The sequence below is a fragment of the Microtus pennsylvanicus genome, chromosome X, assembly GCF_037038515.1.
Source record: "Microtus pennsylvanicus isolate mMicPen1 chromosome X, mMicPen1.hap1, whole genome shotgun sequence".
Taxonomy (NCBI): domain Eukaryota; kingdom Metazoa; phylum Chordata; class Mammalia; order Rodentia; family Cricetidae; genus Microtus; species Microtus pennsylvanicus.
The window spans coordinates 21,082,485-21,154,573 of NC_134601.1; the positions used below are offsets into that span (position 1 = coordinate 21,082,485).

At 36.5% G+C, this 72,089-nt stretch overlaps 2 pseudogenes; one reads left to right on the forward strand and one right to left on the reverse strand.

The window, feature by feature from the left end:
- Positions 1 to 38,325: 38,325 nt before the first annotated feature.
- Positions 38,326 to 40,350, forward strand: LOC142841731 (vigilin pseudogene; annotated as a pseudogene).
- A 5,987-nt stretch (positions 40,351 to 46,337) lies between these two features.
- LOC142841128 (ubiquitin-ribosomal protein eS31 fusion protein-like) lies at positions 46,338 to 46,765 on the reverse strand (annotated as a pseudogene).
- Between the last annotated feature and the right edge of the window lie 25,324 nt (positions 46,766 to 72,089).

Sequence of the window (72,089 nt, forward strand, 5' to 3'; positions counted from 1 at the left end):
TGCAAGATATTCATTAGTATGGCTATAGATAGGATAGGGCCATTTGAGGTTCCCTCTCCTCAGCTGCCCAAGGAACTAGCTGGGGACATCACCCTAGACCCCTGGGAACCCTTCTAGAGTCAAGTCTCTTACCAGCCCTAAAATGGCTACCTTAATTAAGATATATACTTCCCTGCTCCCATATCCACCCTTCCTTTATCCCAAACATTCCATTCCCCCAAGCTCTCCCCATCCTCCCCTTCTCACCATTCTCTCCCTCTCTCCCCTTTCCCCAGTTCCACACCACCCCCAAGTTCCCAATTTTTGCCCAGCAATTTTGTCTATTTCCCATATCCAGGAGGATAAATATATGTTTTTCTTTGGGTTCACCTTCTTATTTAGCTTCTCTAAAATCACGAATTATAGGCTCAATGTCCTTTATTTATGGCTAGAAACCAATTATGAGTAAGTACATCCCATGTTCCTTTTTTTGGGTCTGGCTTACCTCACTCAGGATAGTGTTTTCTATTTCCATCTATTTGCATGCAAAATTCAAGATGTCATTATTTTTTACCACTGAGTAGTGCTCTAATATGTATATATTCCACACTTTCTTTGTCCATTTTTACATTGAGGGGGATTTAGGTTGTTTACATGTTCTGGCTATTACAAATAGTGCTGCTATGAACATAGTTGAACAAATGCTTTTGTACTATGATAGGGCCTCTCTTGGGTATATTTCCAAGAGTGGTATTGCTGGGCTCTGGGGTAGGTTGATCCCAAATTTCCTGAGAAACAGCCACACTGATTTTCAAAGTGGTTGCACAAGTTTGCATTCCCACCAGCAATGGATGAATGTACCCCTTACTCCACATCTTCTCCAGCAAAGGCTATCATTGTGGTTTTTTTTTTTTTTAGTCATTATAAGAGGTATAAGATGGCATCTCAAAGTTGTTTTGATTTGCATTTTCCCGATCACTAAGGAGGCTGAGCATGTCCTTGAGTGTCTTTTGGCCATTTGAACTTTTTCTGTTGAGAATTCGCTGTTCATTTCAGTACCCAATTTTATAATTGGGTTAATTAGAATTTTAATGTCTAGTTTCTTGAGTTCTTTATATATTTTGGAGATCAGACCTTTGTCTGTTGTGGGGTTGGTGAAGATCTTCTCCCAGTCAGTAGGTTACCTTTTTTTCTTAATGACAGTGTCCTTTGCTTTACAGAAGTTTCTCAGTTTTAAGGGGTTCCATTTATTCAATGTTGCCCTTATTGTCTGTGCTATTGGGGTTATACATAGGAAGTGGTCTCTTGTGCCCATGTGCTGTAGACTACTTCCCACTTTCTCTTCTATCAGGTTCAGTGTGTTCAGATTAATATTGAGGTCTTTAATCCATTTGGACTTGAGTTTTGTACATACTCATAAGAAATGGATCTATTTTCATTCTTCTACAGGTTGGCATCCAGTTATGGAAGCACCATTTGTTAAATATGCTTTCTTTCTTCCATCGTATACTTTTAGCTCCTTTGTCGAAAAACAGGTGTTCATAGGTTTGTGGGTTAAAATCCAGGTCTTCTACTCGATTCCATTGGTTGACTTCTCTGTTTTTATGCCAATACCAAGCTGTTTTCATTATTGTAGCTCTGTAATAGAGTTTGAAGTCAGGGATGGTAATGCCTCCAGAAGTTCCTTTATTGTATAAGATTGTTTGGGCTATCCTGGGTTTTTTATTTTTCCATATAAAGTTGATTATTGTCCTCTCAGGGTCTGTGAAGAATTTATATGGGGTTTTGATAGGGATTGCATTGAATCTACAGATTGCTTTTGGTAGAATTGCCATTTTTACTATGTTGATCCTCCCAATCCATGAACAAGGGAGATCCTTCCATTTTCTGGTATCCTCTTCAATTTCTTTCTTCAGAGACTTAAAGTTCTTGTCAAATATGTCTTCACTTCCTTGGTTAGATTTACCCCAAGATACTTTATGCTATTTGTGGCTATCGTGAAAGGTGAGGCTTCTCTGATTTCCCTCTCTGCTTCTTTATTCTTTGTGTATAGGAGGGCAACTGATACTTTGATCTTGTATCCGGCCACATTACTAAAGGTGTTTATCAGCTGTAGGAGTTTTAGGGTAGAGTTTTTGGGGTTGCTTAGGTACACTATCATAGCATCTGCAAATAATGGAAGTTTAAATTCTTCTTTCCAATTCAAATTCCTTTGATCCCTTTGTGTTGTCTTATTGCTATTGCTAGAACTTCAAGCACTATATTGAAGAGGTATGGAGAAGGTAGACAGCCTTGTTGTGTTCCTGATTTTAGTGGGATGGCTTTGAGTTTCTCTCTGTTTAATTTGATGTTAGCAGTCACCTTGCTGTAAATAACTTTTATTATATCAGGTATGATCCTTGTATCCTTAATCTCTCCAAGACCTTTATCATAAAGGGATGTTGAATTTTGTCAAATGCTTTTTCAGCACTAATGAAATGGATCATATGGTGTTTTTTTTCTTTCAGTTTATTTATATGATGGATTACATTGATAGATTTGTGTGTGTTGAACCGGCTCTGCATCTCTGGGATGAAGCTTAATTGATCATAATGGATAATTTTTCTAACGTGTTCTTGCATTCAGTTTGCCAGTATTTTGTTGAGGATTTTCCATCAATGTTCATGAGTGAGATTGGCATATAATTCTCTTTCTTGGTTGAGTCTTTGTGTGGTATTTTTTATCAGGGTAACCGTAGCTTCAGAAAAGGAATTTGGCAATGGCTCTTCTGATTCTATTATGTAAAATACATTAAAAAGTATAGGTATTAGGTCTTCTTGGAAGTTCTGGTATAATTCTGCATTGAAACCATATCGTTCTGGGCTTTTTTTTGGTAGGAAGGTTTTGTTAAAAGCTTCTAATTCTTCGTGACTAACAGGACTATTTAAATTGTTCACCTGCTCTTGGTTTAACTTTGGTATATGGTACTTATCTAAAAAAATGTCCATTCCTTTTACATTTTCCAATTTTTGGCATACATGCTTTTGTAGTAAGATCTAATGATTCTCTGGTTTTCCTCTGTGTCTGTGGTTATGTCCCCCTTTTCATTTCTGATCTTATTAATTTCCATGTTCTCTCTCTGCCGTTTGATTAGTTTTGATAGGGGTTTGTCAATCTTGTTGATTTTCTACAAGAACCAGCTTTTTGTTTCATTGATTCTTTGGCTTATTTTTTGTGTTTCTATTTTGTTGAATTCAGCCCTCAGTTTGATTATTTACAGTCTTCTACTTCTCTTGGGTGAGTATCCCTTTTTTTTCTAACATTTTCTGGTTTGTTGTTAAGTCTCCAATGTGTGTTTTCTCCGTTTTCTTTAAGTGGGCACTTAGTGCTATGAACTTTCCTCTTAGAACTGCTTTCACAGTGTCCCGTAGGTTTGAGTATGTTGTGTCTTTATTTTCATTAAATTCCAGGAAGGCTTTAATTTCTTTTTTTACTTCTTCCTTGACCCAGGTGTGGTTCAGTAGTTGACTGTTCAGTTTCCATGAGTTTGTAGGCTTTCTGGGGGTAACATTGTCGTTGAATTCTAACTTTAATCCATGGTGACCTGATAAGACACAGGTGGTTACTAATATTTTTTTTGTAACTGTGGAAGTTTGCTTTGTTACCAAGTATGTGGTCAATTTTCAAGAAGGTTCCAGGAGCTGCAGAGACAAAATTATATTGGGTAGAATGCTCTATAGATGTCTGTTAAGTCAATTTGATCCATTACCTCCATTAATTCTCTTATTTCTCCGTTAGGTTTCTGTCTGATTAACCTGTCCATTGGTGAGAGAGGTGTGTTAAAGTCTCCTTCTATTAGTGTGTGTGGTTTGATGTCTGCCTTAAGTTCTAGTAGTGTTTCTTTTACATAAGTGAGTGCTTTTATATTAGGGGCATAGATATTCAGGATTGAGACTTCATCCTGATGAATTGTTCCTGTTATTAGTATAAAATGTCCATCTCCATCTCTTCTGATTGATTTTAGTTTGAAGTCAACTTTGTTAGAAATTAGTATGGCCACACCCACTTGTTTCTTAGGTCCATTTGCTTGAAAAACCTTTTCCCAACCCCTTACTCTGAGTAGATGTCTGTTTTTGTGGTTGAGGTGTGTTTCTTGTAAACAGCAGAATGTTGGATCCTGTTTTCGTATCTAGTCTCTTAGCCTGTGCCTTTCTATAGGTGTATTGATTCCATTGATATTTAGTGATATTAATTATCAGTGGTTGTTAACTCCAGTTATTATTATATTTTTTGGCAGTAGAGTTTGTGTGCTTCCCTTCTTTGAGTTGTGCTAGTGAAGGATCGCTAGATGTCTGAGTTACTGTAGGCAGTGTTGGCAATGTTGGATTTGTTGGGTTGTGATTTTCCTTCTATTACTTTCTGTAAGGCTGGATTTCTGGTTATGTATTGTTTAAATTTGTTTTTATCCTCGAATATGTTGTTTTCTCCATTGATAGTGCATGATAGCTTGGCTTGGTATAGTAGTCTGGGCTTGCATCCATGGTCTCTTATTGTCTGTAAGGCTGGATTTCTGGTTATGTATTGTTTAAATTTGTTTTTATCCTCGAATATGTTGTTTTCTCCATTGATAGTGCATGATAGCTTGGCTTGGTATAGTAGTCTGGGCTTGCACCCATGGTCTCTTATTTTCTGCAGTACCTCTATCTAGGCCCTTCTGGCTTTCATGGTTTCCATAGAGAAGTCTGGTGTGAGTCTGATAGTTTTACCTTTATAAATTACTTGACTTTTTTCCTTTGCAGCTCTTAATATCCTTTCTTTAACCTGTATGTTTTGTGTTTTGATTATTATATGGCAAGGAAATCTTTTTGATCCAGTCTATTTGGTGTTCTGTATGCTTCTTGAATATTCATAGGAATATATTTCTTTATGTTGGGAAAGTTTTCTTCCATAATTGTGTTAGATATATTTTCTGGGCCTTTGAGTTGTGTTTCTTCTCCTTCTTCCATCCCTATTATTCTTAGGTTTGTTCTGTTTATTGTGACCCATATTTCCTGAATGTTTTATAATGAGAATTTGTTGGATTTGCTGTTTTCTTTGATCAATGTGTTTATTTTCTCTATGGTGTCTTCAGCATCTTAGATTCTTTCTTCTATCTCTTGTATATTATTGTTTATGCTTGTTTCTCTAGTCTCTATTCGTTGATCTAGATTTTCCATATCAAGCTGGCCCTCAGTTTGTGTTTTCTTCCTTGCCTTCATTTCAATTTTTTTAACTGTGTCCATTACCTGTTTGACTGTTTTTTCTTGGTTTCCTGGGGTATCATTTACGGATTTACTCATTTCTTCAATCTTTTTGTTATACTTCTCATCAATTTCTATAAGGGCATTTTTCACATGCTGTTTATGGGACTCTATCGCTTTCATAATGTCATTTTTTTTTACTTCTTCTGTATTAAGGTGTTCAAGTCCTTCTGTTGTAAAATTGCTGGGTTCTGTTGTTTTCATGTTGTTTTTTCAGATTGATGGAGGAATTCTTGCCTTGGCGCCTGCCCATCTCTTCCTTCAAATGCTATCCGATGGATCTTCTGGTACAGGATCAGGTTCCCTTGCTGGTCCGGGACCTTGCTAATAAAAGGCCTGCCTTACTGCTGGCAGGCTATTGAAACAAAGGAACTCCTGCCCACCCCTTTGCACTGACCACCCCGTCCCAGTGCCCAATCAGGCTGAGCTTGGGGATCTTATGGCCCCAAGAAAGGGAGGAAGAACGGAGGAAGAAAGGAGAGGGTTCCTGGGAGCAAGCTGGGATGGGTTAGGAAGAGAGAGCCCGGAGCAGAGGGAAGCAGCCCCTGCAGAGTTAAGGAGGTTGGGAAATGTCTGTGCTCCCTTTCCGGGCTCCTGCTGAGGGTCAAGAACACACTCACCCCTCTGGTGGATCTTCCAGAACAGGATCAGCACCCCTGGCTGGCCAGAGACCTCACTGACAAAAGGGCTTCCTTGCTGCTGGCAGGTTATTGAAACAAAGGAACTACGGTCTGCCCGGTTGTACCCACTACCCCGTCCCAGCGCCCAAGCAGGCTGAGCTGGGGGGATCTTTTGGCCCTGAGAAAGGGAGGAAGAAGTGAGGAAGAAGGAAGGGGGTTCCTAGGAGCAAACTGGGATGGGATAGGAAGAGAGAGGTCGTAGCAGAGGGAAGCAGCCCCTGCAGAAGGACCAGGTAGCTAAGGGGGTCAGGGAATGTCTTCGCTCCCTTTCCAGGCTCCTGCTGTGGGTCAAGAACACACTCACCCCTCTGATGGATCTTATGGAACAGGATCAGGGACCCTGGCTGGCCAGGGACCTCGCTGACAAAAGGCCTTCCTTGCTGCTGGCAGGCTATTGAAAGAAAACCCTGTCTTCAATTTTTTAAACAGAAAGAAAATAATCAAAGTATATAGATCCAATAGGAACTTACCTTGTTTACTCAAGAAATATACTAGAAAGGACAGAAACCAACATCTCAAGTCAAGCACATATATTTGAAGTCAGTAGGAGCTAGAAACCCAATCCCAGAGCCAGGCAGTGGTGGTGCACTCCTTTAATCCCAGAATTTAGGATGCAGAGGCAGGAGGATCTATGTGAGTTAGAGGCCAGCCTGGTATACAAGAGCTAGTTCCAGGATAACTAGAAAGCCTATCTCGAAAACCACACACACACACACAAACAAAAGCCCAATCCAAAATTGTACTGCAATTGACAATTGTTCAAGACCTTTACTGGTTGCAAGACTGACTTCCAGTTTGGATCATTCTTTTAGTGGCTCCTGCGCACCTACATTTTGAAACTGGTTCCTCTCTTTTTCTTTGCCCACCAGGACTTACCCTTGAAAATCTTAACAAGTGAAGTGAGTTTGATAAAATGTGAGCAAGCTGTTAGGTGCTAATCTCGGACTTCAGGTTGGTATGATTTTCGGGAAATCCAGGGATTTTTCCTTCTGCTTCTTCCAGGGAGCAGCTCCGCCCTGCATTCTGCTTTGATTGGCTGCTCTGAACAGCAAGCTAGCACGTAGTCCAAGATTAGCTGGGAAAGGCTGTTAGGAATAGTCTATCATGGTCCAAACTTGACTCTGATTGGATAACATTCTTGCACCACACCCTTACAAAGGTCAAATCCTTTGTAGTGTGCAAGGTGGGATTTTGGTGACCTTACTGAGTCCGGGTTTGTCTTTGGAGCACAGCAGGAGTCTACATGTCCGGGGATTAAGCTGTGGATTTGGGAGTGATGGTGGAAGTCAGAGCTACCATCTTGGGCAGAGCAGTAGGTGGGTAAAGCTTCTAAATAGCCTAAGACCAAATTTCCAGCACTTCCTGGGATCTTACAATCAGAGTATCACTTTCTAAAGTAGGGGGCACTGGCTGTTCTATAGTTGTTTGCCCTTTTGCAATAGAAAATACAGAACCCAATAGCAGCTACTTCTCTGATGGAGAACTGGTTGTACTGAACTTGGGCCATCCTGAATGTTTACAGGAGTTTCATGACGGGTCAGACCTCCTGCATTTTTTCAAAAAGAGCCATCCATGAACATCAAGGTGGGAGTGTCTGCAGTCTATCCAAAGATGAGAACTAACAGAAGAGAATGTGTGGCAGGGGATGGGGGGTTGTGGTCTCTAGATGCTGGTGAGGTTGGAGGGCTGGAGAAGGACACCGTGGGTAGGTATGGAAAATCCAGACTAGACTGAAGGTCAGGAAATAATACACTGTCATTTCACATCATCTGAGGAACCAGTTGTAATAAAGGTTTCCGTTTTGTGCAAGCTCTACCTGGTCTCCTAGATAGAGTAGGGAGAAAAAACTGTTTTTGGTTGTTTGGTTGGTTTTTGATTTTGGCAGATTGCTTGATTAGCATGCAGAAGCCCTGCATTTGATCTCTGTTTATACATAAACCAGAATCCTTGTAAAAAGCCTGTTACCCTAGTACTTGTGAGGTGGAGATAAGATCATAAGCTCTTAACATCCTTGGCTACATACTGAGTTCTCAGCTGACCTGGAATACATAAAATCCTTTCTCAACAAAGGGATCTGGGCAAACATTTTTGTTAAGAAGTTAATTCCTGGATGGAGTGGGTAGGACCTTGGACTCCCCACAGGGCAGGGGATCCGGACTGCTCTTCAGACACCAAAGGGAGGGGGAATGGAGTGGGAGGAGGGGAAGAGGAGTGGGAGGAGGGGAAGAGGAGTGGGGAGAGGGGGAGATGAGTGTGGGGGGGGAGAGGTGTGGGGGGAGAGGAGTGGGAGGAGGGGGAGGGAAATGGGAGGCAGGGAGGAGGCAGAATTTTTTTCAAAAAAAATAAATAAATAAAAATAAATTAAAAAGAAACTAATTGTGATTTATTTATGCTGTTGTGTACATTTCTTAAATTTTTCACAAATCATTTGTTTTATTAACTCCAGAATTCTCTCTAAAGTAGCTGTAACATAAATATTTATTTTTCCTCTCTCTTTAGTTATTTTTTTCCTGCTGTTGGTGTCATTTTTTTAATTGTTTGAGACAGGATTTGACACTATAACTCAGTCTTCGTTGGGACTCACTGTATGAAGCCCAGACTCAAACTTTTCTCAGGGGTGAACTTCCAAATGTAGTTTTCCTTAGGTTTGAGAATCAAAGCCTGAAATCCAAAAATGCAAACACTCACACCAATCTCTGATTTATTAAATTAAGTGTAGTGACCTGGGAAGAATCTCTGGATGATTTAGGAAGTATTTCCTCTTAGTCCTGAGGAATGAACTTAACCTCAATCATGCTAGGCAATTATTTTTTCACTAGTCTGCATCCTTAACCCTAGACCACCAGATTATGCATATGTCTATTGACATTTGAGAAACATTGCTTTAATTAAATTTTCAAGTATTAAATTATATATAGATGTAGCAACAATATTTTATAGCAAAAATGGGATATGTATGTACTCACACAAATGACAACCAAACAAAAAATTTATTAAAGTATTTATTACAAGCACTCTTTGTTTTGGACTCTCAATATTATTTTAACTTTTAAATCCCAGAAATATAGATATTTTACATTACAATTTAACACAAGAACATAAAGAATAACACTGGTTACTATCACAAGAATTATATATTGATATCTGATCCCCTTTTATTTTAATTCATTTTTTGTTCCATTTTCAAGTGTTAGATAGCCAAGATATACATTGATTTAATTACACACAGCAGGATGATTAGTTCTTTAAACAGCTTTAATGTGGATCAAAAGTTGCAAACTCAAATGTCAAAAGGTGTTTGACAAGTGAGTGAGAAGGCTTTGTGAATACTATGATAAAATGGATAGCTCAGAGATGCTCAAAGTGCAGAGAAGCTAGTCAGCTCTAAATAAACACCCACAGGAAGGCTCTGCTTCTAGAACTGCTGTTCATATAACAGACACAATTTTGGAAATTTTATGAACATCTTCATTTAAAATATTTTGAAAATTGGGCCAAGGAAATATCTCATTAGGTAGAAGTTCTGGTTACCAAGTCTGAGGAGCTGAATTCTAATTCCCAGGGCACACATGGTTGAAAAATTTAAATCTGTTAAACTTACTCACAAACACCCCCACACACACACACACACGTGTGCACATGCATGCACACAAATCAGTTAAAAATGTGTGGAAAAATCTTAAAGCTTTTGATCTCTTTCTAACTAAAGAAGTCATGTCTCTCAAGTGGTACTGGGCTGATTAAGATTAATTTTCTAGTTCCAGGAATAGAATCAGAAACAAGTTACTTTTTCCCTCTAAGAATCTATACTCTCCCTACTCTCCCCAAAATGTTGACATGTAGCCCTCATATCTTTTTTTGACGAAGTGGAAAAGGAAGGGATGTCTCCACTAATGGAGTGCAGTTGGTATTCACTGCCAGAACCCCCACCCCCCGCCCCCAATAAACAGTCATTCCAAAAGAATAGAGTTCTCAAGGAACTAGTTTTGCCTTTGTGTGCTCAGAGAGAGAAGAGTAGCTCTCTCAACATCAGGTCTGGGTCCAAGAATTTTCCTGAGTAATGCACATGGGGCCTTTTCCTTTTAAAATTCTCATGTTTACATAACCTGGACAATTACCTAGGAGTTGGAAGAAACCTAGAAAAAAACTCAAGCTATTAGATGAGTTAGTTTCATCTTCATTTCAATAAGGGGTGTGTGTGTGTGTGTGTGTGTGTGTGTCTGTGTGTGTGTGTCTGTGTGTCTGTGTCTGCATTTCTGTGTGTATGTGGTGTATGAACATGCACATTTAATACTTACCAAATGTGTTAATTCAGGAATCCTGTTTTTCAACCCAAAAATGATTATCTGATCAATTCTGAGATGATCTTTATGGTATATTTTGTTAAGAACTATATACTGTATTGTACCAGAGTAAAACTAGTATCCATGGACAATGCATCATACCTATAAGATATTTCACTATAGCCAAAATGATAATTGCTAGTAAAATATTATGGTATCTATTGCCTGCTTCTTTCTTTTTCAGTTTATATTTTATTCAATATTTGTTTACTTGAAGTTTGAAGAAATATGCAGGTTTATCTTTTTTTCTATAATGTTAAGTGGAAGGAATGTTAAAGGAAAGAATTTGGGAATGATTTGAATTTAAATTGGTATACATTTTAATGAAGGCTTCATCCTGTCTGTATGTACATAGATTTGCTTGAATATACATCTGTAACAAGATTCACTTTGACTTTATTGAACTGAGGATTAAATTAGAACATGTTTATGTAAGAACCAGGTACAGGAGGCACTATATGTTAGCTAGGGATTTATTGGAATATTAGATGGGTATGAGGTCTTTTTGCGAAGTCACCACTCCTTTTATTCCATGGAGGATCATGCTTTTCTTTAAACTTTTTATTGGTACCCACTTTCTCCTTCAACAGTACACTTTATATTTCTTTTTACTCAGCTTGTTTTCTTTCATTATAGATATGTGTAACCATGGTCACTAATAACCATGCAGCACATTCAATACATTTAACAATGCTAGGTTGTTTGGAATTCTTCTGTGCCAAAGCTCTTAATTCATAGCTCTTCAATTTAACTTCTTTCAGATTTTTTTGACAAGGCCAGAAAGCAGTCACATTCCTCGCCAAAATACTACAAGTACAATCTCTAGGCCACATACTAAAATTCTTCTCCTCTGAAACATTTTGAGCCAGGGCCCTCTAGTTCAGATCATCCTCAGCATCACTGCTTTTTATGCTACTATGCATGGCCACATTATTCCCTGTTTAAAGCATTTCTGATCCAAAGCCCTAAAGTCCACATTCCATCAAAAAGAAAGAAGGTCAGGCTTATCACAGCAATACCCCAGTTCCTAAAATGAACTCCTGTCTTTGAATTTTATTGCAGTGAAGAAACACCATGACCACAGTAATTCTTTTTCTGTATTTTTTATTTTATATTATGAATTTTACCTTTAACTCTGCTTACCAAATAGTATTATTCACCTCTTCCTCATGAGTATTGTGACTTCTGACAAATGTAGACTTATATAACAATCACTACAACCACTATTTATAGAAGATTCACCATTACCTTCCCAAATAAATTTAGTTTCTCTGAAGTCAACCCTGTCTCATCACTAATGATATTTACCTCTCCAAGGATGTTGTCCTTCATAAATTCATTTCTGTTCTTGTGGTGAAGAATTCTCACTGAAAGCAACTTAAGAGGGCAATTGTTATTTTTGGCCTATACTTACTGCAAAATGCAGGAGGAGGCAGCTTGTTTGTTTCCTGGCTGCCTGGAAACAGAAATAATCACACAGAAATCATATTATTTAAATCACTGCTTCTCCCATTAGTTCTAGCTTGTTATTGGCTAACTTTTACATATTAATTTAATGCATTTTTATTAATCTGTGTATCACCACATGGCAGTAGCTTACCGGGTAAAATTCTGGCATCTGTCTCCAGCAGGCTAAATGTCATTTCTCTGACTTTGCCTCTTTTCTCACAGCATTCTGTTTAGTTTTTCCCACCTACCTAAGTTCTGCCCTGTTAACAGGCCAAGGCAATTTCTTTATTCACCAATGGTATTCACAGCATACAGAGGGAAATCCCACATCACCTCCTATTTTCTGTTTAAATAAAAAAGAAGGTTTTATCAAGCAAGAATTACAGTTATAATATTTATATCTATTTTATTTTTTATCATAATCAAGTCCATCAAAGACACGAGAAGGTTATATTACCTGAGTAAACAGTAAGTTCATTGTAAGCAACTTCCCAAACACTAGATTTGAAAGAGACATCTTGCTGCCTGGACAGTCACCCAAAGTTCCTCTGTACCATTGGGGCATCCATCTTGAGTCTACAGTCCCATAGTTTGTAGTAGACTTTTCCAAGAAGCAGGAAATTTCAAAGACAATTCTGCCTGTATTGGCAGATGGCCAGTTACTTTCTTCTGTATCCTGCAGAATGTCTAGCAAAGTCTTTCATGAAGCACGAACCCCGTAAGATTGTCTCAAGTTTAGGCAGGTTCAGTAGTCATTTCTCTGTGGATCCTGCATGTCCAGTTCATCAAGTAATCCAGGCAAGAGCAGTTCCTTGCCCAAGTGGCTAACAAACTCCATAAGGAGCCTCTTTACATAGTTTTGGTATTATTACAGAAATGTTGGCTTCACAGAAGAAGTTTTGAAGTGCCCCCTCTGTTACTATTTTTAAAATAATTTATTAATTATTGGTTGTAGATGTTTGAAATCTGGTAAAATTATTCTGTGAGGCCACCTGTGTTTAGGGTTTTTAGTCAGAAGGCCTTTTACTGGTGGTTTGATAACCTTACTTGTTATGGGTTCTGTTTAAATTATCAGTCCCTTCTTGGTTTAACTGATGTCTAAGATGAATTTAGAATTCATCCATTTCTCCTATGCTTTCTAACTTAAATGGAGTATAGTTTTTTAAATTATTCCCATATAATATTATAATATTCAGAATTTCTTCAGTAACTGTTTTAATGTCTCTCTGTTTATATAAGACTAAATTTGAGTGCTCTCTATATTTCTTTGGGTTAGTTGGATCCAATGTCTGTTAACCTATATATATTCTTAAAGAAGTAGCTTTTAGATTCAATGATATTTTGATATCGTTTTAGTTTGATCCTATTTCATTGACTTCTACTCCATTTCATTTCTTTTTAATGACTAATTTTATGTTTATGTGACTTACTGTTGTGTGTGTACCAAATACATGCAAGAGCCCTCATAGGTCAAAAGAAGCTATCAGTTCTCCTGAATTTGAATTTGGAATTCAAATTGATTGTGGGCTGCTTATGGGTGCTAGTAACTAAAATAGGGCTTCTGTAAAAGTAGTAAGCTCTAATAACTACAGAGATATTTCTCATTTCCTGATTTTATTTTTCCTGGTCATCTACTGGATTTGGGATTGGTTTGTTCTTATTTTTCAAGATTCTTGAGTTGTATCATTAAGGTTATATATTTATGCTCTTTATGATTTTTTATAATTTAATTTTATTGTTTTATGTGTGTGGATGCGTTGGTTGCCTGAATGTATGTCCACCAGATGTATGCCCAAGGTAGCCATAAGAAGATGTTAAATTCACTAAAACCAAAGTTACAAATGGTTATTGGCTGCCATGTAGGTGTTGGTTGTTGAACCTGGCTCTTCTGGAAGATGAAACAATGCTTTTACATATTCAATTTCTAGCGGTTTTGTACTATAGGTACTTAGAATTATAAGTTTTTCATTTAGGACTTCTTTAATGTGTCTTCATAAATACACTGTGTTGTGTTTTCATTTTCACTCATTTCCAGGAATTTATCTATATTTTTTCTTGATTTCTTCTTTGACACATTCACCATTAATAATGTTTAATCTCCATGAGTTTGTGTCCCTACTGGAAATTTATTTGCTTCTGGTTTTATGGTTTAGTGTATTACGGTCAAATAGGTTACAGAGTTATTTCATTTTTTTCTAGATTTGCTTTATGTATTTACCTGTATGTTGTCTGTTTTAAAGAAGATTCCATGAACTATTGAATAGAATACATATTCTCTGGTATTTGGTTAGAAAATTCCATAGATATCTGTTAGGTACTTTTGACGTATGATGTGATTTAATTATGTTGTTTCTCTATTTCCTTTTGTTGAGATAACCCATTTGATGGACAAAGTGGGCTGCTTAGATCACCTACAGATACTGAGCTCGAAGTAATCAATATCTCGAAGTTCACTAGTATTTGTTTTATGAAATTTGAAATGTCAGGATTTGGTGCATATATGTTTAATCCTTCAGTATCTTCCTGTTTAATTGTTCCATTGATTAGGATGACGTTCACATCTTTATCCCTTCTGATTTAATTTAGTTTGAAGTTGATTTTGTCATATGTTAGTATAGCAATACCTGCTTGCCACCTGGTAACCATTTGCTCAGAATACTTTTTTGTTCATCCTTTCACTTTAAGGTGGTTCTCATATTTGCAGACATGGTGAGGTTCTCTGTGACAACAGAAAGATGAACTTTTGTTTCTTAATCTATTAAATTAACTTGTGGCATTTGATTGGCAAGTTATAGTTATTAAAGTTTAAAGTTATTCTAAGGTGTGAGTTGATTACTGTCTATTTGTTTGTCTACTCTTTTTGTTCTTAGTCCAGTCTTGTGTTTGAACAATAATAGCTTTATTTGTCTTCTTGCTATAGTCTCTTAGCTATGCTTATCCATGCTAATCTACGTAATCCCAGTGTTTTCTTCAGGGTTGCCTGGGTTAAGATAATGTTTTTTGCCTGATTTTAACATGGAAAGATTTTCTTTTTTTATTTAATAATGGCAGATAGCTTTGCTGTGCAATAGTAGTGTATGCTCATATCAATATTCTTTTAGCACTTAAAGTACATTGTTCTAGGATCTTCTCAATTTTAAAATTTTTGTCAATAAATTAGTTCTTATTCTGACGGATTTTTACTTTATTTGTAATACCATTTTCTTGTAGCTTTCATTACTCTTTCTTTGTTCTGATTATTTAATGTTTTAGTTACAGTGTGTCATGCAGAGTTTCTTTTCTGATCCTGTATAATTGAAGTTCTGCACACTTATAATATCTATATGAGTGTGCCTTTACATGGCTTGGGAAATTTTTCTTCTAAGACTGACCTGGAATTTGGCTCCATTTACGAATATAACTTGATGATAAATTGTCTTTACATGGCGTTCCATAATTCTTGAATCTTTCTTCTGTGTGTTTTTGAAATTATCTTTATATTCTTTGCTTGCATATTTTAGTTCATCTAATTTATCTTTAAGACCTGATGTTATGACTTCTACTTCATCCATTTCTGCTTAGAAGCCTTTCAAACCCTGATTTTTTAAGTGAGTTCTTGTGTTTTCAACTTAATATTCATTTTATTTTGAGTTCTCATGAATATTTCTTTTTATTGAACTGAGATTTTTTTCTTTTTTGTTTTCCTTGACATTTATTCTTCTCATATATTACATCCCAGCCATAGTTTTCCTTCCCTCCACTCTTGACAATCCCTCTCCCTCCTCCCCGCTTCCCCAGATTAACTCTGCATCGGATAACCTTAAACAACAACAAGAAGAAGATCAGCCAAGATATCTCTGAGAGATATTCAATAAGCATTGCCTAACAAGATACAATAATACTGGGCAGAAAGCTTCATACCATGATGGCTGTGGCAAACCAGTAAGAGGAAAAGAGTCCTAAGTATGGTCAAAAGAGTCAGTGACACCCCATATTCCCATTGTTGGTAGTCTCACAAGAATACCCAGCTATAGAGCCATAAAGTATTTGGAGAAGACTTAGCTTAGATCCATGCATGGCCCATATTTGTTGCTTCACTTTCTGTGAGTACCTATGAGCCCTGCTAAGTTTATTCTGTGAACCATGCTCTTATGGTGTCCTAAACCCCTCTGTCTCCTACAAACTTTTCTGCCCTTCCTCTTTTGGATTTCCCTGGCTCTGCCTATTATTTAGTGTTCATCCATGGGTCTCTGCATCTGCTCCGATCAGTTGCTGGATAATGCCTCTCTGATGACGATTAGGCTGGGTAGGCACTGATCCATGAGCATAACATAATATCATTAAGAAATGTTTCATTTTGGGTCTTGGGATAAAACCGGACTCTCTGAACATAGCGGACAATGAGGACTACTGAGAACTCAAGAACAATGGCAATGGGTTTCTGATCCTACTGCACGCACTGGCTTTGTGGGAGCCTAGGCAGTTTGGATGCTCAACTTAATAGACCTGGATGGAGGTGGGGGTTCCTTGGACTTCCCACAGGCCAGGGAACCCTGATTGCTTTTCGGGCTGGGGGGAGACTTAATTGGGGGAGGGGGAGGGAAATGGGAGGCGGTGGCGGGGAAGAGACAGAAATCTTTAATAAATAAATAAATTAAAAAAAAATAATAATAAAATAAAAAAAAAGAAATGTTTCATTGACTTTTTTTTCTTTTTTGCCAGTCATGTTTGGTTCTATCCTGGGACTCTGGGCTGTACTGCCTCTGGTTCCTGGCCATCCAGGCAATGCTGGGTATGGTCTTCCTCTGTGGCATAGTAGGGGACTCAAGTTGGACCAGTCTTGGGAAGGATACTTCCACAAGTTCTGTGCCCGCAATTATACCTCAGCAGGCAGAACATATTGTAGATCCAACATTTCGTACCTGTGTACTAACTTATAAGTGGACATTGACTGTTAAGTATAGGATAATCATGCTACAATCAAGAGACCCAGAGAGGCTAAGTAACAAGGAGGGCTCAGGGAAGGAACATATGGATTTCCCTGCAAATGCACAATGAAATAGATTTGTCTGGCAAATTTGGGGTGACTGGGGATGAGAACAGGAATGGTCAGACAGAGGTGAGAGATGGAGCTAGAGAGAGTACTGGAAAGGATGACTTAAATTGGGGCATTTGGGGGACAACGTACAAACTAACTGTAGTGGAAACACCTGCATTCAGCTTTCAAATTCTAGATAGTCTTAGTAATTTTAGTTAGCACTGTTTGTTTTCTTCAAGATCATTTAGGCATTAATTGCTATATACATTAAGATTATTGAGTTGTTTGTTGGTGTCTTCTTCAAACTCCTTGAATTTCTTTTTTTGATTTTTTTATTACTTTATAAAAAATACCAATCAAAATTTCCACTTCCTCCCCTCCCCCTCCTCCCACTTCCCTCCCGACCCCCCCTACACTTTTGCCCCTCCCCCTCCAGTCCTGAGAGAGGGCAAGGTACTCTGTGGGAAGTCCAAGGCCCTCCACCCATACTTGCTTCTCACTGATTTGGAAGCTGAGATGCCTGAGATCAAAGTTCTAAAAAATCCAATGTAGACACTTCCACATGTACAAATGGTTGTCTCCTCATACAGGAGATGATGAGAAGGGGTAAGGTTGGAGGGTTGGGGGTGGTGTACTCATGCCTTGTTTCTTAAAGTCCAACCAGTCTTAAACCAACTAATAAAGACTCTACTTTCATGCCCTAGTCAACTCTAAAGGCCCTACCAGGATACCATGCACCGTTTGGGGATTATGTCTTAATACACAAATTCTGTTTACTGGGTGGACAGAGACCACAGCACTTGTCTTACACTTAATTCCCTTCCCAGTTCTCTTGAGATTGACTCATAAGACAGCTCCACAGGAATATGCCCTAGACTTTAGCACAACTGGCACCATGTTAAACGTACCATTCTTACCTTAAAGACCAGCATGTAGATGCCCCCAACACCTACCAAAATAGGAGCAAAGACCTAATCCATCAACTATCCAGAAGTTCCAGGAAAGTTTCTAAATGTACTAAACTTGCTTTTTGGCTTCTGCAGTTCTGCTTCTCGACAACTGAAGTGTTTCCTTCACAGGCTTAGGAAAGCATGCATCCAAATAGAATAGGGTCCCAAAAAGCCAGTACATACAGTAGAGACAAATCCCCAGTGCCATTATCATTGTCTTCTCTGTCTGCCCCCATTGTCAGCCACATTCAGAGGGTCCAGTTTGATCCCATGCTTGTTCAGTCCCAGTCCAGCTGGATTTGGTGAGCTTCCATTAGCTCAGGCACAGTCTCAGTGGGTGGATCACCCCTCATGGTCCTGACTTCCTTGGTCATATTTTCCTTCCTTCTGCTCTTCAACTGGACCGTGGGAGCTCATTTCAGTGCTCTGATGTGGGTCTCTGTCTCTATCCCATCCCTAGCCAAATGAAGTCTCTATGGTGATATTCAAGATAGTCATCAGTCTGACTACTGGACAAGGCTAGTTCAGGCACCCTCTCCTCCACTGCCCAGGGTTCTAGGTGGGATCATCCCCATGGACTCCTTGGAACCCATTCAGGGCCAAGCCTCTTGCCAAACCCAAACTGGCCTCCTCAGTTAAGATATCTCTTTCCCTGCTCCAATATAAGCCCTTCCTCCAGCTCAACCATCCCACTCCCCCAAGCTCTCCCCAGCCCTCCCTTTCTCCCCCCTCTCTCCCCCTCTCCCCTTCACGCCACCCCACCCAAACTCCCATGCTCCGAACTTTTTCTTGGCAATCTTGTCTGCTTCCAATTTACAGGAGGATTTATATATGTTTTTATTTGGGTTCACCTTATTACTTAGCTTCTGTAGGATCCCAAACTATAGGCTCAATGTCCTTTGTTTATGGCTAGAATCAACTAATGAGTGAATACATACCATATTCATATTTTTGGGTTTGGGTTATCTCACTCAGGATAGTGTTTTCTATTTCCATTCATTTGCATAAAAAATTCAAGATGTCATTGTTTTTTTACCGCTGAGTAGTACTCTAATATGTAGAAGTGCCACAATTTCTTTATTCATTCTTCCATTGATGGGCATCTAAGTTGTTTCCAGGTTCTGGCTATTACAAATAATGCTGCTATGAACATAGTTGAACAAATGCTTTTGTAGTATGATTGGACACCTCTTGTGTATATTCCCAAGAGTGGTGTTGCTGGATCCTCAGGTAGGTTGACTCCCAATTTTCTGAGTAACCACCACACTGATTTCCAAAGCGGTTGCACAAGTTTGCATTCCCACCAGCAATGGACGAATGTACCCCTTACTTCACATCCTCTCTAGCATAAGCTATCATTGGTGTTTTGGATTTTAGCCATTCTGACAGGTATAAGATGGTATCTCATACTTGTTCTGATTTGCATTTCCCTGATAGGTAAAGAAGTTGAACATGTCCTTAAGTATCTTTTGGCCATTTGCAATTCTTCTGTTGAGAATTCTCTGTTCAGTTTAGTACCCCATTTTTTAATTGGGTTATTTAGAATTTTAATGTCTAGTTTCTTGAGTTCTTTATATATTTTGGAGATCAGACCTTTGTCTGATGTGGGGTTGGTGAAGATCTTCTGCCATCAGCAGGATGCCTTTTTGTCTTAATGACAAAAAGCTTTACAGAAGCTTTTCAGTTTCAGGAGGTCCCATTTATTCATTGTTGCTCTCATTGTCTGTGCTATTGGAGTTATACATAGGAAGTGATCTCCTGTGCCCATGTGTTTCAGTCTACTTCCCACTCTCTCTTCTATTGGGTTCAGTGTGGTCAGATTTATATTGAGGTCTTTAATCCGTTTGGACTTGAGTTTTATGCATGGTGATAGATATGGGTCTATTTTTATTCTTCTATAGGTTGACATCCAGATGTGCCAGTACCATTTGTTAAAGATGCTTTCTTTCTTCCATTGTATAATTTTAGCTTCTTTGTCAATTAGTTATCATCTCTGTTTTTATGTCAACACCAAGCTGTTTTCATTACTGTTAGCTCTGTAATAGAATTTGATGACAGGGATGTTAATGCCTCCCTAAATTCCTTTATTGTATAGGATTGTTTTTGCCATCTTGGGTTTTTTTTTTCAATATAAAGTCGATTATTGTTCTCTCAAGGTCTGTGAAGAATTTTTGGGGATTTGAATGGGGATTGCATTGAATCTATAAATTGCCTTTTGTGGGATTGCCATTTTTACTATGTTGATCCTACCAATCCAAGACCATGTGAGCTTGTTCCATTTTCTTGTATCCTCTTCAGTTCCTTTCTTCAAAGACTTAGAGTTCTTGTCAAATAAATCTTTGACTTCTTTGGTTATCATTACCTCAAGATACATTATGCTATTTGTGGCTATCATGAAAGGGGATGTTTCTCTATTTTCCTCTCCCCTTCTTTATCCTTTGTGTATAGGAGGGCTACTGATTTTTTGAGTTGATCTTGTATCCTGGCACATCACTGAAGGTCTTTATCAGCTTCAAGAGTTCTCTGGTAGAGTTCTTGGTGTCACTTATGTACACTATCATATCATCTGCAACTAACAAAAGTTTGACTTCTTTTCCAATTTGAATCCCCCTTGATCTCCTTATGTTGTATTATTGCTATTGCTAGAATTTCAAGCACTATGTTGAAGAGATATGGAGAGAATGGAGAGTCATGTCTTGTTCATGATTTTAGTGGAATGGTTATGAGTTTCTTTCCATTTAATTTGATATTAGCTGTTGGCTTGCTGAATATTGCTTTTATTATATTTAGATATGATCCTTGTATCCTTAATCTCTCCAAGACCTTTATTATAAAAGGGTGTTGAATTTTCTCAAATGCTTTTTCAGCATCTAATAAAATGATCATATTTATTTCCTTTAGTTTATTTATATGATGGATTATGTGGATAGATTTTCATATGTTGATTGAGCCCTGCATCTCTGGGATGAAGCCTACTTGATTATAAAGGATGATTTTTTGATTTGTTTTTAGATTCAGTTTGTCAGTATTTTATTGAGAATTTTTGCATTGATGATCATGAGTGAGATTGGTCTGTAATTTTCTTTCTTGGTTGAGTCTTTGTGTGGTTTTGGTATCAGGGTAACTGTAGCTTCATAAAAAGTGTTTGGCAATGATTCTGCTATTTCTGTTATGTGAAACACATTAAGGAGTATAAGTATTAGCTCTTCTTAACAGTTCTGATAAATTTCTGCACTAAAACCATCTGGCCCTTGGCTTTTTTTTTTTTTTTTTTTTTTGTTGTTGTTTCAGAGGTTTTTGATGACAGCTTCTATTTCCTCATGACTTATAGGTCTATTTAAATTGTTCACCTGGTCTTGATTATTTTTGGTATTTGGTATTTATCTAAAAAATGTCCAATTCCTTTACCTTTTCCAATTTTGGGTCATACAGGCTTTTGTAGTAAGACCTAATGATTTTCTGAATTTCCTCAGTGTTTGTTGTTATGTCCCCCTTTTCATTTCTGATCTTGTTAATTTGGGTGTTTTTTTCTCTACCTTTATATTAATTTAGATAAGGGTTTGTCAATCTTGTTGATTTTCTCAAAGAACAAGCTCTTTGTTTTATTGATTCTTTGGATTGTTTTCTTTGTTTCCATTTTGTTGATTTCACCCCTCAGTTTGATTATTTCCAGTCTTCTACTCCTCCTGGGTGATTCTGCTTTTTTTTCTAGAGCTTCCAGGTGTGTTGTTAATCTCTGATGTGAACATTCCCCATTTTCTTTATGTGGACACTTAGTGCTATGTACTTTCCTCTTACTACTGCTTTCATATTGTCCCATAGGTTTGGATATGTTGTATTTTCTATTTCAAGGAAGACATTAATTTCTTTCTTATTTCTTCCTTGGCCCAGGGGTGGTTCAGTAGTTGACTATTCAGTTTCCATGAGTTTGTAGGCTTTCTGGGGGTGTATTGTTGTTAAATTCTAACTTTACTCCATTGCAATCCAGTAAGACATGGGTGGTTACTCCATTTTTTTTATATTTGTGAACATTTGCTTTATTACTGAGTATGTGATCAATTTTCTAGTAGGTTCCATGAGGTGCTGAGCAGAAGATATATTCTTTTTTGTTTGGGTGGAATGTTCTATAAATGTCTGTTAAGTCCATTTGATTCATTACATATGTTAGTTCTCTTATTTCTCTGTTAAGTTTCTGTCTGGTTGACCTGTCCATTGGTGAGAGAGGAGTGCTGAAATCTTCTACTATTACTGTGTGGGGTTTGATGTGTGACTTGAGTTCTAGTAATACTTCTTTTACATATGTGGTTGCTTTTATATTAGGGGCATAGATATTCAGTATTGAGACTTCATCTTGATGAGTTGTTCCTTGTTATGAGTATAAAGCATCCTTCTCCATCTCTTCTGATTGATTTTAGTTTGAAATCAATTTAGTTAAATATTAGTATAGCCACACAAACTTGTTTCTTATGTCCATTTGATTGGAAAACCTTTTATAAACTCTTTACTCAGAGGTAGTGTCTGTCTTTGAGGTTGAGGTGTGTTTCCGGTAAACAGCAGAATGCTGAATCCTGTTTTTGTATCCATTCCCTTAACCTGTGCCTTTTAATAGGTGAATTGAGTCCATTCTTATTAAGCAATATTAATAACCAGTGGTTGTTAACTCTGGTTAATTTTGGGTTGTAGTGTGTTTGTGTTTTCCTTCTTTGGAGTTGTGCTGGTGAAGGACTATCAGATGTCTTTGCCATTGTGGGTGTTGTTGGATTCCTTGGGTTGATGTTTTCTTTCTAGTACTTTCTATAAGGCTGGGTTTGTGGATATGTATTGTTTAAATGTGTTTTTGTCATGGAGTATCTTGTTTTCTCCATTGATGGTGAAAGAAAGTTTTGATGGGTAGTCTGGGCTGGCACCCACGGTCTCTTCCTGTCTGCAACACATCTATCTAAGACCTTCTGGCTTTCTGGGTTTCCATTGAGAAGTCAGATATAATTCTGATAAGTTTACCTTTATATGTTATTTGACCTTTTTCCTTTCCAGATCTTAATATTCTTTCTTTATTCTGTATGTTTTGTGTTTTGATTATTATATGGCAAGGGGATTTTTTTTTGATCCAATATATTTGGTGTTCTATATGCTTCTTGTACCATCATAGGAATATCCTTCTTTAGGTTGTGAAAGTTTTCTTCTATAATTTTGTTGAATATATTTTCTGATCCTTTGAGCTGGAGTTCTTCTCTTTCTTCTACTCCTACTATTCTTAGGTTTGGTCTTTTCATGGTTTCCCAGAGTTCTGTTAGTTATACTAGTCTTTGTTGTTCCTGTTCATTTAACCAAATTTTCTATATCCAGCCATCCCTCAGTTTGTGTTTTCTTTATTACTTCCATTTTGGTCTTCAAGTCTTAAACTGAGAGGTCCTTAGAATCCTGGAAAAGACCCTGTTCCTCTGCTGAGGGGATCTGGAGAGGTGAGTAAGTGGCCACACAAATGTACATCCTGAATTGCCACTCTCAGACAGTCCCAGGGGAACTGAATCCAGGTCCCCTCCAATTCTCTAAGATTTTCCGTCCGTCCAGTGGGGTATGTTCCCTGCTGTTGGTTTTCTTTGCCCCATTCCACTCTGACCCCAAGCCCACATTTTCACCTGCTAGGTCTTTGGATCACCCAACACAGCCTTCTTCAGGGTGGAGGGGACTTAAGAGAGGGCAGACAAAAAAGTACACAGTCAGCCACAGCAAAGATTGAACCAAGACTCTAAGACTCTATTGGCCTAATTTGAAGGAAGAGATGGGCAAGAGTCAATGCAAGAATTCCTCCAACATCCTGAAAAGCAACATGGTAACACCAGAATTCAGTGAACACACAACAGGAAGACTTGAACATCCTAACCCAGAAGAAGTTGAAGAAATCAACTTTAAACATAACTTTATGAAAATGATGGAGACCCTTAAACAGGAAGTGAAAAACTCCCCTAAAGAAATGGGAAAAAAAGGCAAATAAAAAGAAGAAATTAATAAATCCCTCCTTAAATTTTTTAAGGAAGTTTATGATTATTCTTTTAAGTTCTACGTCTTAATGTCCATCTGTGTAATTCTTACTAGAAAGCATTACTCTTGGACTGATAGATTTTGGTTGGTACTGTGGCATTGTATTGATACACACATTTCACACACACACACACACACACACACACACATACACGGACACACATACAGGAAATTGGACAAACTGCTGCACCTCCTTGTTTGAGCTAGTCTGCAATCTGTGCTACCTATGGTATGCCTAGAACTGTAAGTGTCATGTGTATGAACTCTGGGCTATTTGGAATTTACAAGGTTAGATTACCATGCTGGGTGTGTAACTGATGATTAGTCTAACGGTAGGCAGGAGGTCAGCATCCAGTGATTCACTAGGCAGAACTGGTGCATAAATGTGATACTTGGGCTAGGCCTCAGAATCAAGGAGAGTTTGTACAGGTGTGAGTATAGGGAACTTATCATCTATTTACTGCAAAGTTCATGATTTTATTTTTCTTTACTGTTGAGTACTATTCCATTGTGTATATGTACAACATTTTCATTATCCATTAATAAGGTGAAAGACACTAAATTAGTTTTCACTTCCTAATTATTGTGAGTAGAGCAGCAAACAAGATGGCTGAACAGGTATCCCTGTAGTATGATCTTGAGTTCTTAAGATATATGTCAAAGAGAGTATAACAGTTTCATATGGTAGATATATTTCTCAGTTTTTGAGAATTTTTCCATCCTGGTTGCCATAGGTACTACAACACTTTGTAAAACCACTAAGAATAAATGAATATTTTCTGTTACTTATTCCTTTCCATTCTCATCTCAAAATATTTTACACTTGCCATAGTATTTTCTATAATTTTTTCTATGCATATTTAATGTTAGTTTTCACATTTTTCAAACTGAGGTTCTTCACCATAAGAACCAGAAGTTTGCCATCGACCTACCTTCTTAGTTCCAATATAAGCTGTTAATATCTATTTCTAGTAAAGTATGGCTATTCAGAACCTTGGGTTCTAAGTATTGCTTATTTTATTTTCTCATATTAAGGATAGAAATGTCCTCATATTTCCAGGCTGTTCTAGTGTCTGTGTACATACAGTATTGAAAAATAAGGTAATGATACACACTTATATAGATTTTCATTTTCAATACTGCTTCAATTCTTCCTTTATTTGCAAGGTTTCAGCAAATATGTCTATGTTACAACACCTTTATTTTATTATTAGTGTTGTAAATATTGTTTAATAATATTTTACCTTGTGTTATTTCTATTTATATTATTTTTCACTTATAAACAAATGCACTAATGTATTTTGAAGTAGTATCCCAAATGTATCTAACCTACATTATATTTTAAATGTTAATACTTTTCTTTTGACCACAAGATATTTTCCCTTATTTCTGAATGAATTTGGATCATTCTGAGATAAAGTGTGTTGTGCTTTAACTTACATTTTCTGGGGATTTTTGGTATAAATATAATAATCTTTCTTTCTAACAGACTCACATGCATTCTGGTTAGCTTTAGTTATACTATCTAAAGTATTGATGTTAATGACTTTAGCAGCAATATGATTTGTTCTTTACAATCTGATGATCTACAATGGATAAGAGTTGGATTAGACTATTTCTACCATGTTTAGGAATTTAATGAGATTTGGCTTCATCTATGACTTTAGAGTTTCCGTAAAACAATACATATACATCCTTATCTTTATTGGCATTCCAGCAATGTTGCAATTTATAATTGATTTACTCTTTCCAAAGAATTTTCATTGTACTTTTCAATTTAATTATAGTGTGTTTGTTGTTGGTATTATCAGGCTGTCTCATACACTTGGCAGTGTTTCTTTACCTCAATTAAAATTATTTATTTAGAATATTATTCCTCAGAAGTTTTGTATATTGATATCTAAATGTCCTTATATCTTTTTAATATTTTATCAATAGCTCATTTCAATATTAATAATCTTGACTAGCCTCATTCTCACAACCTGTGAAAGCCTTTGACTGCCTATTCATTATGAGGAAAGCCTTCTACACAATTCTGTTGGCATGGGAACCCTTCTATATGCTCAGTAAGGTCAAGGTTAGTACAGTCTGGCTGTTCACCCTTTCCAGGTAACATGTTCATTAACTTTCACTAGATTTTTAGTGAAGGTAACTTTTTTTTCACTTTTAAAATTTCTAGTAGAATATATATATATATATATATATATATATATATATATATATATATATAAAGAGTTTAGTTAATATCTTATGATTTTAATTATTCTTATTAATTAGACCTTATTCATTGGTCTAATTTTGAGCATCTTTCATGTTTACTTTTTACATCTTTAATGTTTACTTGTCAATACATGTAATCTTGCTTTTTCTCAGTTATTCTTTCCTTACTTCTTCATCATAATATATTTCATAATCAGTCTTGAGAATGTGGTTTTTGTTCATATTAATGCTTATAGTCCTTTTAAACACATAACAGCCCTGTAAACTTGATCTGTCTTGATTTTATTTTGTATTTTAAGTCAGAATCTCTCAATTTGAATTTTACTAGATACATTCTTATGATCAGATCTTTGATACCATCTAAGATCAATGTGAAACTTCATTCCTTCATTAAATTTTCATTTATTTTTAAACTTTAGGGGAATGACTTTTTCTTTGGTCTTAAAAGCTTATCAGATCATGATTATATATAGATTTGTTTATATTCATATTTCATATTGATATATTTTTAGTTATGAAAATATTGTTTTATCTAGTTTCTAATGGTCCATTTTTAAAATATATTTTATGTGTACTTAATTTTTCATACACAGCATTGAAATTATTTGTTTTATTATATAATATCCTATATTTTCATTCCTTTCATTTTTTTGATCACAATTTTATATTTATAAGTTGAATACATCTTCAATTTTAATAGAAGACAAACTTTTACTATATATTTTATCCTTTGTAGGTTTTAGACTATAAAATAAGATTCCTAATGATTCTGGGTTCTCTTGTCAGCATTCATAAACATGACATTTAAGATCAAATAGGTGTCTCATTGTTTAATATCTAATACATTTTGCATTTTTCCAGGCACTTTTTGCATTGAACTTTGACTTTTTTTATTTAGAGGTTATAATTTAATTTGCATTTCTCCCTTCCCTTTCCTCCCTCTACCTCTCTTTTACCTCTCCCCACTCTTCATGAAATTGATGGCCTTTTTTCCACTAATATCTGTTACATTCATACATGTATATACATATTCCTAAATACAGCATACTAGTCTATATAATAGTACATGCATAGATGTTTTTAGAGATGACTTTTTGGTCCTGAAGAACCAGTTATGTGCTCTTCCCTGGGTTTGGCCAGATCTCCTAATCCCAGTTTTCTTCAGTTCCCTGTAGTTTTACATATAGGTTTGAAGCCTTGTGTGCTTTCCTCCATCTACTTTGGCATGGATTAGTGCTGTCCCTGTTTGTCTTGCTTTTGGGTAGTCATGTTGGTATCATTTTATGGTGACATTCATAGAAAACTCCCTGAACTACTGAATCTTAAAATCTGTATGCTCCCTCTTCAGCAATGATCCCTGAGCATTAGGCTAAGGAGTGTTTTGTACATATGTCTGTTGGGACTGGACTCCATATCTTTGCATTTTGATTAGTTGTGATTTTCTGGAATGCACTCTAATGCAAAGAAAAGTTTCCTTGATAATGGGTGAAGACTATTTTTATCTTATGGTATAAGGGCAAATGTTTATAGATTGTTGTGATTAATTGTGTTGATTTAATGAACTAGAAGATGTAGATCCTTCTCTAATAACCATGACTTCATTAGCACTGAGTAGTAAGCTAGGTTTCCATTATCAGGAGTGGTCACTTGAAGAGGAACACACCAGAGGAAGGGGAACACAAATCAGATAATTTCACACTAGCTCCAAATAGGGTACAATCAGGTGTTCTTTGTTAAGGGGGAATTCATGAATTACATAGAGGAACAGGAACAGAATCCAACATCCAGGTGTGAAGACTGGGGTGAAAGAGAGCAAGCAGGTAGACCCTGACCCAGTGCCTTTTTATACTCAAAGCCACCCCCACCTGTCTAGCCTTTCAAAGGCCATTGGTTGAAAGAAGTTCCCATCAATTACCATTTTGTTAAATGAGTCTTAAATACAATGAGGTGGCTATTGGCTACAGACAAGGTATATGTGCCACTATTGCACCCTTAGGGTTGCTGTCCCATGCTGGTAGTTGATGTGTTTCATACCTACTTGTCTGAGTAGGACTATTGGTTGCCTATTTTCTTTGGAATTTTGCACTGTGTCTGCTGGTACCATGAGTTTTAGTCCTCAGGGAGGGGGCTTTCAGATCAGTTTTAGCTTAGGGACCTCTGAACCTTGTCACTGAAGCGCATGGTATTTTCAGCAATAGGGACTTATCTTGGTTCTGTGGGATAGCCAAAAGAAATATGAATAAATTGCAAGGTTAGGAGTCTCTTGAACACTATTAGTCAACAACTCAAAACAGGGATTCTGATGTCAGGCATTGGGGATTGTGTAAAGTGAAATGGGAAAAAGGAAGGTCCTTAGAGAAGGCAGTGGGAGATAAATTTTGGAAAAGAAAATAAGTAAAATAGCAGCATGTACACGTAAAAAAAAAGCCACAGGGAATCATATTATTAACTCTTTCTTTTTACAAAACCATTACATAACACTATTTACAAAGATACATCTATAATTTTTAATAAACCTTTCTCATCTGGGATGATGAGGTTTCCTCCAAGAGCCAAATGCATATTTTGACTGTCCTAGGAGAGTATGTGACATTTTTTTCATTATTCTGATTGTATTAAAGGATGTTGCTTCATTTATATCATCACTCGTGGAATTTCTCTTTTACTTGTTTATTTTTCTTTTTAGATTGTTTTAATAGCCTAATTTCTGCGATATATTTCTATTTATCTTTTAACTCTTATTAGGATGCTCTAAATGTTATTCTTTTCTTATCAATTTACTCTGTATTTATTTTATCCTATAATATGTTTGTTCTTCTTTTTTCTTTGTATTTATTTTTTAATCTATAAGTTGACATGTACACTTATATATTACTGTTTTTAGTACTATACATACACTAACAACACTTCTCTAGTTTAGAGTCTTTCAAGATGAGAGCATATTTTCTCAAAATTCAAAAAATTTTTATGGCAACCCTTTGTTTTAAAATGTTGGTGATAGATTAAGCTAAACAGCTAGAATATGCTGCAAAGTAGATTGCATCATTTTAATTTACAAACACAAAACTAAAACTATAGCCATGCAAATGTTTAGTACTTACATACGAAGATTACAATATAAGAATTATGGAAGTGCTTTATAAAAGGCCTGAACCTATCTGATAATTCAATTCATAATTTACATGAAAAAGATTCACAAACCCACAACATACACACTTCCATAGTGTTCTTTTGGCATTTATAAACAATATATTTGCTGCAAAATTTCAAATTCATCGGATAGGCCATATTCCTTTGTATGTAACAAAATTTGTGTCAAGTCAGGACAAAAATTTTCCAATAGACATTTTACTTTTTAATGTAGACTTTTTTGTTTGTTGTATTACAGGGTTTTTGATATATCTGCAAATAATTTTGGAAATTTATGTGTACTTATACTTTATTATTAGTGACGAAGGAAATTTTTGTAAAAGATATGTTTTGCTATCTTTTCGGTCACACAGATTTAAAGCCAAATGAGTTTTTGAAAATGGTAATAAATTTGAAAGTAAATAAACCATTAGTTTAACAATGTGAATAGTTTATACCTAGAAAGAAGTGCACATTTGTTTCTACTTTGCAACTTACTCTAACATTTTACTATTTTTTTTTGTTTGTTTTGTGGGGACAGTGTTTCTCTGTGTAATAGTCCTGGCTGTCCTGGAACTAGCTCTGTAGACCAGGCTGGCCTTGAACTCATAGAGATCTGCCTGCTTCTGCCTCCGAAGTGCTGAGATTAAAGGCATGCACTACTACTGTCCAGCTACATTTTACTTTTTGAGAGTATTTAGGAAACCTGCGTGTCACACGTGAATCATTTGTATTGAGCATACCAAAGTCAGAGGCAATCTTTTTATATCTTTATGGTAAAAGGATTGTGTAGAGACAATTTTGTATCTAAATTTGATATGTATTTTCTACTTTACTTGGAAAAGAGGCCATTTTTTACTTCATAGTCTTATTATGTAAACATGTACATATGTATATATACATACATATATATCTTATACATACATACACACATACATGCATACATATATGTTAATGGAATTTGTTTGATTTTTAATGACATTTTAATACAGAGCCATCAAGATGTTTCTAAAGTTTCTGGTAATGGAAAATTACCATTTTTATTTTCAGCTATTCACTTCATATTGAGACAAATCAGCAATTCCATGAATCTGCCTTCTCCAATTGTTTTGAAAGCTTGAAAGGTAAAATTGTCCTTTCATATACCTATCAACAAAGATACTTTACAGACTGGACTATATGAAAAGGTAAGGGACAAAGAGATATCAAACACCATTTGGTATTATAATAAAAAGAACATTTCTGCATGAAGAAATATTGAGAAAAAACATTAAAAATTTTTGACTGAGTGGTTCAAACACAGTAATGCTTTAAAAAATTAAAATATAACTACTACAAGTCTGTACTGGATAGTCTTTTATACAACCATAATGTACTTATACTCAATGATTTCCGTAATTGCAAAATATTCGCTCTCTGAGACAGAATGTCTTGTTAGGAACAGTAAAGCACTTAAGATAGCCTTTCTCCATCCTGTTCACATACATTACTTAAATAAGCAGTAAATACTCAAGAGTTGTTTCTAAAATATTTTTTCACAAACAAATTATGCTTTAGTGTATACTTAGATAATATATATGTCATGCTAGAAATCAAACCTTGGAAATTTTGTCTATTACTAGGAAATTATGCCTATTATATGGATACTCTAATACTGAACTACACTTAGCTAAGTAGCTCTTTTGGTATCTATTGAGTAAAGGAGATGTTATTCAATATGTATTCTTCTTGGATGTTTTGAAATAACCTGCAAAAATTCATTGATTTTGTTTATTTTTTTTTTAAATTTGTGCAACAATGATTATATTTTCTGGTATAATAAAAAGCATCTGGTAAAGATAGTCTTAATAAAAATCACATTGTATTAAAATTATTCTTATAATATTTCTTGCTTACCTTTTCAGCTTATTGGCTTTTTTCATGTCATCATTCTATTGTGAATTGCTCTTGGTAAATTTTTGTTTCCTTTTATAATTTGACTAGAATTTTATACTTACGCATGAATTTTTTCAGTCTTCAACTGAAGGTTAAGAATTCTTGATATTTTGTCTTTTCTCTATGCTTAAAAGTTTTTTTTAGCTTTCACAAAGTGTGGGTTTAGATAATTTTGATCTTACTTTAATCTTTACTTTATACCCTGCCAATTTTACAATTTTGCAACTTCATTCAATTCTATAGGTTTCTTAATATTTCTTATTTACTTTCTGAATTCAGTATTTATTACAAATCAGATTAGTATTTATTTTTCTGATTATCTTACTTTTGGTTTCTTTAATTTCACTGTGAAGAGACAACTAATCTTCGCAAAATGCCTGTCTCTCTAAGTTCATGGAGATGTATTCATGGCCCATAATATAAATATTGTGGAAAGTGCCCTAACTACTCTTGAAAAAAAAACTGACTTATGGTGCTGTTTTTTCGTGTACAATTTTGTATCAGTTTTATTCTTATGGCAACTTCTGCTATCTCATGAATAGAAATTTCTATATGAAAACTGACGCCTCTACACTTCTCAGCATGGGTTCACCAAATCTGTTTTCTTCCTTTTCAAGTTTCAATATCTACAAGTAATTGATATTTTCTTTCTGAGAAAATGTAGATTTATTGAGAAAAAGTGAGAAAAGAACTTCTGAGAATGGAGGAATTACAAGGGAGAAATCCTCAATATTGAATAGTTTCAATCATACTCACTGGGGACCACATTGCTCTTCAAACAATATAGGCTGTATATTGGTGCTGATCGCTGTTACCTAGTTTTTTTGTTTTTTGTTTTTGTTTTTTGTTTTTTTTTTGGCTTAGAGCTGAGGCTTGTTCCACTGAAGGGAATTTCATAACCAGTACTGTAGTCTTGGTCAAAAAGTCCATGGTTTTGGAGGACATAGTCCCTAATATGGACCCTTCTATTGTTACTTTACCAAAGGTTTTGTCAAGTTGTTTTTTGAATATTTATGTTTGTGCCTATAGACCTGTATATTAGTTAGGGTTCCTATTGCTATGAATAGATACTATGACCACAGCAACTCTTATAAAGGAAAACATTTTATTGAGGTTGTCTTAGCGTTTCAGGATTTTAGTCCATTATCATGATGGTGAAAATCATGGTGGCATTTAGGTAGACTGATGCTAGAGAAGGAGCTGAAGGTTCTGCAGACAGCAGGAAGTGAATTTGTTTGAGATTCTGAGACCTCAAAGCCCACCCCCTAGTCATGTACATCCTCCAACAAAGCCACACTTTCTCCACAAGACCATGCCTCCTAAGTGTCACTCCCTATGGACTTATGAGGACCATTTTCTTTCAAACTTCTACACTTGGGCTACTCATTACCTTTATTAGAGTAGTTAAACCTTTATCACTTGGTGTCACTCCTCTTCTTTTCTTTCACATGTGTTCTGCTATCCTTCCACTTAGTATTTTTTATATTTAGGTTGTGAGATATTAGGCTTTGACATGACTTTTTTGCACTCTTTATACTCTTATTTCACCCATATAGTCAGACTTCTTGCTTTAGCCTTTCCATCCCCAGTGTTCCTCCTCACTACTTTTAGCTATAATCTATTACTGCACTTCTCTTAACCCATCTCTCCCCCAAAATCCCATTTCTTATTTTCTGCATTTCAATTGTGCTCCAAGTAAAATACACAAAAGACTTGAAGATAAGATTCACATATGAGAGAGATAATAGACATTCATCTTTCTAGACCCGAATTATCTCACTCAGTATAATTTTTGTTCCAATTACATCTATTTACCTGCAGTTTTCATAATGTATTTTTCTTTATAGATGAGTAATTTTCCATTGGGTATACATGTCATAATTTTCTTGGCTTTTAATCTGACAGTAGACATTTACGTTGATAACATTTCCTAGCAAATATAAATAAAGCAACATTTAACATGAATGTACAAGTATCTTTGTAGTGGGATATTAGAAATATGTACAGGAGTGGTAAAGCTGGGGCACATAGAATTTTAATTTCTAGTTTGTAATTAGTGTTTTGAGAAACCAAGTGTTATTTCTAGTGTATAGGTGCTAGTTTACACTTCTACCAACAGTGTGTAAGAGTTATTTAATCATTACACCAATGCTAACATCTGTTGTCGTTTATATTTCTGATTATGGTCATTCTGACTTGTGTGAGGTGAAATAATGAAGTAGATTAAATTTTCATTCCCTTAATGGCTAAGGATATAGGGTACTAGCTAAAGTGTTTACTAGAAATTTTCAAGTCTTTTGGGAGTTTTCTGTTCATTTCTACACTATCTCATTCTACTAATTTATAGAAAAGGAAACTGTGATGCTTCGTGGTTTCATGAAGTACAGTTTCTACACTATTTTCTGTGCAAATAGAATTAAAGTCCTTACCGGTACCTATAAATTGGACATTCCCAGATTTTTTCCCACTACCAGTATCAAAGGATTAAGGCTTATGTTGAGTTCCTTGATTTTGGGGGGCTGTATTTTGTACATGGTGACAGATGAGAAGCTAATTTCAGTTCTCTGAATATAGAAATTTAATTTTTACAACACCATTATTTCTGAAGAAGTTATCTTTTCTTCAGTGAGTATTTTTGGCATGTTTTAATATTAGGTATTATAGTTGCATGGACTGTTATATGGGTCTTCTATTTTATTCTGCTCTATCAATCTATATGTCTGTCTTTGTTCCAGTACTACACTGTTTTATTCCCATGACTCCATTATGTAATTTGAAATTGGGTATGATGACTTTTCTCAATATATTGAATAAAAATAGAGTACCTTGATTAAGTTTGGTATCTTTAGGCATCTAATATTTTATCCTTATCTTTCAGATTTCCTAATTTCATGGGATATAACTTTTAAAATCATGAACCATAACATTAGTTTTAGAATTTTTTTTAATTTTAATTTCATTTTACATTCCATCCACAGATCTCATCCCCCATATCTCCCCCAGCCGATCCCCTACCCACACCTTCCAACAGATAAGGGATTCCATGGGAGGTCAAAAAAGTCTGCTTGGCACATTAAGTTAGAGCAGGACCAAGGCTCTCTCCACTAAATTAAAGCTGAGCTTAGCATCCCACCATAAGGAAGGGGCTAGAACAAGCTAGCTCATGTACCAGGGAAAGATACTGTCTCCCACAGATGGAGGGCCTAGTTTGTTCCCATGGAGGGTCCACAACTATTAGTCTAGAGTTCATGAGTTTCCATGAGCTTGGTTCAGCTATTTCTGTATATTTCTCCATCATTATCTTGACCTCCCTTGTTTGTATATTCTCTCCTCCCTTTCTTTGATTGGATTTCCAAAGCTTTGCCTGGTGCGTGGTTGTAGACCTCTGCATCTGGTTCTCTTAGTTGCTGGATGATGGCTCTATGACAATAGTTGAAGTATTAACCAATCTGATTACAGGGGAAGTTCACTTAGGACCCCCACTCCACTCTTGCTAGGAGTCTTACCTGGGGTCATTATTGTCGATTCTTGGGAATTTCCCTAGCACCACGTTTCTCTCAAATCCCATAGGAGTTAGTTGATAGTGTGGGTGTGTGAGGCTGAGATTGATGGCTTGGAGATTGCTTACTTGGCAGAACCAGTACAGGGGAACTAGAGAGTTGTAGACTAGGACTTCATGTTCTGGGGACTACTTATCTACTTACCTATTGGACAACAGGAACTGTACAGACCTGAAGTGTTTTAGTATATTTTTGGGCCTGACATCTCTTACCTTTCTGTACTGTGTGCTAAGCAGGCTTCTTGCAGTTCTGTCTTTAAAGTTTCAGGGGCAAAATTCCTAATGATTATATTTATCAGTTGTAACATGTGAATAATGTGCCATTTGATTCCTTAAAAGTGTAGTTACATTGAGTTCCAGGTCTTATTCTTATACTAAATCTATTTGTTTAATGTTGAAATGTATATGTATATATGTGTATATAGTGAAAGATTTTTCTATGTATGAATACAAATGTCTCCAACAAATATCAACAATGTATAAAATCCTTTAGTCATTAAATGTGATTTTAAGTATAGAGAGAACATAATTATATAATCTTATAAAATTTTATTCAATAATTTGTCTCTGTTTATTCTAGTACATTACTCTATTTTGACAACATTTAGCATTCTGTTGTGAAAGTCTAAACACATTGGAAGTATGTGTCTACAAATGGTCATATAGTTACTCTGAAGTTTTTGTTAATATGACTAATTTTAGTATGACCATTTAGATGAAGGTTTATTGATATATGTAGGTATGTGTTTCTCTTAGATAATTAACAGTAGTTTTTAGGTATATAGACAAGTGTTAGAGTGATTGTGTGGCATGCACAGGGGCTGGTAATTGATTTCTATCAGTGTAAAAGGAAAAAGAAAGAAATAATGTTTAGTGAAAGGGTGTAGATAGATCATTATATAATTCCAAAGTATGTCAAAATGTGACACTCTCAGCTGAAAGTTACATTATCAAAAGTGCATCACCATAAATACCTGTCCATTCCTGTTCAAGAACTGAACCACTGAAATGTGTAGTCTTCAAATTTTCCACATCAACAATGATCAAAGTCCAGTAATTAAGAATAAGAATTTCACTAGTCAACCCCTGATATAGTTAAACTTTATACTACTTGGTCATATTATGGACGATGTAATATTATAGATATTCATTTGTACTTTCTTAAATATTGGAGAGTCTGAGTTATTTTTCTTTAATTGACAATAACATTTTCTCTTCTACTTTCTGACTGTGATATGTCTTACTGATTTTACATTCCATATGTTACCTTGCAAATTCTCATGATTTGATTATCTTTTTATACTATCCAGAATTGACATGGGTATTTTGTCAGTAATTGTAATACAACACAAGTACTAGCAAACAATAAAGAATAAGCAAACTTTTGATAGATAGGTGACAGAATAGATGCAAATAGATAAAGGCTTCATGTCCCTTAAAGACAATAATATTAATGATAATTAAAAGAGCAAAGAAATAAGATCAAAGTATTTATGAAGCCTAATCAGCTAGAGATGCCATTTTTGGAGATGACATTTGAGTTGATATCTGAATGATGATAGCAAAAAACTGGAGGAAGCACTTGAGAATATTCAGGTATGAGCACAGCATGTGCTAAAGACCATAAGTACAAATATATAGACAACAATCAAAGAAGAGATGGACCAATTTAGCATTGGTACACTGTGTTATGTGAAAGATAGTACTAGCTGTGCTTACTGAAATAAAAAACAAGGAAGTACACAAAAGTCTTAAAAACATGAAAAAACAAGGTGGGAAACCAAGAAGATGAAAAGTGGAAGGAATAGTGGCCAGTATGAAGTAAATTACAGTTATGTGTTTGAAAAATAATAGGATTAGTCTTGTTCAAGGTAAAAATACATATTTGATATTTCAAATAGTTTTATTTAAGAAAATTCTAATTACAATTATGTTCCACTGGGTGGTGTCTAGAAAAATAGTACACTTTATCCTGCTTTTGGACAATAATCCTGAGAATGGGGAGGCATCATTCTTCAGTCAGTGTCCGTTACTATAGTGATATGGTGGCTTATGCAAGGAATGCACATCAGAAAGGATGGGGCAAAGAGGTCTTAGACTAACAGGAATTCTCTTATTTTATGAGGATGTGAGTGATAAAAGATGATACCAAGTGCTTGACAATCTTTAGGAAAATCAAGTGTCATTTGAAAAATGTGTGACTAGCCACAAAAGAGAAAAGTTAGGGATCTAATTAAAAGTTAATTGGAATATGAAGTGTGGAAGTAGTGATAGCTAGACAGCTTATGGATATAAACATTACAACTCAGGGTTGTGGGTGTATGTTTGAGAAATATCAGTGTAATATAATATTCAAAGTTATGAATCTTCAAAGGTATGCATCTAAATTGTCTTACAAATGAAACAATTAGTTAAAAAATTGCTCTGAAACAAAAAGAAATAATGTTTTTATGTAGAAGTCTAGTGAGAATGGTAGAATAAGAAAAGGTAATTAAGTGAGAAGAATGGTGAAGGTAAATTAAATAGAAGTATTATCTTATTCAATAACAAAAATATTATATTTTTGAAAAAAAATATTATATTTTTGAACTTTAGCATGGATAAACTTCAAAATTATTAGAAGTTAAAAATTAAAATTAAACAGATAGGAGGGTATATGATGTTATGTTTATTAAATTTCTATGTAAAACATCATTAGAAAAAAACTAAAATTATTTTCCCTAATTGTGATAGAAAAAATAAGGGTTGCCATGAGTGATGGTCATGTATGTAATATGGTGGAAATGCTATAAACCTGAGATGTGATATTTGTCCAGAATTTTGAATTTACTAATATTTGTGGATTGCAGACATGAAATATGTGAATTTCTAAGTTATTCTTCAAATAAACTGTACAAAGATATCAGACCCTGGTAAATACAGCATCACTTTCAATTTACATCAAAACATCATTTGGGGTTTGAAATAAGCAGCCTGATACTGACACACTGTAGATGCAGTCTGATTTTTTTTTTTTTTTTGGTTTTTCAAGACAGGGTTTCTCTGTGGCAGTCTGATTTTTTTATATGAACCAATTGTTGATAAGAATTATATTTTCTTAATGTACTTAGTACAACTGATTTCCAACCAATTATCTTTGGAGATTACATAGAAGAAAGTAACCAACCGTTTTATTTTTATTGTTATTAAAATTATCCTTTTCTTAATTATGACTGCTATTCCATTTTTATTCTCCCAGCTCAAAATTTATTCAGGGAAAGCTATCTCCTATGAATGCAGGTTTGATCCTATAGGTTCAGAGCATCTTATATTTTACACTTAGAAAGAGAAAAGAAAATTACATATATTTCAGATGTGATTTCCAGTCTACATTTGACACTGAAGAATAAATGAAAGTGCAAGATTTTGAAGAACAAATGTCATTTTATTACTATTAAAGAATAATTAAAAGATAATTTTCCTTTCAACAAAAAGGTATCTGTTTTATCACAGTCCTCACAACTTGAGATCATGTTTTGATCACTTAAAAATAGATCAGTAGGCAAAACATATTATTTTGACGAATTGGTACAGTATAACAATGTCATTATAAGTTGGTAGATTATGTTGGAAAAAACATGTATTTAAAGTGTTTATTTTTCTCTTAGAATAATATGCAAAAAGGCAATTACAGGAAGTTTCACTACTGGCTACTAGCAATTTCTCTGCAATATATCTGGATTATAATTACTTGAAATTTAACAATGGCATCAAACAAAACTTGCATTGTGCAAGTGAACAAGTGTTTGCAAAAGGAACATCATGCTATACCCTTAAATTCAAAAATAAATTTTCTTTCCAATTGGAATTTTGAGAATGATATAATTATCAGAAATCCAGAAAACTGTGAATTAGCTCGAAATTGGTTTCTTTCAATGCAGAAAAGTGCAGCCAAAACTTCAGAAGTGGCATTTTCTGTTCCTTCTAATCTATATAAATCACTTATCAGTCCAAAAGAGAATTTGATTGATTCAATCATGGAAGAATGTGGAAGATTCAATATTTATTTTTCAAGAAACAAGTCAGGTCCTCAAAAAGTCATTATTAGAGGCCCTGCAGAAAATGTTGAAAAGGTGAATAAAAAATTTCTGAAACTATTGGAAGAAGAAAACGCCAAGAGTTTTTCTATAGCTGTCCATGTCAAGTCAAAATATCACAAGTTTCTCAAGAATAAAAATGGTGGCAATCTTCCCAATATCTGTGTAAAACATGGGGCACGTGCTATTTTCCCTACCCCTAAAAATAAGGATCAGGATTTAGTAACAATCATAGGAAAAGAGGAAGCTGTAAAGGAAGTACAAAAAGAACTAGAGCCATTGTTGAAAGACTTAGAGTATGTGGTGGAGGATAGCATACTGATAAATCGTAGATTTCACCATTATTTTGTCATGCGAAGGGATCAGCTAATACGAGAAATGACTGAAGTTTATGCTGGTATGATTATTAACTTTACTTATGAGGGAAAACAGACGATCAGAGTTACAATGAAAGGAGAAAAAGCTTGTGTTGAAGCAGCAAAAAAACACATTGAACAGATTTTTGAGCCCTTGGGTTCTCATGTCACAACACAATATGTTATTCCGCAGAAGTTTTATACTTTTTTCATGGGACCAATGTGTTCCAGAGTCCAACAAATTGCTAAGGATTATAAAGTTCAACTCATATTCCCAGACAAAGAAAAGCCAACTATGTATGTACAATCAGTGGTTCAGGAAAGTGGGAAAGAAAAGGGGGGAAAGAATACTAAAGAACTTGCTTTTAGTAATCAAAGGAAATGTAAAACCATATTTGTCTCAGGTCAAATGGAAAATTGCAAAGCTGCTATGGAAGCTCTTGAGTATCTAATTCCTGTGACTGCTGAAGTCCATGTGCCCTCTCACCTACATCCTTACATCATTGGGCACAAAGGAAGTGGGATAAAGAAGCTAATGAGTGAATTTGATGTCCATACTCAGGTGTCACAACCAGGAGGCAATTCTGATATCATATCCATAATGGGTCTTGCTGCCAAGGTGGATCAAGCCAAGACTAAATTAGAAAAGCAAATCAATGATTTACAAACAAAAATGGAAGATCGTGCACTAAGAAATTTTAAGCTAACATTTACTCTAGATCCAAAATACCATTCCAAAATCACTGGTCATAAGGGCTTACTTATTGCTCAGATTTGCACAGAGCATGATGTTACTATCCATTTTCCAAAGAAAGGAAACCGTGAGATACAAGACCAAATCACAATTACCGGCTATAAAGAGAACACACTAGCAGCTAAAGATGCAATAATGAAAATGTTGCATAAGATAGAAAAAACAATTTCTAAGGAAATCCCACTAAACCACCAGGTTCGTGACAGTATTTTTGGACTTGGTGGAAAAGCCATCCATAAAATCATGGATCAATTTCAAGTAGACATCCGGTTACCTCCAAAAGGATCCTGGAATTCCAATATCACTGTGATTGGCCTCTCTGACAATGTTCAAAATGCAATTGACCATATCCTTGATCTTGAGAAGTATTACGTATCAGATATCATAAGGTATGAGTATCCATTCGATAATCTTAAGAACACCTGTCTTTACAAAATAACCATGCAATCACCGAAGTGTTTTTTGAAAAGAGATGTTCCACGTAATGCAAAAGCCACCCCAAACTCCCCAAATGATGATTCTGAAGAATTCCCCAAATTGAAACAACAAACACCTCCCAAGACTCATCCTTGGAGACCATAACAAAAAAATGTTAAAAAAATAAAAGAAATTGTTCCAACCTGCTTACATGAAAGTACTATGAAAAATTTTATTTTTTAACTAATGGACCTACTGGATTGTAGGCACATTTCTGATATATTTGCATCATATATTTTGTACTTCCAAAATGTGCCACGGTAAATTTGGCTTGCTTCCATTTATAAGAATGAAATATGTACCAAATTGTTTTTTATTTTTAATGTAGACTTGTTTTTTAACTCCTTTCGCAGCATTCAGTTTCCATTGTTCTGAATATTCTCCATTCATGTATTCTATATATACAATAGGCATCCTAACTTTCATGGTATATCAGTGCAACATCTTTTACTTTTCATTATTATGAACCTCAGAAACTGTCACATAGGAGCTACATCTTTATATTTGCCCAAACAATACTCCATTTATTTCATAAAACCACACTCTAATTGTGCTTTTTTGTTTCTTTCTTCTTGTGTTATTTGAATTATTATTTATTTTATAAGGATCAAGCAGCTTATTTCTCATTTATTATAGCTTACAACATGGAAAGAAACACAAAATACCATCACTGTCCTATGTATTCATGTGCTGTTGTAGTACTTGCACACTAAATACTGTATCAGTGATATTCCAGAGAGCCACAGATGCTAAAGAACAACAGATTTTGTTAAATGGAATTGTATACTTAGGTAATATCTTGGTAATTACGTACTTTTTGTTTTCTTTGATTTTTTTTTGTCTCTAGACACACCTCTAGAAACAATCCTAGAGGAAAAATATCAAATCCAAGAACAGGCTATGTATTTATTTTCTTTCCTGCAAACTCTTAGATTGGTAAACTGAGGATATAAAAGTTTTCAGTTTGTTATTATTTCCTCTCTTTCTTCATTTCTTTTTCTGTCCCAGTCACTATGTAAAGGGTTACTGCTAAAAAAATGCCTCATGTCTGCCATCCTAGTTCATGCTTTCCATTTCTTATCCTATTTTATTTTAGATAATTACTGAAGTTATATGATTTTTTTTTTTTTTTTTTAGTTTTTCGAGACAGGGTTTCTCTGTGGCTTTGGAGCCTGTCCTGGAACTAGCTCTGTAGACCAGGCTGGTCTCGAACTCACAGAGATCTGCCTGCCTCTGCCTCCCGAGTGCTGGGATTAAAGGCGTGCGCCACCACCGCCCAGCTAGTTATATGATCTTGCATTAAGGTATTAGGTCTTCCTTTGGTTTGCTTTTTATTTTGACAGAGGGTCCATGCCTTGCTCAAACTTCTATTCCTCTTGTTTATTTTTCCAAAGTGCTGGAAAAAACAGACATGTGCAACATAATACGAATTTTCAATTCAGTGCACTTTGGATCATTATCTTTACATCAACAAGAAGCAGAAGAGTTTTCAGTATGTTGTCCACATCATCAATAGCTGCTATGAGTTTACACTGGTAGATATTGTCTTAGAGTAGTATTGATTTTAAAGCCTTAAGTCTTTAAGGATTATAGGCAAATAGCCTGGTATTTGGTCCTAATCCATGAAGCATAGCCATTATGCTTCCTGTAAATCTGAGATATATTTATCCACACTTACAGAATGTTATTATGGACAATATAGCAGATTATTTTGTTTCACTTGATTATTGTGCTTAAAAATCAGTCATTGATTACTAGAAGTAATTTAGTCCGTGGCATGATAAAAATACATAAATAACTCAAATTGCATTTATTTCAATGTTAAATGATTAGCTGTTTTATGTTTCATTTAAAATTATTTTACAGCAATTGTTTTGAACAAAGCTGTATTAGTCAGAGTTATTTAAAAATACAATTTATACAATGAATATAAATTAATGGTGCATTTCTTAGAGTGGCTTCAGGTTGTGGTCCAGCTGAAGTCCAGCAATAGCTGTTTCTCAAAGAAAAGACCAAGGATCTAGTAGTTGTTCAGTGCATGAGGTTGGATATCTCAACTGGTCTTCAGTATACATTAGAATCCTAAAGAAGTAGATTCTAACTCCAGTGAAGAAATACCTCAGCAACAGTAATAATGAACTTACTAGCAAGAGGGCAAGCAGTCAAAAAGCAAAAGTTACCTTCTTCCATGTCCTTTTGGTGTGGACTGTCATCAAAATGTATGAACCAGATTTAGGGTGGATCCATCCATTTCAATGATTTAATGGGGAAAATTCCATACAGGCAGGCCCAGTTTATTGGATTTTAGTGGAGTTCATATATATGTGTGTGTGTGTGTGTATATATATATATATGTGTGTATATATATATATATGTGTGTATATGTGTATATATGTATATATATATGTGATTTGACAATCATAATTATCCTCACAAGTCTTTCCTTTCTCAACTTGACACACAAACACATATCCTTAAATTATGCTTAATTTCCAAATGAAAACAGCAGCCACAAATTAATCCACATACAAAAATCAATGTTGGAATCCTTCTAGAAGAAGCACTGTAACACAAATAAAAATGAAGAAGAGGAGATATCATGGTGGAATAGATGCTGAAAGACCTCAGTATCAGATAATGGTTATGAATCCACAGGCTGCACCCCTGCCTGTCTGTCCAGCTCTGTGGGCTGCAAGTAGCAGGGTAGAAGTGTTGGTGGAGAATGCTCAACACTGTTTGGCCAATAGCTTATGCATATTTTTGGCTAACATTTATATCTTAAATTAACCCATTTCTATTAATCTGTGTATTATCACAAGGGTGTAGCTTACCAGTAAAGGTTCTGGGGTGTCTGTCTCCTTTGGCAGCTACATGGCATTTCCCTGACTCGGTCTACTTTCTCTCTATATCTCTGCTTAGATTTCTCACCTGGCTTTCCTCTACTAAGCCATTAGCCAAAACAGCTTCTTTACTAACCAATGATAGCAAAACCTATTAAAAAAACAGAGGAGGATTTCACATCATCTCTCCTTTTCTGTCTAAATAGAAGAGAAGGTTTTAACTTTAACATACTAATATTACATATAAAAAACAGGTATCAAGCAAGAATTACAGTTACAATATTTATATCTAATTTATATTTATCATAACTAAGGAAAACTATATCTATTCTTCAACTCCATCAAAGACTCCAGAAGGATATAATATTACCTAAGTTAACAGGAAGAACATTGTAAGGAACTTCCAAAATTCTAGAATTGACAGAGACATTTCACTGCCTGGACAATCACCCAAAGTTCTTCTGTAACACTGATGCTTCTATCTTCAGTCTACAGGCCCATAGTTTCCTGCAGACTTTTCCATGAAGCAGAAAATTTGAAGATCTGTTTTGCTTCTGTTAGCAGTTTGTCAGTCGCTTTTTCCTGTAACCTTCAAAATGTTTGGAAGATTCTTTCATGTATCAAGAACCCTAAAGTACAATCTCACCTTTACACAAGTTTAGCCATCATTTTTCTGTGGATCTTGCATGTCCATTTCATACAGCATACTATCAAGCTGTCCAGACAAGAGCAGTTTCTTGCCAAGATGGCTGAAAAACTCCATAAGGAGCCTCTTTGATGCCCATCATCCTCTTTAAGTATATTGTTGCTGCCAGGAGCAGATATGTCTCACTGTCATGAATAGTCCTAAGTTCTTAAAACATTTTAAACGCCATATTCTGTATGTCTTTAAAAGTGATGAAGAATATCTATCTAACTATATATTGCTTCGGGGGGGGGGGTCTTCTTTGATCAAATCATATTATCCAGTAAGGAATCCACAGCTTTCTATCTTCTGTGGAAACAAAAGCAGAACCTCTTTTCCAAAGCAACATAACCTTAGACCCAAATTTTAAGTCAAGATACCTTTAAAATATATATTGGTTTAGCTTAGCAGCTCATGCAACTAAATATCTCCCTGTACATTCACAGTCAAAACATTCAAAGAAAACACAATAATATACACAATCCAGACTCTCTGTGTATTTTTCATCTTTATGTGGCTTATTTTTTACTCCTTTAATCTATGACTATCTATACTCTGTCTCTTTAAAGATTTTGTTTTATTTTTTAAAACTATTCTTTAATAACTGTCTATATTCTTTTTTTCTCACTCTGAAGCCTGCACACATTTTTTAAAACACACTGTGACCTGTTCAGAGGTTTATTTCTGTCTGAATCTGTCTTTATTGCATATCTGTAATCATTTTCTGACCAGGAGTACATTTCAAATGATAAGCAGCTGGTTCACAGCAGCTCTGGATGCTGGTTCCACATTTCTCGGCCATCCAATATGTCGGAGGTAATTTTTCTGCTAGCTATGGGACCATCAGGTAGGAACTGTGCTCACCATCTCAACTTTGGTAAGCAGTTGGCCCATGCTTCCACCAACTTGCAGCACAATGCCCACAAAGCTTATTCAAGTGCTTTGCTTACTGAAAGAGCCAGAGCTGTTTGTGCAACTAACATGAACCAGGATGCCTTCTTAAAGGAGCCACACAGTTTTTACTATTACCACTGAGTCAGGAAGCCTTCTTTTAAAGGAATAATGTCTCTGTTTGCTTGTAGCAAACAGAGCCCATTTAAGAAAATGCTGCTACCGTGAAGCCATGCTTTACTCTGCTTTTTTTGTGTCTAGAATTTTTTTTCCAAGCTCTCTCAGGTGTTATGTGGATGTAGTCAACCCATATTGACATTCCATTTTGTATGCAGAAACTGCTCATTCATTTACAGTCCACGTGGATACAAATAATTACACAAAAAATATATTAATTATAGCACTGTTTGTCCAATAGCTTATGCATAATTTTGGCTAACTTATATCTTAAATGAACCCATTTATATTAACAAGTGTATTACCATGAGACTGTTGCCTACTGGTAAAGTTTCCAGAATGTCTGTCTCCTTTGGCAGCTATGTGCTATCACCCTGATTTTGTCTACTTTCTCCCTACCTCTGTTCAGATTTCCTGCCTGACTTTATTCTACTAAGTCATTGACTAAAAGAGCATCTTTAATAAACAATGGTAATAAAACATATTCATAGCTGCAGAGGTGAAGACTACATCAGAGAAACCTACAGGTTCTATGTTTTTTCATCTATTGGCTTGATCATATCTTTAAACATCTGTTTATATTAATGAGTCCTTCCATCTTAGTGTTCCCAATATGCTTTATTAAAATAGTTGTGGCAGGTTAAACTCTACAATATGTACAAGAAAATTTGGAATTAATTGGGAGCCATCTGCTATGTACTTGAGACCAGGATAATAGTGTGCATGTTGTCACATCCTGAAAAATAAAAAAAAGCTAAAGATTTGATTGGTTTCTCCTGATAATATTGCAAAAATCACTTGTATATCCACTCATCTTTCTGCTCCTCTTATCATGTTATGGTACAATACAATGATATATCTCAAACTCTAGAAGGTGCTGGGTTCAAATTCTTGAATATTACAGACCTAGAAACATGAATCCAAATAAACTCCCATTCTTCATCAATCACAAATTCTTGAATATTTTTTATAATAACAAAGTAAATTAAAATATTTGCCTACTCTGCTTGAGATTATAGTTTTTAATTTAAACCACATTGTATATAATATATTCTAATCATAGTTTCCCCTCACACAACTCCTTTTAAGTTCCTACCTACCTTCCCATCCACTCAAATAATCATTTATTTTTTTCTCTCTCATCAAAACACAGATATCTAAAATAATAATAAATAATAAAATAGAGTAAATGAAAATGTAAATAAATAATTCAGAATGAAACAACCAAAAATTAAAGAAAAAAGCACAAGGAGCACATACATATGCATGACATACACAATTATACACAGAGAAATCCCATAAAAATAAAAATAACAAAGCATATTGTATAAGCAAAAGACAAGTAAGGTAAACTAAATGCCTAGACAATTTATTATGAGACAACATAGCCCTAATACTCCATTGAGTTCATTGTGTGTTGGCCACAATGAACATCTAGTGCTGGGCATGGTGTTATAATTTTGCTGGCCTTCCTTGCCAGTAACCGGTCTCCTTATTATCTACTTGTATTCTGGCTTGTTGAAGCAATAAGTCAGACAACACTTGCAACAGTATTTTCTGTCAGAATGCCTAGCCATGAAAACTCCAGCAGTACATTCACCAGAAGAACATTATTGACAAAGACTACTAATTTTGCCATTTTAATACACTTTACAGTACTTCATAACTTATGCTTATTTTTCTTGGGAGTGGTGAAATACTTCTTTTTCTTAGCACCATCACCAATTCTCGCCTTTTGAATGTTGTAGTCAAAGAAAGTAAGTCCATCTTCCACTTCCACTTGCATACCAGGGAATATCAGCTTCTACTGATCAGGAGGAATTCCTTCTTTGTCCTGAATCTTGGCCCTTATATTTTCTATAGTGTCTGAGGGTTCAATCTCAAGTGTGATAGTTTTCCCCCTAAGGGTCTTGACAAAAACCTGCATCTTGGTGGTGGTTCCACCACAGATGGAAGGTCAGAAAGTCAAAAGAGAGAAATACCAGTCGAGATGGATCCCCAGGCATGGGAACATGGCCAGAGGTGAGGGGTCAGGAGATCTTACCATTTGTAGCAGACAGGGTATTCAAAAGTGGACTGGTCCTGATCTGGGACCAGGATCCCTGCCATCCTTAAGCCCCTCAATGTAGTAATAAGTGCGGTGGGGCTACTTTCCCGGCATCCGGCCACCCGCATGCCTAAGAGTGGCGGGTCAGGCTGTGTCCCGCCACCTGGCTAGCTTTACCTGAAATAATTACACGGACACTGTATTCTTTTAATCACTGCTTGGCCCATTTCTATCTACCCTCTTCTAGGCTAGCTCTCGCACCTGGACTAGCCCATTTTTAATATTCTATGTAGCACAGCTAGGTGCGCTTACTGGGAAGATTCTAGCCTAAGTCCATCCTGGGTCGGAGCTTCATGCGTGCATCTTCCCTGGAGCGGGGAGCATGGCATCTCTCTGAGGTGTCTGCTGCCGAGAGGAGAGCTGTGGAGTCTGAGCTCACTTCCTCTTCCTCCCAGCGTTCTGCTCTGTTTACTCCACCTACCTATGTTCTAACCAATAAAATAGGCCAAGGCAGTTCCTTTATTAGCCAATGACCTTCCTCCATCACCTCCACGTGCTGGAGAAAGAGAGCACAGAGAGAACCTGGTTGAGTCATGTACCAATGAAATATAATTCACCTATGAATGATACTGCCTGAGGAACCTTTGACAAGTCCCACTGAGGGTGCCGAAATATAACCCGATTTTGTGTTACACCCTTGGTACAGTTCACGTGCCACTGTACCATACACAAGTCGGGCAAGGGCCTAGAGATTGAAAGAACACACAAAGAGACCTGGGTCATTCAAAAGGAGATCAGCTGAATGCCGTTTATGCAAACTTGGGGAAATCCTTAAGTACCTAACTGCTGCACAAGGACCTCTGCCCAGGCAGGTGGGAAATCACCATACCAACAATGGTGTTAATGCCCTATAGCTAATCACCAGGCAGGGCAGGGAAAGTACAGGAACAAACAATGCTTTGTCAGCTGACCAGAAACTGTCCTTGCACCACAGGAACAAGGGTAGACCCAGGCCCTACAGGTCCCTCTTTTATATAAATTATGACTAGGCCTGTCTTGGGTGGCATTGGACATCAGGCAATAACCCTTACCTGTCGTGGGAAAGCATCCAGGTCAAAACACATTTCCTGTCTTAGGTTGGGGCAGACCCCCAAAAACCTTTCCCGTCATTGGCTCACTAGTCATCCATCACCGAGTTCAGCCAGATTTGTGCTGAAAGATTCTCTGGGGCAATAGCTAAGAGGACTTGCCATGTGGCAACATTGACCTGAGCTTGCCTTTGGCTCTGGCACCATGAAACCATGAAGATGATACTCCAGCATATATAAGCATTCCTAAGGAGACTGTGCCTGCTCAATCCTTAATAAGGCTGCCCAAATTGGAGCCCTCTCAGCACTGGTGAAATGAACCCTGGTATAGCTAATTAGAATAATCTCAAAAGCCAATTTGTAAATTGTGCATTCCAGGGTCCGTGAATAACAGCAATAAACCTATTACTGTAATATCTGGCAGTGGTCTTTAACCACAACCAATAGCAAAATTAACTGCACTATTCATTTGTAAATTTAGCTCAATTTGAATGGCCAAGGCATTTGCAATCTGCCCTGAGAAAGTACCCATTGTGCTAGCAGAAGCAACTGACTGACTAATAGAAAATCCAGCAGCTCTAGCCACTCTGGCGGCCACAGCAATGGCTGTCATTATCATGGGATGGGTAGATAAGTAGAGGAATCCTTAGCACTCTGATCACCATAGCCAGCTCCTCAGGAATCCCGCAATTCTTCGGTTGACAAGCCAGAATCTCCTTGATCTCTTGGATCTGTCCTGTCTTCATGCTTCTGGACAGGAAAATCCACAGCATGCACCAGATGCTCAGGTACCCATATTGGATTGTCAGCATTCTGTGGGAAAACAAATAGCCCCTCTTCCCCACACCAGTACAGGATCTGGACCATACCAGGTGCCATGTGCTAGATTCTTCCATTTGACATGAGGCATCCCAGAAGAATCTGGCTGCCAATGCCGGTCAGCAGTGGTATGAGATTGAGCATCAACAGTCAAAAAATTTAAAATGTATAAAATAAAAGACAAATGGTCTCTGGGGGTGGAACCATATTCCCCCTTTTTGTTTTATGCAAATAGGCTTTGAGCGTACGATGTGCTCCCTCCACTATAGCTTGTCCTTGAGGATTATAAGGTATTCCTGTTTTATGAGAAATTGAGAACTCAGAGCAAAATTTAGTAAAGCCAGTGCTGGTGTAGGCTGGCTCATTATCAGTTTTTACAGTTTTTGGAATTCCCATGTAGGCAAAAGCCTGGAGACAATGACTTCTAACATCCTGTAATTTTTCTCTTGTATGAGCTGAGGCAAAAATAAGATGAGAATATGTATCCATGGTTACATGAACATATTGCATGCACCCAAAAGACGGAACATGGGTGACATCCATTTGCCATAAATGATTAGGAGCAAGCCCACGAGGATTAACTCCCAAATGGGGAACAGTTAAAAGTTCTGTACACAGAGAGCACTTTTTAAAAATATCAGTGACTTGCTTTCAAGATATCTTAAAATGAAATCTTAAAGACCCAGCATTGAGATGAAAACGATTATGAGCTTTTTCTGCAGCTCCATAAGATTCCTGACTCACTGCATAAATTTGTCGAGTAAGCTGATCAGCCAATGCATTCCCTTCGCTCAAAGGACCAGGGAGGTCAGTATGAGCCTGCAAATGCCCTACGTAAATGGGAACAGATCAGGCCCAAAGCAAAATTTGAATAGCCAAAAACTGCATCTGGACTCGAGATACAGAGGCTATATAAGCTGCAGTTTCCAAAGGTGCAAGAATTTTGCTTATATAAATACTGACTGTCAGTAAAAAGGTTAAATGGAATATCAGCATATTTCTCTAGGGCCACCTGGACAGCAACCAATTCAGCCACCTGAGCAGAGTTAGTATTAACAGGCTGAATATCAAAATCAGGAGAGGAGGCTACAATAGCTCTCCCTGTGGAAGATCCATCAGTAAACACATTTTGTGCCCCTGCCAGAGGCTGCAAAGAAATAACTTTAGGGAAACATACCAGATGATTTTTGAAAAAGGTGACCAATGTATTATCAAACTTGCAGGAATTGGTGCATAAAAACAAGGTCCAATCTTTAGCAAAATTTTGCAACCAAGTTATTTCTGCCTGGGTATATGGTGTAATAACCTTATCAGGTAACATTCCAAAAGTTTGTAAAATAAGTTTATACCCTTTCTGAATAACAGGCAGCACAGCTGATGGGTACGAGATAACAATTTTTAGGAAGAAGTGGATGACCTCTAGCTGTTCCAGGAACTTAATCTGTAGACCACGCTGGCCTTGAACTCACAGAGTTCCCCAAGTGCTGGGATTAATGGCTTGTACCAGCACACCTGTCTTATTTCCTGGGCTGATTAACCATGCCTTTACCTGCAGGGCAATTCCTTTTAATGTGTCCTGATCTTCCCCATTGAAAACAATTCTTTCTTCTAGCTCCACCTTGACCCTCCCTAAGGTCAGAATCAATTACCTGACCCATCACTTGAGTGCCATCAATGTTTCTGCATAACCGGATAAAGTCATTTAAATCTCCATTTCTATGGGGGAGTAAAACCTCCTGACAAAATCGATAGCTGAGTCCACAAAAATGTGACTTCCCACCTGTAGAAGGTGGTCAATAAACTCAGAATAAGGTTCTGAAGATCCTTGAAGGGTCTTAGAAAGATGTTCTCTTGCTCCTTTGTTAGGTAAAGTTTTCCAAGCTTTAACAGCTGCTGCAGCTATCTGACCACAAATTGCAGGATCATATGCAATCTGTGCTGCTAAACCAGCATATTGTCCTTCACCAGTTAATATGTTAAGGTTATGCTGGGGAAACCTGCTTCGACATTTTTCCCTACAGTCTTTTTGCAATTTTCCTGCATTTCACCTCTCCATAACAAATTATCTCCCCCTGAAAGACAAGCCCTGCAATGCTGCATCCAGTCACTGGGTGTAAGGTTGAGTTCTGCAAAGGATTCCAATAAAGCTACAGTGAAAGGAGCATGAGCTCCATAGTCCATAACTGCTTCTTTTAACTGCTTAATATCCTTAAAGGCCAGGGGGTTATGCTGCCTGATCCTCTGTTCTTGCTGATCAATAGTTTACACAACAGGATAAATCTGCCTCTCTCTACTTAGATTATTTAATCTTTTCTGGATCTCTTAGATTTCCACATCTAAGTCTATAGGGGCAGAAGCAGTAGTACAAAGATTTTGCAGCAGAGGTCTCATGGAGACATCTCTGTTTGCTTCCTTCCATTCCTCTTTTTCTAACTTCTTTTTTTTTCAGTATGATCTCCTTTTCTAAAATTTCTTCTTCCTCTTCTATATCCCTTCTAATACTTCCTGTTCCTAAAACTTCCTGTTCCTCAAAACTCTTAATAGAACTCACAGATTCTACTTCCTGAATCTCCTCAAGGGTTTTGTTCAAATTCTCTAACTGCTCTTTTACTTTTACATCATCACTGAGAAGAGCATCTCTGACTAAGTGCCATAGTGAAAATATTGCTATGGGGAATTCTTCTGGCCTTCACTCTTTCAGTGCATTTTGAAGATCAGAATATACCTGCTCCCAATCAGTAATATTAAAAGTCCCTGCATGTAGAAACCATGGAATAAACTCTAAAACCATCTTAATGATCTCTTGTGCTGTCTCAACTTTAATACTGGTGCCTTTTTTTCTCCAAAAGAGCTAACAACTGTCCTGTCAACCTGCCCCTTAACACTGGAACATAATTACTTGCACCCATTACCAATACACCCTCACCACTCAATTTCTTACCTGATGGCCAGCCTTCCCGAGGGCGACCTCTCAGGGATCCTTACTTCCCGATCTCACAGATGGGTCTCTGACTGCAGTTGCCAATGTCCCAGTGGGGCATCCAATTGTAACACCCGATTTTGTGTTACACCCTCAGTACAGTTCACGCGCCACTGTACCATACACAAGTCGGGCAAGGGCCTAGAGATTGAAAGAACACACAAAGAGACCTGGGTCATTCAAAAGGAGATCAGCTGAATGCCGTTTATGCAAACTTGGGGAAATCCTTAAGTACCTAACTGTTGCACAAGGACCTCTGCCCAGGCAGGTGGGAAATTACCATACCAACAATGGAGTCAATGCCCTACAGCTAATCACCAGGCGGGGCAGGGGAAGTACAGGAACAAACAGAATGCTTTGTCAGCTGACCAGAAACTGTCCTTGCACCCCAGGAACAAGGGTAGACCCCAGGCCCTACACCAAAAAGCAGCACTAATGGACAGAGAGAAATATGCCACACAAAGAGAACTTGGTGAGTATGAAGTTGTATTTAGGAAGGAGGGTATTGGGAGGGTAGAAGAGAGAGGGGGGGAGAGGGGAGGGGAAGGGAGGGGAGAGGAGAGGAGAGGGGAGGAGAGGAGAGGAGAGGAGAGAAGAGAAGAGAAGAGGAAGAGAGCTGCCTCTTCAGAAGAAAAGCTGTGGAGAGAGAGAGAGAGAGAGAGAGAGAGAGAGAGAGAGAGAGAGAGAGAGAGAGAGAGAGAAGAGAGCCTAGACCAGCTTGGCTCTTGGGAAGGGAGAGATTGGTAGTGTGCGGGGCTTGTATCTGAATGGAGAGGCTGCATAATCATAACACATGGGACTTGCCCTTAACTGTGATTTGTATACCTAGTGAGACTACCTTGGAGAAAACTAAATTTTTATTTGCAAGTGGCTATCAATTGGATATGCCTTCTGAGATAAGTACCAGGACTTATGGCCACTTTCCCTATTACTATTGGGACTCCAACTGCATTAGACCTGTGTAAACTCAATGCATGCTTGCACAGTTTCCACGTTTTATATGATTATCAGCCAGGCTATGTCTAGAAGGCCTTGTTTCTTTAATGTTTTCCACCCCTGTTGACTTGTAAAATTGTTCTGCCCCTTTTTATACAGGTTTCCCTGAGCCCTCAGAGGAGAGATTTGATGGAGAAATCCCATTTATGACTGAGTTTTCCAAGGTCTTTCATTCTCTATGAAAACATTATACAGTTTTGGGCTCTTGTTTAATTTCCATCTGCCACAAGGGGAAGCTTCTCTGATAATGGTTGAAGAAAAGATTGATGTATGACTATGTCACAATGTCACTGGAAGTCTTTATATTGCTATGATCTCTTGGCAAAGCAATAGTATTTGATTTTATCCTAGGCCCCTGGCCTTTCTAGTCTCAGGTTGTTGGACACCTAAGCACTCTCATGGAGTGAGGCCTTAAATCCATTAAGATAGTGGTTATCTTTAAATGTTAATTTTAAAATACTAAATCTCAATAACAATAAAAGATATACTTCAAGAAAATGTATTCATATTTAGAGCTCACCTCAAAATCCTAGCTAAAGATTTCAGAAAGCTTTTGAAAAACAAAAATGTGAAATTTGTATTTCAGTGCTTATCTAATATTGATGTATAATTTGTATTTATAAAATACCTCTGCAACCTAACATTTAGATAAAAAAGAATAAGGAAAAAAATAACATTTTAGTGCATTGGATACAATATACAGATATTCTTAATTGCATGTGAAAGGTAAAGAAATGGCAAAAATGGAGTAGAAAATAATTAAATACTCTTTGTATTATTGAGCCACTAATTATATTATATTTCTAATTATAAGGAATCTCGTAGAAATACAAGAATTGCCTTACTGGCAAAACTAGAGCTTTAATTCATCTACTCCCCTACACCTTAGTAACTACAGCAGTCATCAGAATAATACACAAATATGATAAATGTATTGGGACTGTCAAGCAATTAAATCTTGACACCTAATATGAAAAGGTAGGTACTACATGACATGGTTTAAGTGATTTTAATCAAAAACCAAAAACAACTAAAACCAAAACCCTTCAATCAAAGATTTGAAAAGACTCCCCTAATAAGGGCCTCATAGAATTAAAATTGCTAGTGACCTGTATAAGACAACAACAATTATCAAAGATGAAAAAAAAAGGCTTGTATATGTCATCATCACTTTGGAACATGTCTTAGGATTCCTATTGCTGTGAAGAAACACCATGAATACAATAACTCTTTTGTAAACACATGCCAGTTTATCTTTTTAAATTACTATTTATTTTATATTCTGGTTGCATTTTCTCCTCCATCCCCTCCTCCCAGTCCCTACCCCTACACCACTGCTGTTTCCAACCCCCAATACACTCCTCCTCTATTTCTGTTAAAGGTCGTGTCTTCCAAGAGTATCAACAAAACATGGAATATAAAGTAAGCATAGCAACCCTTATAAAGGAAAACATTTCATTTGTACTGTCTTACAAGTTCAAAGGTTTAGTCCATTATCATCATGGCAGGAAATATGCTGTCATTCAGGCAGACATGGTGCTGGAGAAGTAGCTGGCAGTTCTGCATACAGATATCTGCAGGCAACAGGAAAAGAGAGTGACACCGGGCCAGGCTTAGTTTCTGAAACTCTAAAATCCACTCCCTAGTTATACAGATCCTCCAAACAGGCCATACCTAATCCACAAGGCCACATTTCCAATAACTCCACTTCCTATGAGTCTATGGGGTCCATTTTCATTTAAACCACCACAGACTAATACTAAATATTCATTCTTTCCTCCATTCCTTTTTGTGGTTACTTTAAAAAATATATTTTTTCTTCAGCTCATCAAAAATAATTCAAGAACTTACTGTCTATTTAATACCTTAAGCTGTTATATTTTTCTTTTTATCTTTTTATTTTAAAAGAAATAGAGGATGAGTGCATTGGGGGTTGGAAACAGCAGTCGGGTAGGGGTAGAGACTGGGAGGAGAGGATGGAGGAGAAATTGATTCTCTTAGTTTTATCATATGCATTAATTTTATACTTCCTAAATTCATCCATTTATCTATGTATGTATTTATATTCTTGACCCAATTTTGTTTAAAATATTACTTATATTATTTTTAATTTTTAAAAACTATTTTCAGAACTTCTTTAAAATTTATAGTTTTGCAGTCCTTTGAAATTTCAAGAGAATATATAACTGATTTTTGGCACAATTTTATGATAATTGTATTGAAATATTATCATATATTTCTAATAAATGAGGTAACATTGACACAGCTTTGCTTCTAATTTTGCTTTATGTAATTATTTACATCTCGAATGATTTTCTCTTACATCCTACATATTTTAATAGATACTAATCCTACTTAAATATTTTATGTTAGCAGGTTTTTTTTTCCTACTTCAATTTAACATTATGGAGCCTGACTTGTTTTGGGATCTTCTACCTCAGATAGTTTTATTTTCCAATATTTACAAGTACTCTTGTGATGTTATTCATTGTAGTCTTGGACTCATTAAATAATTGGTGGTTCTATATGTAAAAATCAAATGTTTTTCCTTCTACCACTGATTTTACTAGACATTTTATTCCAAAGTGGACAAAAGATACTAAAGCTATGACTTTTTACACCACTAAGTGAAATGAAGAGAAACCCAGACCATCACTGCTGCTACTCTTAAGGAAAAATAGCACCAGTTCATTATGGAAAGAGGCTAAAAATGAGATGGCAGTTTCCTACTACTATTTTAGAAACATCATGTAATCCAGTTTGAATATATACTTTTATGGCATTACTATTCCAGGAGATGCAAGGCTTTCTAGGGTCATAGTTGCATGGCGATTTTTGCAATTCCTCTCAGCCTACGTGGACTTCTGCATTTGATGAAGGCGTAAATCACAAACAATCTCATGCCAGTTTGGAATTATGATTAACAGGGTGGTATTTATTGAAAGGGGAAAAAACTTACAGATCACCGGCCCTGACAACAGCCCTCTGCCCAATCAGGAAGGAGTCTAGTCACCTGAAGCAGAGCAGGAAGCAAAAAGAGAGCAAGGAGGGAAGTGGCCGCTTTTTTAAAGAGAGAGACCACGCCCCAATGGGCTGGTATTTCAGTGGCTATTGGCTGGAGGAGCAGAGGAACTTCCCGCAACACCTCCCCCTTTTGTTTAAGTAAGAGAGTTCTAAACCTACTATGAAATTATATAAAATAAGTACAAATATCCTATTCTAACTAGCTTAGGTCTTGTATAATAAATAACTTGGCCAAGTCATGAGAGAAAAGTAACTACATTTATATAGTCTTCAACCCCATTGAAGATCTGAGAAAGGAAATAATGTTACCTGGGTAATTAGGAAGTTCAGTAAAACAACTTCCAAAACATGCAACAAATCACAGAGACAACTAGCTACCTGGGCAATCACCCAAAGTCACATATGCAGTATTGAAGCAACCAACTTTGGCTAAGGCCTAACATAACTGACATACCATTTTCAAAAGGCAGGCAACTTTTCAAAACTATCATACCCTGTCTTGGCAGGATATGACAGTCCTGCTTTATCCATTTACGCATGTTCTTTATCCCTGTCAGTGGTTGAGGTATGGACATTTCTTTGCCCAAAGACCAGTTCTGCCAAAAAGAACGGCTCTAGGTGGAGTGTCTTTGGTGCTCAACATTCTCTCGGGAATAGATCAGTGCTGCCAGGAACAATTGTGTCTCACCATCATGAAACTCTGAGTTAGATTAAAGGCCATTTTCTACAGCTCTTTGAAGAGGTAGAAGATTATCTATCTATACTCTATACTGAGTATAATCTCTATGTATTTAAAGAACCTGATTAGTCTAATTATAAATGACAAGCTTAGATGACTATTGATGCATATAATTCTCAATATCTATCTAACTTAAGGACTAAGACAATAAACAACTGTGTAACAAATGAGGATAATAACTTCCAAATATAAACAATGTAGAAATATACATTGCAATATGGTAAATATATATCAGTACACAAACAATATATAAGTATCTTAATCAGAGGTAGAAATGTACACTGCAATATGGTAAATATATACAATATATATATAGCAATACAATATATGTCAATACATAAAAAATGTTTTAAACAAAGGTAGAAACATGGATGGATTTAATAGTCAATATAATTTAACTTTGTATCAATAAACAAGAATTGATACCAATATATTTGTCTAAAAACAGTAACTCACAATTATAAATCTATTATCTCATCATCCAATTATCCCTCTTCTTTTTTTTTTCAAAAGATCCCTGAGGTTATAATATTCCTCCCCCAAACTCCCAACCCTCAACCATATACTAATTAAAATCAAACCCTAAACGATGTCCCTAAACCCAAGGGAAAACTTTACTGAGAAAGGGGATGTTGTTCTCTAGAATTATTTCCAGCTATCATGGGGCGACGTTCTTCCTGGGGGATTCTGTGAAAGTAAAATGATGGTTAAATTTCAAGATCAATGTCTTTTAAAAATGCAAATAGTCTCTGAGTATTTTGTGCAGGTCTGGCCAGAATGTTGTACAAGATGTGCACCATTTCAGCTAACCAAGTTGGGATTATCTTGTGCAGCTGGTACCCAAAACGGATCTTGTAGTAGCGCTATCAGTATCATGACGTCATATCAACCAGGTGGAGTAGTTGTTATGGGGCCCCATCTTCTTCCTGGAAACTTCAAATGTCACTTCAGGAAAAACTCATTGTTCATTGTGAAAAACTTAAACATTAATCATATAGACATATATTCACTGAAAAACATGATAGATATATTCAGTGAAAAGTATGATAGATATGAAGAAAAGCAAAGATGTTTTCTAAACTCATATTTCTTTCTGTCCCATATCATGGCTCTTGACATGAGACAGAAACTGCAGAAACTCTGGGTTTTTCTCTTACCAACAGGCTTGGAATTGGAGAGGGACTGAGCCAGAGTCCAACTTCAAAACTAGCTTTATATATTTATAAATAAATGCACATTAATACATATTTAACATAAGAGTAGAATAATTTTATTTAGGAGACCTATTTTATTTTCTTACTCATTCTTATTGGGTTGTAAATAGTTTCCATCTGTCAGTATTCAAACATCCAGGTTCCCTTGAATTTTCTGAAGATGAGTTGCTGAAGCAGCTGTGGGCTGCATTCCTGCCACCCAGTTCCCAGCCGCCTGCATGGCTAGCTTTATACCCCAAAATAATTACACAGAAACTGTATTCTTTTAAACACTGCCTGGCCCATTAGCCTTAGCTTGTTACTGGCTAATTCTTACATCTTGATTACCCATTTCTACTAATGTGTGTAGCACCCCAAGTTGCGCTTACTGGGAAGATTCTAGCCTACGTCCATCCTGGGTCGGAGCTTCATCCAATCTGCTCCAGAGAGGAGAGCGATCGAGTCTGAGATCACTTCCTCTTCCTCCCAGCTTTCTGTTCTGTTTACTCCACCCACCTATGCTCTAACCTATGAGGCAAAGCAGTTTTTATTAATTAACCAATGACCTTCCCATATCATTTCCCTTTTTTCTGTTTAAACAAAAAAGGAAGGCTTTAACTTTAACATAGCAAAATTACATATAACAAAACAGTTATCAAGTAAGTATTACAGTTACAATATTTATATCTATTTTATCTTTTACCATAACAAAGGAAAATTATAACTATAACCATTCTTCAACTCCATCAAAGACTCCAAAAGAATACAATATTTCCTAAGCAAACAAAAAATAAGCAACTTTCAAAACTCTAGAAATGACAGAGACATCTCAATGCCTGGACAGTTACCCAAAGTTCCTCTATACCATTGGGGCATCCATCTTCAGTCTTCAGGCCCATGGTATCCAGCAGATATTTCCATGAAGCAGGAAAATTCAAAGGCAGTTCAGTCACTATCTGCTGTGTCCTGCAGAATGTCTTGCAGACTCTTTCATGAATCAGGAATCCTGAAAGATCATCTCACATTTAGGCAAGTTCAGCAGTCCTCCCTCTGTGGGTTTTCTGTGTCCAGTTTATGCAATAGTCCTGGCAAGAGCAGTTACTTGCCCAAATGACTATCAAACTCCATAAGGATCCTCTTCGATGCCCATCTTCCTCTTGAAGTAGATTGTTGCTACCAGGAGCAGATGTGTCTCATTGTCATGAAAAGTCCTAAGTTATTAAAACATTTAAAAATGGCATATTCTGTAGTCTCTGAAAGATATGAGGAATGTCCATCTAAAATATATCTATGTACATCTAGAAAATCTAACTACCATGACTACAAACTTGACTATTATTAATGATTATCGATTAACAACCTATATACATTACATTTTTAAATGAACTACACAATCACAATACCTTAATCAAGATCAGAAACACATATACATATAACAAAATTGACCTTAAATTTAAATCACTAAAGCAAAATCCATATCAATGCAAATTATTCATACCTATAACATGTCCCCCTTTAAATGTAAAAGAACATTTATAAACAATATTTGGGAATATGGACGTAGTTATTTCTCTCCAAACTGCTTCCTGCTGTATAGGGGCACTATTATTTAGGTCTTTCATGGTATATCCTGTGTGCTATGTTCATCTTAGTCTTAGTTGGCAGTTGAGTGAAGTGATTTTTTGAAGGTGTTCACAGCAACCTTGCAGGAGAGCATGGTCTATCATTCCATACTGGGATAGAAGTAATCAACAGGGTTTCATCCTCTGTGAAAACAAAAGAAGAAACTCCTTTCCAAAGCATCATGTCCTTAGATTCAAATTTTAAAGTCAAGATATTTTCAAAATATCTATGTTGGATTAGTTCAGCAGCCTTTATAAACAAATATCTTTTAGCAGCTGTTGCTCTTTCCTTAGCATTCAAACAATTCAAAGAGAGCATAATAGCATACCATATCAAGATTCTCTGTGCATTTTCCATCTTTGTGCAGCTTTATTTTAACCTCTATTTAGTTTATTTTTACTTTTAATTTTTGCTTTTTGAATCAGGTTCTCTGTTTATCTTTGACCTGGAATAACTCTGTAGACCAGGATGTCCTTGAACTCTCAGAGATTCTTCTGTCTCTGCCTCCCAGGAATTGGGAATAAAGGCGTGTGCTACGACACCTTGAAGTCACAGAGGTCAATCTACCTCTGCCTCCCAAGTGTTGGGATTAAAGGTGTGTACTACCACACCCAAATACTCTCTTTCTTCCTTTTTTGTTTTTTACTTTAAAAACTTTAACTGTTAGCCTGCATATGTTTGTAGCACACTGTAAATCATTTAAACGTTTTCTTCAACTTTGAATCTTTCTTTTACTGAATATCTCTCTTTTTGTGACCACATGAGTCTTTAATTTACTGAGCAATATGGGTAGGATTAAATCTGTGGCTTTGCCAGCTAGATCCAGTCCACTCCTTAGCTTCCCAGCCTCATGGCAGAGGTACTGGCGGCTGTAGCCACGTTTATTGCCACAACTCTGTGGTGTTACAAGATCCCTGCCAGCAAGCATGCTGCAGCATTCTGCTCACAGACCACATTCAAATGTTCCTCATTCAAACTGTCTGCCTGAAAGAGTTAGAGTTTGCCCTAGCAGTACAGACCAGAACACCAGCATTTTAAAACAGCACAACTTTTTTCCTGCTATGGCTGAAAACAAACAAGCATGCAGTCAGCTTTTCTCAACATCATTTAAGTGTTTTGTGGCAGGACCTCTTAATAAGCTGCAGGGTTTTGCCGCTAAAGCTGAGTCAGGAAGCCTCTCTTAGATGAGAGTGGTTGGTTGCCTCTAGCAAGCAGAGCAGACCCAAGAAATTCTTGGTAGGAAGAAAACATGCTTTACTCAATTCTTTCCCAATCATTCTCAAGATTTATGTGGAGTTCAGTCATCCATGTCTGGGCACCACTCTGTTGAGGGGCTGTGGGCTGCATTCCTGCCACCCAACTCCTGGCCACCTGCATGGCTAGTTTTATACCCCGAAATAATTACACAGAAACTGTATTCTTTTAAACACTGCCTGGCCCATTAGCTCTAGCTTCTTACTGGCTAATTCTTGCATCTTGATTATCCATTTCTATTAATGTATGTAGCACCCCAAGGTGCGCTTACTGGGAAGATTCTTGCCTACGTCTATCCTGGGTAGGAGCTTCATCCTGTCTGCTCCAGAGAGGAGAGCTATCGAGTCTGAGCTCACTTCCTCTTCCTCCCAGCATTCTGTTCTGTATACTCCACCCAACTATGTCTTAACGTATGATGCCAAGCAGTTTATTTATTAATTAACCAGTGACCTTCGCACATCAATGTGTGTTTTCCTGGAGAGATAAGAAGAGAACCCTGCCCCAATCTAGAGGTTTTTCTTACCACCTATATAAATATCATCATTGTGGATGAACTGTTATTTCTCCTTTCAAAGAGGTTTCTCCTCTTCAAATTGAAACTTTATCAATTTTGATGGAATCTACAATTTTTCTTCTCCTGTGGCAACAAGAACAAAATCCCTTCCCCAACGTAGCACATCTCCTGGCTTCCATTGAGAAGTCAGCACATCTTTGAAATAAATCGGTTGTTTTAGTTCAGCAGACTTTTCCATTATCCAATGTCTTTCTGCTGCTGTTGTTCCTTTCTCATTAGCCTTAAGAAAATTCAAGGTTAATAAAGCATTATGTAATCAATTTCTGGGGGTATTTTCGGTCCCTTTCTGTTTGTTCAGCATATCTTTTATAGTACGATTTAATCTTTCTATATAACTGCCTGACCTGTAGGATTATTTGGTATACCTGTAATGTGTTTTATATTATAATAATCAAAAAAAGCATTTCATTTTCTTAGATACATATGCTGGACCATTATCTGTATTTATTTGTGCAGGTATACCCATGATGGCCATAACTTCCAATAAATGTATGATTACTGAATCAGCCTTTTCTGAGCTCAGGGCAGTAGCCCATTGAAAACCTGAATATATCTCTATGGTGTGGTGTACATATTTTAATTTACCAAATTCCATAAAGTGAAACACATCCATCTGCCAAATTTCATTTCTTTTAGTACCCTTTGGGTTACTCCCTGTAGGCAATGGTGTTTGATTATAGAAAGAACAAGTAGGACATCTCTTTATAATGTCCTTAGCTTGTTGCCATGTAATGGAAAATTCTTTCTTTAGGCCTTTACTATTGATGTGATGATTTTTATGAAATTCTGAGGCCTGTAACATGTTTCCAATCAATAATTGATCAATCTCAGCATTACCTTGTGCTAGAGGAACAGGGAGACCTGTATGGGACTGGATGTGTGTTATATACATCGGACAAAGCCTGTTCCTGATTATGTCTTGTACCTGGATAAACAATGAAGTCAAGTCTGTTTCATCTGGTATAAATTCAGCCAGTTCAATATGCAAGATAACTCTTTCTGCATATTGTGAATCTGTAACTATATTAAGAGGTTATTTAAAATCCCTTAGCACCATAAGAATGGCATATAATGCTGCCTTCTGGACAGAATTATAAGGGCTTTGTTCCACCTCACTCAATTCATCTGACTTGTAACCTGTTTTCCCTAATTTATTTGCATCAATATAGAACATATGGGGGCTCCAGTTATTGAAGCATCACATACAATTCTAGGAAGTAGACAAGAAGTTCTCTTTATGAGGTTAAGTCTACCACTTTTGGGATAGTTGCTATTAATTTCTCCAAAAAAAAATTAGCACAAGCTCTTTGCCATAGTTCATTGACTTCCCATAACTGTTTTATTTCTTCAGTAATAAAAGGCATTATAATTTCTGCTGGGTCTATACCTGCTAGTTGACAAAGTCTCAGCTTACCTTTTATAATTAATTCAGAGACTTTTTCCACATAAGTTTTTAATTTTTACTTGGTTTATTAGGTATAAATATCCACTCTAAAATAATATCTTCCCTCTGCATTAGAATCCCTGTAGGAGAAATTCTGCAAGGCAGTATGACTAAGATGCAGCTAAGATTTGGGTTCACCCTATCTACATGTGCCTCCTGTAATTTTTCCTCAATCATTGTCAGTTCCTTTTCTGCTTCAGCTGTCAGTTTTCTTGGACTATTCAAATCTTTATCACCATCTAAGGTTTTGTTTAAATGAACTATTAGATCAGGTGTTATCCCAACAGCTGGTCGTAGACTGGATATGTCTCCTAATAATCTTTGGAAGTCATTAAGAGTCTTTAACCGGTCTCTCCTAATTTGTGCTTTTGCATTTTAATTTTCTCTAACCCTATTCTGTAACCTAGGTAATTAATAGAATTTCCTCTTTGAATCTTTTCAGGGGCAATTTGTAATCCCCACCTAGGCAAGACTTTCTTTACTTCTTCAAACATCCTTTCTAAAGTATCTTTATTTGAATCAGATAACAATATGTCATCCATGTAATGATAAATTATGGACTTGTGGAATTGTTTACAAATTATTTACAATGGCTTACTTACAAAATATTGGCACAATATAGGACTATTGAGCATACTCTGTATGATGATAGCACGTTGATATCTCCTAGTAGGCTGAGAATTATTATAAGTAGGAACTGTGAAAGCAAATTTTTCTCTATCATTTTCTTGTAAGGATATAGTGAAAAAACAATCTTTCAAATCAATAACTATAAGAGGCCATCCTTTTGGTAACAGAGAAGGCAAAGGAATTCCAGATTGTAGTAGCCCCATAGGTTGAATTACCTTGTTGACAGCTCTTAAATCTGTCATCATTCTCCATTTACCAGATTTCATTTTTACAACAAACACAGGAGAATTTCAAGGGTTGGTTGATTCTTCAATATGGTGAGCATCTAGTTCCTCTTGCACCAGCTGTTCCAATGCCTGTAATTTATCTTCAGCTAGAGGCCATTGTTTGCTCCATATTGGCTTCTCAGTTAGCCATTTTAAAGGTAGGGCCATTGGTACCTCTAAAGGTTTGGTATTTGCTGTATGTTCTTGTATAGCCTGAATGGCTGGTGACCTTTTTCCATAATACCTCTTCATATCTTTTTCAGAATTATGAGTTCCTGGAACTACAGGAATGTTAATCTGGGTATTCCATTGCTATAGCAGGTCACAGCCCCATAAATTTATTGCAATATTGGCTATATATGGCCTTAGTCTTCCTATTTGCCCTTCAGGCCCTATGCATTCAACCCACCTTGTGCTTTGTTTTACATGAGATAGGGTTCCAATTCCCAGAAACTGATCATCCACCTCTTGAAGAGGCCAATTCGGATGTCAAGATTCTGGAGTAATGATACTTACACCCACACCTGTGTCTAATAAGCCTTCAATAAAAGTGCCATTTATACAGACTCTTAGCTTTGGTCTTTGATCGTTAATAGAAGTCTGCCAAAATATACGTTTACTCTGTCCTACTAGGTTTTTTTGATGCATCCTCCATGTGTTATTCGTCATTTAGACCAGTATTTCTTTTTACAGCAGAAATTGGAGCTTTTAATTTTTTTGGTGAGTCACGTTCTTCACTGTGACTGGGAATGACTGGGCCACTGTTGGCTTGGGGTTCTGCGAGAGGCCCCTCAAGGAGTTTCCCGATGGTATCGGATTGCCTTGTCTGTCTGTTGTTGACCTGCATTCGTTGGACCAATGTCAGCCTTTACCTCATCTCCTACATATACCTGAAGGCTGAGGTCTCATATTTTTGTCATTCCCAGAGGAGATATTATTCCTAAAAATTCTTTGCCTGCAATTTCTTTTCAGATGTCCTAATTTACCACAATTAAAACACCTGGCAGTTTGATGTCTCCTCATTGTTTTGGAAATCATTTCCCCTACCCAAGATTTATCATTATAGCTAAACGTCTCAACATTCATCGTATGCTGAATCCATTCATCCATTGGTGTTGATCCAGACCTTAAAGGCCCAATTTCCTTTTTGCAATCTATATTTACATTTTTGAAAGCTAGATATTCAAGAAGTATTCGTCCAGCTTCTGGGTCTGTTACCCATATATCCAGAGCCTTAATTAATCTTTGCAAAAAGTCAATAAAGGGTTCTCTCTGTCCGTGCCTAATCCTGGTATATGATTCAACCCTTTTTGCTGGATCTTGTATTCTATTCCAAGCATTTAAAGCTGCTTGGTGACATAGACATATCTTCATCGTCATAAAGAGCTTGGACCTGTGGATCAGCATATTCTCCTGCACCAAAAATTTGATCTTGGGAAACCTCCACACCTTTTGCTCTTCCTTTCTGTTCCATATGTTTGGATTCTTCTCTTAAATAGATTCCAAAAATCAAGGAAGCTACATCATCGAAAACTGTAGACACTAACTGATGGAAATCATGGGAGGTAGCTCTACCATTAGAAGCCCAAGTCCTCATCATTTCCTTTACATATGCAGAGTGCAAGCCAAAATTGATAATAGCTTGCTTAATTTCTTTTAGATCCTTCATTGTTATTGGCATCCATCTAGCTTCTCTGACCCTTTGAGCCTTTAGAAGTTGATGCTTTGTCAGAATAAATTACAGGGTATGTCACTAGAACACTGGGTAAACCAGTTCTAATAGATGGTGCTGGCATTATATCCTGTCCTTGTGCCTTCTTCCTTTGTTCACCAGCTCCAATAATTCCTTCAATCATTTCAATTCTTTTTATTATTGTCTCTTTTGAATCCTGAATCTCCTGAGCTGCATGAGTTTCTAGTAAAGATTATATGGTTCTTATGAGTGCCACAATCTTCCTAAATGATAGAATTTTCAAAAGTAAACTGAAACCTAGTAACCAGCATATTAATTTATCCCCATAGTCATATAAACCTTGCATGATGTAACCTATTGCATTAGTAAACAAAATAGTAAAATTTGTGATGGAAACGAAAACTGCCATATTACCTATTATCCAGCAGGTGGCGCTGTTACCAAATCACAATGAAAATGGGGTCCTGTCTCAGTGTCCACCTAGTATTTGTTAAAAACTGTGAAATGCAAGTTGCTCAACAAAGTAAATGTAATTAAATCAATTCCGTACATGGAACCATAAACCCAGAATCCAGGGGTAGAGAAGAGTAACCCGGAAGCCATGTATGCCTCCATGTGACAGAGTTGCCCCGAGGGGTTGCAGCTTTTGGCAACCGGTAACCCCGTGCTCTGGTTCGCACCACTTAAGAGCTGTGCTTACAAGAGAGATTTAAAAATGACTCAGAAAAGAGCAAACCACACGGGCAGAGACTACACAGGCCTGTGGAATGTAAATCTACATGGGGAGGCAAACGATAGTGTGCGTGGGGACTTGAAGTCAATCTGAGGTGTCTAAAGGGAAAAATATAAAGAACTGCAGCAATAAAAGCCACTGTATGATAATTTATATTAAACTGCTGGCTCCACGCACAAGGCACATGCGGCAAGGCACAGGCCTTGGCTGAGGGAGGGAGGGTTCGTGCCAAGCTGAACTGGCAGCAGGCAGCTGAGCGGGGGAAGGAGGGGTCCTAAAACCAAATGTTCAGTGCCAGATGATGAAGGCGTAAATCACAAACAATCCCATACCAGTTTGGAAGTATGATTAACAGGGTGGTATTTATTTAAAGGGGAAAAATCTTACAGATCACCGTCCCAGACAACAGCCCTCTGCCCAATCAGGAAGGAGTCTAGTTGCCAGAAGCGGAGCAGAAAGCAAAGAGAGAGAACACGCCCCAATGAGCTGGTATCTCAGCAGCTATTGGCTGGAGGAGCGGATGGACCTCCCGCAACATGCATTCCCTGTCTTTCAGCTAATAATTCAGATTATTCAATCTCGGCCTTCAATCTCTTTCTTAATCTGTCCCTTCTACCCTTCACTGTTATCTTTTTTTATATTTATGCTTTATATAAGCTCTGAGTCACAAACCTCACTTTTATCTAGTACAGTGAGTGCATAGGAAGTTAAACTTAAATAAGAAACATTGAGATCTTGGTCTCTATGATTTTGTCCTTCAGAATTCTGAGGTTGCTAGTGAGTCAGTTGTCTTCTTTGTTGCTATCAGAGCTTTAAATATTGTTGTTTGTTCTATAACTTATGACACATGCACCTATTTTTCACAAAAGAAGATCAGGAGAAAATGAGTGGTCACTTTATTCTAGGATGGTAATCTTTACTGACATTTCGCCTCCTGGTTGACTTTTAAACTCAACTTGTCACAACCTAAAGTTACCTGGGAAGACAGAAACTCAGATGAAGAATTTTGTAGATCATATTGATCTGTGAACATCTCTCATAGATATCAGTTATTGATTTGAGATGGCCCAGGCTCCTGTGGAAACCCTATGCATATGGGCCTGGGCTGTATAAGAAAGCATGATGAACATTACCCAGTAAACAAACAAGAAACAGCAATCCTCCACAGTTCCTGCCTTCAGATTCTTCCTTTAGTTTCTGCCCTGACTTGCCTCAGTAATGTATTGTGACCTGGGAGTGTCAGATGTAATAAATCTATTCCTCCTTTTAAGTTGCTTTAGACATGATGTTTATTACAAGAATTGAGCTAAAGCAAGATACTTTTGTTCCAGGAGTCTTGTTTTTCTCCTTCTCTCAATACTGCCAAAAATCTTCAGTATTTATTTTATAATTTCTTTATCTGGGGCTAAGTTATAATTCTTTATTCTTCAGGAAAAGATACATTTTAATAGATAAGTATGTATAGAATCTAAGAAATAGCTATAAGATACTATGATTATTAATAGGCTATTACTTCTTCTAGTCATTGTAAGTTGACAGAACTAGATACTTCATGGTGTTATTAATATGTATATCCACATTTCCATTTTTTTACATTTTTAAAAAAATTTATGTCAGGGTGGTACAGAGATGTGCATGGCACACCTCACATGTAGATAACAGAGAATAACTTGCAGTAGTCTATTTTTTTTGCCCTTGTGGATTCTGGTTATTTAATTCAATTCCTTATATGTACCAAATGTTCTTACTGCCTGGTCCAATTCACCATCTCCCACTGTTTTATAATCATTTATGAGTTGATTTAGTAGGGATTTAAAAAAATACTACCATAGTTCCCATTTTATATTAAATATAATTTCTATCCTTACATATAAATAGTTCTACAATATGAAGTTCTTTATAATTCATATTTAGCTGCAAATGATATTATAGCAGTTCATGTACAGTATAAGGAAGTAAAAGTTGTATATTGTCAAATTCTTCCTCTTTTTAATCTGCATTCAAACTATAGTGTCACAAATGTTACCCTGAACATCTTTATTTTAAAATAATGGAAATAGTAAGAAGTTATAGTTACACACACACACACACACACACACACACACACACACACACACACACACACACACACAATTTTTGATAATTTTACATGATTTGTAACTCAAAAGCTATTTTTTATGGAAATAGTTTGCTATTTTGTCTGTAAGGATATTGGAAAACACATTTTATATTTTAACAATAATAAAATGGGAGAAGAAACTGAAAATCATTAACTCCTTTTTTGGTCATTAAAAGGACCATATTCATTGGAAAAATGGAAAATAAAACTAAACCAAAACCTGGTAAGAGAAAAAGAAAATGGAAAGATGAAAAGATATGGAAAAACAAATTTACTAAACTGAAGCTCAGGAAGAGAAACCTCTCTGTTAAACAGTACAAGAGAAAGACAAATTACCAATCCAAAATTTTGACGTTGCAGCAAGACTTGAAATTCTACAACGTTCATATGAGTTCAAGGATTGCACAGCTGTAATTGTTTTCTTTTCTTTCTTTTTTTTCAGGGTATGTTTAAAAATATTATTGATTGATTGATTGATTTTAAGTCCTGACTGCAGTTTCCCCTTCCTTCCCTCCTCCTAGACACTCCCTCCCACCTACCCTCTATCTATCCATTCCTCCTCCATTACTATTCAGAAAGGGACAGGCCTTCCATGAATATCACCAAACATGACATATGAACTTACAGTAAGATCAAGCACCTCTCCTTGTATTAAGGCTGAGCAAGGCAACCCAGAGTAAGGAATATGGCACCAAAGCCAGTAAATAATCAGAGACAGTCGCTGCTTCCACTGTTGGGAGTACCACAAGAAGACCAAGCTACACAATTGTCATATTTATGCAGAATGCCTACATGCCAGTCCCATGTAGGCTCCTTGGTTGTCTATTCAGTCTCTGTGAAATTCTCTGAGCCCAGGTTAATTGATTCTGTGAATTTTATTCTGATGTCCTTGTACCCTCTGATTCTTACAATCATTTCTCCCTTTCTTTAGCAGGATTGCCAAATCTCAAGTTAATGTTTGACTGTGGGTCTCTACATCTATTTCTGTCAGTTGCTGGATGAAGCCTCTCTGATGACTATTGAGCTAGACACCAATCTAGTGTAACAGAATATTGATAGTCATCATTACAATGACATTTCTTTTCTCCAGTGATGTTTGCTTCTATCCTAGATCTCTGGTCCATCCAGCCTCTGTGTCCTGTTTCTCAAAGCAGTGTCAGGGATGGGCTTATCCTAGGGGCATGAGTCTCAGGCTGTAACAGTCATTGGTTGGCCACTCTCACAATCTTTGTACCAGCCTTACCCCAGCACATAGACAGGACAGACTGTAGTTCAAAGTTAATGTGGTTGTTTGGTGTCCTAATCCTTTTACTGTTAGCCTTGCCTGGTCAAAGGGGATGGCCAGTTCAGGCTACATATCCGCTATGACTAGGAATCTTAGCTAGGTTCTTTGTTATAGATTTCTGGAAGCTTCGCTTGCACCAGGTTTCTACCTTAACCTGAAATGACCCTCTTTCTAATTATCTCTAGTCTATTTTACTACTCTCCATACCACTGTATCCCACCAGATTCTTGCATATTTCAAATCCAATGGCCCCCAGTAAATCTATGAAATCTCTTCTATTTCTCCTTCCCAGTGAGATCTGAATGTCATTCTTAAGCACTCATAGTCACCTAGACTCTCTGGTCTATTGATTGTAGCATGATTATCTTTTTATCTTAAAACTGCTATCTATTTAAAAGTGAGTACCTGCCATGTTTGTCTTTCTAGGTCTGGGTTGTCTCATTCTTGATGCTTTATTTCTGGGTACATCCACTTGATTTTGATTTCCATGGTGGTATTGTTTTTAACAGATGAGTAACACTCCATTGTGTGAATGTACTACATTTTCTTTATCATCTCATCAGTTGAAGGACATCTAGGTTTTTTACAGGTTCTGGCTATTATGAACAATGCTGCTATGAATATAGGTGAGCAAGTGTCCTTGTGGTATAATTGAGCATCGTTTGGGTATATGCCCAAGAGTGGTATATCTGGGTCTTGAGAAAGATAGGCTCTCAATTTTCTGAAAAAAACTATCATAGTAATTTCCAAAGTTGTTGTATGAGTTTGCACTCCTGCCAGTGATGGAGGAGTATTTGTCTTGCTCTGTATCAACTCCAGCATGAGCTGTTACTTATATTTTTGACCTTAACTAGTCTGACAGGTGTAAGGTGGAATAGCAGAATCCTTTTGACTTGCATTTCCCTGATGGCTAAGGATGCAGAACATTTCTTTAAGTGTGTCTTAGACATTTGAGATTCTTCTGTTGAGAATTCTCTGTATAGATCTGTACTCCATTTTTAAGAAGATGTTTTTGATGTAAACTTTCTTGAGTTCTTTAAATATTTTGTAAATTAGCTTCTGTCAGATGTAGGGATGGTGAAGATCTTCAATTCTGTAGGCTGCCAATTTGTCCTAATGACAGTGTCCTTTGCCTTACAGAAGCCTTTTAGTTTCATGAGGTCCCATTTATCATTTATAAATCACAGGTTCTCATTTATAAATTGTCAATCATATTATCTAAATTATTGGTGTTCTATACAGGAAGTTGTCTCCTGTGCCCATGCATTCAAGTCTATTCCGCAATATCTCTACTATCATGTTCAGTGTATCTGGGTTTATGCTGAGGTCTTTGATCCATTTGAACTTTAGTACTCTGAATGGTGATAGATATGAAAATATTTGTATTCTTCTATAGGCCAGCATCCAGTTTTACCAGTACCATTTGTTAAATATGCTTTTTCCCATTTTTTAATTTTGGTTTCTTTGTCAAAAATCAGGTGTCCATAAGTGGATTTATGTCTGGGTCTTCTATTTGATTCCATTACCTGTCTATTTTAATGAAAACACCACAGTGTTTTTATTACTATAGCATTGTAGTAGGGCTTGAAATCAGGCATGGTGATACCACTGGAATTTATTTTATCTTACAGGGTCATTTATGCTCTATGAAGTTGAGTATTGTTCTTTCAAGGCCTGTTAAGAATTTTCTTGGGATTTTTTAAATTGTGATTGTGTTGAATCTGTAGATTGCTTTTGGTAAGATGGCCATTTTTACTGTTAATCCTACCAATCAGTGAGCAGCATTGGAGGTCTTTCTATCTTGTCATACCTTCCCTGCTTTTTTTCTTTAAATACTTGAAGTTCATTTCATAGAGGTTTTTCAGCTGTTTGGATAGAGTTACACCAAGATATTTTCTTTGTGGCTATTGTTAAAAGTGTTGTTTTTCTGATTTCTTTTTCAGCCAATTTATTATTTGTATATAGTAGGGCTTCTAATGTTTTTTGTTAGTCTTTTGTCCAGTCACTTCACTAAAGTTATCAACTGTTGGAGTTCACTGATAGGCGTTTTTTGGCGGGGCCACTAATGTATGTTATCATATTATCTTTGAATAATGATAGTTTGACATCTTCCTTTCCTATTTGTATCCCGTCGATATCCTTTAGTGGTCTTTTTCCTCAGGCTATAACTTCAAGTACTGTATTGATTAGATATGGAGAGAGTGGAATGCATTGTTTTATTTCTAATCATTGTGGAATTGCTTTGAGTTTCTCTCCATTTAATTCAACATTGACAATCAGCTTTCTGTATATTGCTTTTATTATGTTTAGGTGTGCCCCTTCTATCCCTATACTTTCAAAGACTTTTATTATGAAGGGGAGTTGGATTTTGTTAATTTTTTTAGCATGCAATGATATGATGTTCTTTTTCTTTCAGTTTGCTTATATGGTGGATTATGCTGAAAGATCTTCATATAATGAATCATCCCTGCATCTTTAGCATGAAGCCCACCTGATCATGGTGGATGATTCTTTTTATGTGTTCTTGGATTTGGTTTATGAGTACTTTGTTGAGTAATTTTGCATCTGTGTTCATGAGGGAGATTGGTCTGTAAATCCATTGGTTTCATGTGTGCCATTGTGTAATTTGGGTATCAAGGTGACTGTGGTCTCATAAAATGAATTTGGCCATGTTCCTTCTGCTTCTACTGTGTGGAATAATTTGAAGAGTATTGGTATTAGCTCTTCTTGAAAGTCTGGTTGAA